A 70,899-nucleotide genomic window follows, 5' to 3' on the forward strand; every position below is an offset into this window, starting at 1 on the left:
GGAACGGTGTGGCAGACAGAGAGATCTGCCTGCACAAGGCATGGGTGGGAAACAATGGGGCAGACCACGGCAGGGGTGGGGAAGGAGGAAGTAGGAAAGCAGGCTGAGGTCCCACTGCCCAGCCTTGAGGGCCAGGCTGAGAAGTGGGCTTTACCACGGAAACCAGCAGCTCCTTGAGGGTGGGGTGCGTCTCATTCATATCTCTGCCCAGCGTAGTGCAGAGCCCCACATGAAACAGGTGCTCCCTGAATCCCTGCGGTTTGTCTAGACTAGGACCGTTTCTCTCTGGGGGCCCTGGGAAGCCACGAGGGCTTCTCCAAAAAGCTTCCCAGCTGACTTCTGGGTAAAAACATTTGATGGTTATTGTGTGGGTCATTCACCATTGGGGTGGGTAGGTGGGCAGGGCAGTTAGGGGTGGGGAGGTCTTCCTTCTCTCTGCCAAGTGCCCCATTTCCTGCCTGCTTCTGCTCCTCTGCCAGCTCCAAAACAATCCCAGATGCCGCTGACATATTCAGAGCTTTCTGCACAGAGAAGAAGGCCCCACCTGTGACGTCCTGCCTCCTCCTCTGCCCCGGAGCCTCTAGCCACCCCTGGCCCTCCATACCCTCCACAGAGTCCCGTGGATGGGCCAGCGACTCACCCAGATCTTTGGGCAGCAGGACTTGGGTTTTTCCAACCCTTCATCTGGTAACCAGACCCTCTAGCCCTGTGGGGCCTCCTCTTTCCCCTGAACCCCCTTCCTGGCCTAGGGAAAACATGTCTCCCCTGGTGTTCTGGGCCCGGCATTCGGAGCCCTGGCCTGGGCGGGCAGCATCCAGAGCCAAGAACCACAAGCACAGCCGGAGCACACGGGCCTGGGAATCGCTAACCCACGGAGGTGATGTTGAATCTGTCCGTGCCCCCCTTGTTGAGTGTCAAAGTGATTTATGGGCAGATTCTGAGAGAAGAGGCTGGGGGAAAACAAACAATCTCAGGGCACACCCCATCCCCTCCCCTCCTCACCAGCTGCCACCCTGAGACAGACTCCGGCCAAAGGGAAAGGGCCTTACTGCTGTGTGACCTCTGGCAGTTCCCCTCCCTCTCTGGGCCTCCGCTGTCTTTGAAATGGGTCTGAAACCCAGCCCCAACTCCCAGAATTGCTAGGAGGCGCCAATGAGAAGTTGGGTGAGCTCAGAGCCTGGCACAGAGCAGGTCATGTCATGCCCCTGCTCCCAAACCTGCAGTGGCTCCCATGCTCTCTCAGTCTGACCCCCCACCCTCTCCCTCTCTGACTTCATCCGCTAGCCGCCACTCCAGTTACTCTGCCTGCAACACTGTTCCCACAGATGACTACTGGCTGGATCCCTCACTCCCGCAAGAGTTCTGCCCCAAGGTCACCTTTATTGTGAGGTCTTCCTTGTCAGTCTAAACGAAAAAGAATCCTTCCCCTCTGCCCCGGTTTGCCCCAGTACTCCCTATCTCCTTTAGGCTGTGTCATTAAGTTTCTCCTTAATATTCACTACCACTTGATTTAAAAAAAAAAAAAAAAAAGCCCAAGTTTTATTTATTTATTTATTGTTGTTTCCCTCCTAAGAAAACATCAGTTTCTCAAGGACAGGGTTTTTGTCTATTTTGTTGACTGCTAAATCCCTAGAAAAGTGCCTGGAACAAAGAAGATGCCCAATAAATGTTGTGGATGGGCAGAAAGGGGAGCAGGACAATAGGAATTTTGAAAAAGGAGGTGTGGGCTGGGGAGCCAGGGGATCCTGGCACTGTGCTGGGCCTAGAAGGAGGGGTATTTGCTAGATGGTAGGGAAAAGGCATTCTAGTTTGAGGGCACAGCCACATTCCTGGGGACAGGCTTGCACAGGGGTGTACGTGGGAAGGGAGGAGGCCAGGCAGGCCAGAGTGGAGATGAGTGTGAGGTTGGAGGAGGTAGGGGGTAGGTTGGGACAGTGGGGAGTTATGTGTGGCAGGCAGGACTGAAAAATAACAATGCATCCCCCACATAATTTTGAAAGATTAGAGGTAGTTTGAAGTAAAGGATACAACAGAGATCTTAACAAAACCCTTCTAGAACTAGGAGGTAAACTTGACACACAGTCACCTATACAATGACTGTGAATAAGATGAAGTTTAACTGGAAATTTCCTGGTAACCAAAGCAATAAAGGAAATAATAAGTGAAATACTTTGCATCATCTGACCAAAGAAAGCTCACCAGTTCTTTGGAAGAGACTTTTGTTCTGATGCTAAGTTCTAAGAGTAATTGATGAGTGGTTTAGCGGTTAGAGGGAGGAGGGAAAGGAGCTGAGGAAGACATGAGTGTCAGGTACTGTTCTAGACTCATCATCTCCTCATCAAATTTTACATTCTGGTGAAGGGTCTTGTGTTATCACTTACATTTCACCAATATTTGGGAAGACTGGGTTTCACTGGCCCAGGTCATGCAGCTATTTAAGGGGAGGAGCCAGGATTTGAATTCAGGACGCCTAACTTTGAAGGTTGAGAGGAGGGGTGAGTAGGGGTGGGCACCCATGGCTAGGAGGTGGATGAAGTGGGAGAAGTGGGGTGATGCTCACGGAGCTGGAGTAGGGAGGAAGGCCTCATTGTGGGAGGCTCCAGGGGGATGTCATCCTGCTTCAGGGCAGCACTGCAGCTCCTAGGGGCCTATGGGGCTATGGAGGTTATGGAGCTACTGAGGCTATGGGGCTACAGAGGTGTTGAGGATTCTGTGGCTCGAGGATGTTCCAGCCGTGGAGCCATCACAGGGCTGCTGCTCCCCGACCCCTCAGCTGAAGCCTCTAGTGATATCACTGCAGGGAGTCTGAGACTGCCTGGAGCAGCCAATGCCCAGGGCCTGGGATGGGTCCGTCCTGTCTACTGGTACTGCCACATGTCTAGGACCCAGTGAGCAGCTGCGGCTGATGGCAGCCACGGAGACAGCCGAGCTGGGCTGAGAGTGAGCATAGAGGGATCCAGGTTAGCTCTTGAAGGGGAACAAGTCCCAGAGGACCTGCTGCTTCTGGAAGTTTCCACCAAACCCCTCTGAATATTCTTGTTCAGGGGAGGCCCCACGCGTCTTGAATAGGGAAGGAACTTTCCTGGGCGCTCACTCTGTGGCAGTCACTGTGCTAAGCTCTTTCTGTGTCCACAGATAGGTGCTGTTTCACAAATAAGAAAACTGAGGCCCGGAGAGAGGAGGTGACTCGCTAGAGCTGATGGAGTCAATATGAGCTGGATGAAAGAAAGCCCCTGTCCTCAGTGATCCTAGTCTGACGGGGGAGAAATGACTTCTCCCCTTGGAAAGTGCTCAAATCTGAAGCAGGGATCACGAGGTGGGGGTGGGGATATGTGTTTGCAAAGGAGTATGTGCTTTGAAATCAAGGACCTGAGGTCTGAATCCCCAGCTGTGTGACCTGAACTCCATTTTCTTCTGGAAAATGGAGACAAGCATCACTACCCCTCTGGATAGAGAGAATATGTGTCAGGTGATTGGGAGGGACTGAGGGGTATAATTTCTCCCCCCTCTGCCCCCTCCCAGCTCCTGCCCCCAATCTGATGGCCACTCCCAGTCTGCTGCCCCTGCCTGAAATCTATCCCCACCCCAGCACTGCTGACTCCCTGGGCCCTGAGCCCCCATCTCTCCTGGGGGTACAGCGGCCTGGGGGTTCTGCTTTGATGAGCCCTCCCTGTGGCCACATCCTTCCTGCCTGAGGGGTGGCTTCGTGGTGGCCAGGGTGCTAGGCAGGTTTCCCCAGCTCACCACAGTCTCTGTCCACTCACCCTCTCCCAGCCTCGAGCTCCTAACTGATCCTCTGAGATGTTACCCGATCCCACCGTCCACAGCCAAGGCTGATGCCTCCCCTACTCCTCCTCCACCTCATTTACCTTTTCACTTCGGCCACCTGCTGCTCTTCCTCACCCTGCTTCTCCTCCACCTGTGCCAGATGGGTATTTTATATCTGTGTCCCCATTAAACCTCTGGGCAGAATTGTCATTCTCATTTTAAAGATAAAGAGACTGAGTGAGGCTCAGAGAGGTGAAGTACATGCCTGAGGTCACCCAAGGAGGAAGTGCTGGGCCTGAACCCATACTTTCCCTCCACTATTGATCCATAATCCTCCAACACACACACAGGCCCACACTCATATGGCCACATTCATGCCCAATATGCACACAGCCCAGGCCCATCAGACACACAGAAATAGCCCCACGCCCTCACTCAGGCATTCAATGCATCGTGACCCACCGGTTGTGGGAGATGAGGACCCAGGGAGAGCACCAAGAAGAAGCTATCGGGGATGGCTTCGTGGAGGAGGGCCTGGTCAGAGTTGGAAAGATTCCCTCTGGCTCCAAGGTGGGAGAGGATAAGAGGGTGAGGCTGAGGGGAGGCTGGGGCAGTGGTGCGAAATCTAGTGGCCTGGTCTAGGGGAGCAGCAGTGGTTCCTGCGGGCAGGAACAGAATCCAAAGATATTTGGAGGTGAGTGGATGGAACTGGATGACTGTGGGAGGTGAGGAAGAGAAAGGCATTGAAGGTGACGTCCTCGCTTCTGGTGGTGCTACTGGTCAGGGAGTGGGGCAACTGTCAGGGAGTGGGGCCATTGTGATGTGAACCCAGGGGAGGGGCACATGGGGGAAGACAGAGCTCCATCTGGGATGAGTGGAGTGAGGGGATCCTGAGGGCAAATCTGGAGCCTGGGGAGAGGTCTGAGATAGAGAAAGGGATTCCAGACCTCACTGAAGGGTGGATGCTGTGAGGTGACCTCTGAATGTGGCTGTGACCTCTGAGGGTCCTTCTACCCCCTCCACTGGACAGCCAGCCCAGGGAGAGCAGAGGCTCCCCAGGGGGTACCACTCCAGCCCACTCAGGCAGCGGTCGTTTTTGGACAGTGGCAGCTGCCTGGAGCAGTGGGAAATGCTCTAGACCTGGCTCTGCTCTCTTCTGGCTGTGTGGCCTTGGGTAAATCACTTAATCTCTCTGAGTGTCAGTTATCTTGTCAGTGAAATGAGAATGACAATAGCACCAGCCTCACAGGGTTGTTCTCAGGACTGAGTGAGATGGTGTAAAAGGCTGAGCCTGTGCCTGGAGCACAATATGGGCCCTGGAGATATGAATTATCTGCCTGCCTGCCTGCCTGCCTGGGAGCAGTGGGAGACACAGCGCCTGCCTTCCAGCTGGCACTCTTGAACCTGGGGCAGGGCTGTGGACCGTGGATAGAGCAGTGCTGACCATTGGACCCCACAAGTCTTCTCTGAGTACTCTGGGCCTGGCTCTGGGCTGGACACTGGGGACACAGCAGGGGGTCAGACTCACCTGCCCTACTCCCTCCCTGGTGGGGAGACGGACCTGGCGCAGACCAGGAAGACATGGTGTGGTGCACCCACTTCTCCAGATGAGGGAGCCTGAAGTGCACGCACCCAGCCCTCTCCCAGGTGCAACCAAGGGAACGATATGCTTGGGGAGGTGAGAGGTAGGTGGGAGTAGTGGAGGGTGGGAGGGTCAGGTCAGAGTTGGGAGGGTCAGGTCTGTGGATCAGAGAGGGGCGGTTGTCCTGCAGGAGGGCCAGGAAGGGGAGGGAGGGTCTCTTGGTCCTAGGCATCCTCAAACGTCAGGATTAGAAGGGTCTGAGTTTTAACCAGCTCTGTGTTGTACAGAAGGGAAACCAAGGCCCAAAGAGGGCAGCTGCCGACTCTAAGTTTCCCATCAGGTTAGTGGGAAGCTGGTGGACAGTCGCTGGTCCTGGTGTTTGTGAAGTGGCAGCCCGATGTTGTTCACAGGTCCCCAGAGCCCACTCCATAGGAGGGCACACGTGGAGAGGCTAAGCTGTGCTGCGTGCTGCCCGGGAGAGGCACACACGCCCAGAGACATTACAGCCCTGGGAGGGGTTGGCTCAGAGGGTGACAGCCCATAACCCATCCTGTGGAGGGGTGCAGTGGTGATCGAGGACGACACAGAGGGGATGGAGGCCCAGGCAGATGAGGAAACCCTAAGCGAGCTGGAGAGAGGTTGGGGACCCAGGAGGGTTAGGGGAGTAGAGGAGATGAGTGTGCTGTGTGTCCAGGAATCCTTTGTAGGGGATGGGAGGCCAGATCATAATGTTCTGATTCTGCCCCCAACTTTCTGGGTAGCTTTGCCCAGCCAATTCTCACTTTGGGCCTCAGTTAGGCCACCTGCCCAAAGAGAGTGGCCACCAAGCACCTCATAGAGACTTTGGGAGGAGGCAAGGATATGCTATGCACCCCTCTCCCATTTTAGGGAGGAGACAACTGAGGTCCAGAGTATGAGACACTCCTTCCCCTGTTTGCAGCCCAAGATGACACCCTGACTCCATGCTCATGCACTTGACTTTATGAAACCAGATGCAAAGTCTTACCTGTATCCTTATTTTATGTCATCATCTTAGATGTGAGCCATGATTTCAACTGCTGAGATGCCACTGGATTCAAAGTCTGTTTGTCAGAGCACTGACCATCCTCCAGTTTCACTAGCCCCAGATTTGTCCACTCACCCACTCATCCTTCTGGTCACTCATCTCTCTGTTATTTCATCTTCAAAGGAATCATTCATTCCTCCACCTACCTACCTCCACAAACATTCGTCCGTTCTTCCATCCATCTATTCATCCATCCATCCATCCAACCATAGAAGCATTAATTTCTCCATGTATCAGTCTGTTCATTCACCCACTCACCCATCTGTTCATTCATACGTTATTCATCCAATAGCTCAGCCACACACACCTCAAGTGATTTGGACTAGGCACAAACCCTCCAGTCCAGTGGTTCATCTTCAGCTCCAGAAGACACCAGGCTCTCAGGACCAGCAAGAATGGCAGAGGTCATGTGGCCCAGTCCCCTGCCCCAGGAGCACTGAGATTCCAGAGGAGATGAGCACCTCCCAGAATCTCCCCTGCCCCCTCCCTCCCTTCATCCCTCCCATCTGTGGCCCATCTGGATCACCACAAAACAGGCGAGAAGTTGGAGGAAAGTCAGACCATTTGGGGAGTAATCAGGGAATCAGGCCTGGCTGTATATACCAGAGCTATATGTCAGCTGGGAAGGGTAGGGTGAACCTGGTTGCAGGAGAGGGTCTGAGGAATCACCTCCCCAGGGACCTGTAATTCCCCTGGGGAAGGGCCTGACTCCAAAGGGAAGCAGCTGTGCAGGTGGAATCCCAGGCCTCAAGCCCAGGTGGAGGAGGGGCTCCCAGAACCCTCAGATCACACCAGGGAGGCAGAAGCTCTTTGTAGACAGAGCAGGAAGGAGTGACTGGAACTCCAGGAATGCTGGAGAGAGGAAAGGGACCCCTTGACCAGGAGGGCATCCTCTGTCCCCAGCATCCTGGCACAGAGCAGACAGCAAGTAAGGGTACTGGGGAGAAGACTGACATTTGCTAGGCACCCACATGTTCAGTCCTCACCACGGCTCTGTGAGGTGTGTGTGGTCGTGGACATGTAAAAAGGGGAGGAAACAGAGGCACCAGATTCTGTAACTAGCCCAATGTCGGGGATTCCCCCCAGGCCTGCCTGGTCCCAGTTTAGGCTCCGCAAAGGGCAGTGAGCTCAGGGAGGCCAGTAGGGAGCTGGCTCCACAGCTAGGGAAGGGGAGGCTCACCTCCTCCCAACCAGCCCAGTGAGGGGTAACTTGAACCCTCAGTGGGTTCAGCTGAAAGCCAGGTCCTGTTTCCCTAGCTTCACTTTCCCAACCTATGAAGTGGGCCATCTGCAGGTGTGGGGGAGTAGGTGACACCCTGGCTGTGCAGAGACTGGGACAGGTACTATGGTCAACATTCCTGGAGTGCTAGGGGGGAAGGATAGCTAGCAGGCAGAACTGGAGCCCCGGAGTGAGGGGCAACTGTGACCTTGACCCAGGGGCTGAAGATGGATCACTAAACTCCAGCAGGGGGCTGCTTCTGCCCCACCCCCCTACACATGGGGAACAGAGGCCCAAGGGGCAGGGACTTGTTCAGGGCCCATGGTGAGGCCCAGGTAGTGGGAACAGCCCAGGGCTTGTACCCAGAGATAACCTAATCTAGCTGGGCTCAGTTTAGAAGCAGCAGCTCCTGATCCTGCATTCAGGCCTCCTTGTTGTTTTCATCTCAGAGTTCACGAGGCCTCCCCTGGGCCAGGTCTTGCACAAAGATGAAACAGACCACGTGGGAGAGGTGGATGTTGACAAAGGCAGGAGCACACAGGGTGACTAGTGCTGTTCCAGAAGGGAACCCACGAGTGTGGAACACCAAAATGAAGCCATCTCTGCTGGGAGAGGTCAGGGAGGACTTCCCAGAGGCAGAGTGTGTTGAAAGATCATAAACGTTTCTAGGCTGCCCAGAGAAAGAGGCAGTCCAGGCAGGAGGAATGTGGCTGGAGACATAAAAAGGAGATAGCATGAGTGAGAACTGTGACATTCAGGAAGGTGGTAGGGAAGACGTGTGCTTGTAGGGGTAGAGGGAAGTAGACTGGGAGAGGAGGCTGGGAGATGAGACTGGAGAGGCTGATCCCTGGGCCAGATCAGAAGTTCTCCCATGCCTTCTGGCTGAGGAGGTAGGATATATTCTGCAGACAATGGGGAGCCATGGCAGGTGTTAAACAGCACGGTGATGAGGTCAGATGTATGTGTTAGAGTAGTGGCTCTCAATCTCTGGCATCAGAATCCCCTGGAGGGCTTGTTAAAGCACAGGATGCAGGGCTTCACCCCCAGAGTCTGGGATGAAGCCTGAGAATTTGCATATCGAATACATTGGGCCACCACTGGTCTGTCAGTTTGTTGTACTGTGGTGAATTGCATGATGCTGGAAGCTATGCTTCCGGTATTTCAAACACTAGCAGGGTCACCCATGGTGCACAGGTTTCAGTGGAGCTTTCAGACTAAGACAGACTAGGAAGAAGGACATGCCAATCTACTTCTAAAAAAAATTGGCCAGTGAAAATCTTACGAATAGCAGTGGAACACTGATATAGTACCAGAAGATGAGCCCCTCAGGTTGGACAGCACTCAAAGTAAGACTAGGGAAGAGCCGCCTCCTCAAAGCAGAGTTGACCTTAATGACGTGGATGGAATAAAGCTTTCAGGACTTTCATTTGCTGATGTGGCACTACTCAAAATGAGAAGAAACAGCTGCAAACAGCCATTAATAATTGCAATAGGGAATGTACAAAGTATGAATCTAGGAAAATCAGAAGTTGTCAAAAATGAAATAGAACACTTGAATGTAGATATCCTAGGCATTTACTGTTCTTGCTGTTTTTAGGTGCTGTCGAGTCGGTTCCGACTCATAGCGACCTTGTGTACAATAGAAAGAAGCACTGCACAGTCCTGCGCCATCCTCACAATCGTTGCCATGCTTGAGCCCATTGTTGCAGCCACTGTGTCAATCTGTCTCACTCAGGGTCTTCTTCTTTTTAGCTGACCCTGTACTTCACCAAGTGTGATGTCTTTCTTCAGGGACTGATCCCTCCTGACAACGTGTCCAAAGTATGTAAGATGTAGTCTCACCATCCTTGCTTCTAAGGAGCATTCTGGTTGTACTTCTTCCAAGACAGACCTGTTTGTTCTTTTGGCAGTCCATGGTATATTCAATATTCTTTGCCAACACCACAATTCAAAGGCGTCAATTCTTCTTCGGTCTTCCTTATTCATTGTCCAGCTTTCACATGCATACGATGCGATTGAAAATACCATGACTTGGGTCAGGTGCACTTTAATCTTCAAGGTGACATCTTTGCTTTTCAACACTTTAAAGAGGTCCTCTGCACCAGATTTGCCCAATGTGCTGTGTCTTTTGATTTCTTGACTGCTGCTTTCATGGATGTTGATTGTGGATCCAAGTAAAATGAAATCTGTGACAACTTCAATCTTTTCTCTGAGAGAAGATTGAAAAGATCCTAGGCATTAGTAAACTGAAATGGACTGGTATTGGCCATTTTGAATCAGACAATCACATGGTCTACTATGCTGGGAACGGCAAATTGAAGAGAAACAGTATCACATTCATCATCAAAAAGCACATTTCAAGATCTATTCTGAAGTACAACACTGTCAGTGATAGAATAACATCCACATGCCTATAAGGAATACCAGTTAATATGACTATTATTCAAATTTATGCACCAACCACTAATGCCAAAGATAAAGAAATTGAAGATTTTTACCAACTTCTGAAGTCTGAAATTGATCAGACATGCAGTGAAGATGTATTGATAATGACTGGTGGTTGGAATGCAAAAGTTGGAAACAATGAAGGATCAATAGTTGGAAAATATGGCCTTGGTGATAGAAACAACACCAGAGATCTCATAATAGAATTTCGCAAGACCAACGACTTGTTCATTGGAATGCCTTTTTTCAACAACTTAAACAGCCACTATACACGTGGACCTCGCTGGATGAAATAGACAAGGGTCAAATTGACTACATCTGTGGAAAGAAACAATGGAAAAGCCCAACATTATCAGTAAAACCAAGGCCAGGGGCCGACTCCAGAACAGGCCATCATTTGCTCATATGCAAGTTCAAATTGAAGCTGAGGAATATTAAAACAAGTACACAAGAGCCAAAGTTCAACCTGAGTATATCCCACCTGAATTTAGAGACCATCTCAAGAATAGATTTGATACATTGAACACTAACGACTGAAGACCGACGAGCTGTGGAATGCCATCAAGGACATGATAAATGATGAAAGCAAAAGGTCATTAAAAAGACAGGAAAGAAAGAAAAGACCAAAATGGATGGTAGAAGAGATTCTGAAACTTGCTTTTGAAGGTAGAGTAGCTAAAGCGAATGGAAGAAATGATGAAGTAAAAGAGCTGAACAGAAGATTTCAAAGGGTGGCTCGAGAAGACTAAATAAAGTATCATAATGAAACATGCAAAGACCTGGAGTTAGAAAACCAAAAAAGAAGAACATGCTCGGCGTTTCTCAAGCTGAAAGAACTGAAGAAAAAATTCAAGTCTCAAGTTGTGATAGTGAAGGAGTCTATGGGCAAAATACTTAACAACACAGGAAGCATCAAAAGAAGATGGAAGGAATACAGAGTCACTCTACCAAAAAGAAATGGTCACCGTTCAACCATTTCAGGAGGTAGCATATGATCAAGAACCAATAGTATTGAAAGAAGAAATCCAAGCTGTGCTGAAGGCACTGGCAAGAAACAAGGCTCCAGAAATTGGTGAAGTACCAGTTGAGATATTTCAACAAATAGATGCAATGCTAGAAGCACTCACTCATCTATGGCAAGATATTTGGAAGACAGCTACCTGGCACACCAACTGGAAGAGATCCATATTTGTGCCCATTCCAAAGAAAGATGATCCAAGAAAATGTGGAAATTATCAAACAATATTATTAATATCACACACAAGTAAAATTTTGCTGAAGATAATTAAAAAATGGTTGCAGCAGTACATCAAAAGGGAACTGCCAGAAATTCAAGCCGGATTCAGAAGAGGACTTGGGATGACGGATATCATTGTTGATGTCAGATGGATCTTGGCTGAAAGCAGAGAATACAAGAAAGATGTTTACCTATGTTTTATTGACTATACAAAGGCATTTGACTGTGTGGATCATAAGAAATTATGGACAACATTGTGAAGAACAGCGATTATAAAGCAATTGTGCTCATGAGGAACCTGTACATAGACCAAGAGGCAGTCATGTGAACAAAACCAGAGGATACTGCATGGTTTAAAGTCAAGAAAGGTGAGCGTCAGGGTTGTATCCTTTCCTCATACCTAGTCAATCTGTATGCTGAGCAAATAATCTGAGAAGACAGACTATATGAAGAAGAATGGGGCATCAGGATTGGAGGAAGACTCATTAACAACCTTCAATATGCAGGTGACACCACCTTGCTTGCTGAAAGCCAAGAGGACTTGAAGCACTTACTGATGAAGATCAAAGACCACAGCCTTCAGTATGGATTATACCTCAACATAAAACAAAAATCCTCACAACTGGATCAATAAGCCACGTCATGATAAACGGAGACAAAGATTGAAGTTGTCAAGCATTTCATTTTACTTGAATCCACAATCAACACCCGTGGAAGCATCAGTCAAGAAATCAAACGACATATTGCATTGGGCAAATGTGCTGCAAAAGGCCTCTTTAAAGTGTTAAAAAGCGAAGATATCACTTTGAGGACTAAGTTGTGCCTGACCCAAGCCATGGTATTTTCAATTGCCTCATATGCATGCAAAAGCTGGTCAATGAATAAGGATGACAGAAAAAAAATTGATGCCTTTGAAGTATGGCATTGGCAAAGAATAGTGAATATATCATGGACTGCCAGAAGAACAAACAAATCTGGCTTGGAATAAGTACAACCAGAGTGCTCCTTATAAGCAAGGATGGCAAGACTTCATCTCATGTACTTTGGACCTGTTATCAGGAGGGACCAGTCCCTGGAGAAGGACATCATGCTTGGTAAGGTGGAGGGTCAGTGAAAGAGAAGAAGACCCTCAATGAGATGGATTGACACAGTGGCTGCAACAATGGGCTCAAACATAGCAATGATTTTGAGAATGGTGCAGGACTGGGCAGTGTTTCCTTCTGTTGTACATGGGGTCACTATGAGTCAGAACTGACTCCACAGCACCTAACAACAATGACAACAATAGGTGGGGGGAACGATGAATGATGGAGCTTTCCATTCACAGAGAGAAAACCAGGGGGGCTCTGGACTGGAGGGTGGTGGGGAGGGTAAATCTGAGGCTCATACAGCGAGACCCAGATCTGGGTATCGTCCAGCTGTGCCCAGGTTTGAGGCCAGCGGGAGAAGTCTGGCTGTAGAGGAAAAAGGAGGAGCCTGAGGTCCAACTGCTTCCCAGCCTGGGATAGGCCTGGCTTGCAGGCCTGGGGCTGGTCTAAGCCTCAGCTCTGCAGCTGATCGCTCCTTCCTGGGGAATCCCCCAGGCACTCTCTTTGGCTGTCACTGCCCAGGGAAGCTGGGGGCCAGGGATCCACAGTCAGACTTGGCCTAAGTCCAGCCACCTACTGGTCTCTGTGACCCTGGGCAAGTCACACCACCCCCTACCCACCCGACCCACCCCCGAGTCCTGGTTTCCATCTAAAATGGTGATAACAGTACCTGCCTGACAAAACTGTTATGAGGCGCTGGGGGATAAAAAAGCCCTGTGTAAACTGTACCCCTCTGTGCACACATGGGTTGTTATTATTATGGTTGTTGTGCTTGTTGCTTTTTCAGGGAAGGGGAACTTAATGAGAATAATGGTGGTGTTTCAGGCACCATAGCAGGTTTGTGCAAAAATGTATTTGTGACAGGGCTCTAGGAGCCTCTGTGTCCCCTCAAATCCCAGCCCTCAATCAAGCTGCCTGGGCCCAGAGCCATTGTATCAGGACCTTTCAAGCACTGGCTCACTTAACGTGATGAGTCTGGGGTCTCTGCACTAAAAGACACGGGGGCAGGGCTCTCACGGGCCTTTGTGTCGTGCTTCCTGGCACAGGTCCTGGGGCACAGCCACAGGCCAGGATCTGAGCCGTGCTCCCTTCCACACAGACTAAATATTTGTGGCTTCTCCTTCCTTGGCCTAGGGGGACCCAGGACCCTCTCTGGCTCCTGGGGCTACGTTATTACTACCGCAGTCGGGGCTCAGTCAGCAAGTGAAGGGATGGCTCAGTCTAGGCTTTCATATTCCAAGGTGTTGTGAGTCTAGGGTGCTAAGATTCTTGAACTGGATTCTAAGACACTGTGGCTTCCAGTAGCACCCCCTTTGGGAGCTTCATCCAGGGGACAGATGTCCTACCTCAAGCAGACAGGCCCAAGCAGCTGGGTCTGCCAAGGAAGCAGGTCCCAGGGCAGAAAGTGTGGGGCTCTGTTACTTCTACCTCAAACCTTCCATGGATCCAGGTCCTCAGAGAGCCCTGGAGATTCTTCCCCTACCCCCTCTCACAATGAGGGGCAGCCCTCAGCAAACAGCAGGTGCTCGAGAAACATGAGCACAGGTGAGATGATATGGGAAAGCACTTAGGCACAGGGCTGCCGTTTGTCATGGGGCCCACTGAAGTCAGAACCACAGGGAGTCAGAGCCCTCTGTTCCTCAGTTTTCTCATCTGTAAATTGGGGCTAACCTTCCAGAGTCTGGAGGAGGACAGGGGACTGGCTGCTTCTTTGGGTGCTCAGGAGTGAAGTGTGTGGGCTGGTTTGCCAGTCACCAGGTAGGCGGCACCCTCTAAAAGGCAACACCCATCTAGAGCCTGGCCTGAAACCCCAGCCACAGATCTCAGAGGGCTTCCTGCCCCTCTGGCACAGGACCCTCACTCCATCATCCACTAAGCTTCTGGTCCGTGTCTGGGCTGGGCCTGGGTTGGGTACAAGCGATAGTGGGAACAAGATGGCACCCCAGGCATCCCAGCCCTCCTTCCTACATAGCCATTTGTGGAGCAGGCCCTGTGAGGCGCTAGGGCTGTGGGATTTGATGGTGGGGAAAGGCCCACACCAAAGCCCACGGCTTTCTGAGGAGAGAATGAGAAGTTCCCCTAAACCTCAGGAGACTGCCGTGTTCAGGGCTTCATCAAGGATCTGGGCAAACCCTCCCCGCCCCTTTACTTTGATAGCTGGATCCTAGCTATCAAAGGAGCTGTGTGTGAGAGAGGAGCTGGACTTCATTCCTGCACACCCCTCCCACGCATCCTACTGGGGAATTCCCCAAAGCTAGGCTTTTCCATAAACAGGAAGGCCTGTGTGTATGTGTGTGTATGTTTATGTGTGTGTGTGTACACACACACATTCTGAGGAGGCTTTGCTCTGCCAATCTCTGAGCCTTTGCCACGTTGTTCTCACTGCCTGGGTATCCTCATCCTTCCAGCTCCAACTCCAGAGCCCATGGCGCCTCCTCTGGGAGGCCCTCCTTGACTCCCTTCACTGCCCAAGAGGGTCAGTCGTCTCCCCACCCGGACCCCGGGCTCCCGCACCACTTTGCTGACTCCTTGGTTATGATCTCTTCCTCACTTCTGAGCCGTGTTGGTCTCAGCTCTGTTTCCTCAGTGCCTGGCAGAGCCTGGCTCATTACAGTTATCAGTAGAGGTTTGTTGACTGACAAAGTGGCTGTGGTAGGCATGCTGTGTGTGTGCAGATGGTGAGTGTCTGTGTTTTCCTTTGCTCCAGAAATGGATTTCGGACCAAGGCTGGGCTTTGGCCTGGACAAGGAGTGTTTAGCGCAGCCATCCTTGCCCTATTCCTGAGAATCCAGGCCCCCGTCACTTGTGACAATAGGAACAAGGGGCAGGGAGAGGAGCCCTCAGAGACCTGCAGGTCTGCCCTGCAGACAGCTGGAGGGAAGGACAGCCCACAGCAACTGCCAGGAGGGGAAAGGCCATAGGGAAGGAGAGCTGCTGGTGGGTGTCAATAGAGGATGGCAGACAAGCCCCATCACAGACTCAGCCCTCCCCACCCATCCAAGTCCCTCTGGGCAGATTGTTCCAGCCCTGACCTGACAGCAGTGGGCCAGTCTAGACAGCATGACTCCACTGACAGATGAGGAAACCGAGGCCCAGAGAGAAGCAGTGCCCTGCCCCAGCCTCACATCAGTGAGCAGATGGCGCCAGCACAAAGACCCAGCTTCCCCTATGCCTGCAGCTGGCCACAATGCTACACGAATGCCAAGGAGGCAGCTGCAGGCTTTAGCAGGGAAACCATCTAGGACGATCCAGGGCTGACCTCAGATTAGGTGGTGCCCAGGTTGTCCGTCCTTTTGCCGGGAAGTATCGAGGGAAATTCCAGGGCCAAACAGAACCAGGGTCTGCATCAAGTGGGCTCCCTGCTTACCAGTTCCACGCCACCCTTTTGGTCAGATGGGTCAGACGTAGTTGGAAGTGAAGAAAGAGGGTGTAAACACAAGAAAAATCACAATGACACTTTGGGTGGAGAAAAGCAAAGGCATACAATTTTGGATTCTTCAAATACTAGCCATGCTAGAATCTTCTTACCTTGAGGCCTGGAGCTCTGAAATCCCAGGGCCACGGAAGGTCCTCAGAGTGAAGGTCCAGAATTTAAGAATAAATGACTCTTAGAATGTTGGCTTGGTAGGAGACTTCAAGGTCTTGATATCTAACAGGCTGCTACGGAGGGCCGCGCCATCCCAGCCTCTCCCAGACAGCCCCTGTTCCCAAGACCCCTAGCCACAACAAGCTTTTATGAACGCAAAGACAGTGGTAACATAAAATAAACACTTGGATTTGAACTATAGCTGTGCCTCTGTCCAAGAGCTGGAGTCTGGGGCTCTCACAAGCCTCACCTGGCCAGGCCTCACCTGTCAGCCTCATGGCCATGACGAGGGCTCATCCCTCTGCCAGCTGAACAGGGGTGCCTGGGATTGCAACGTGACACTCCACCGCCTCCTCCTGCTCCTCCACCCAGCTGCCTCCACCTTCTATCCCCCTACCTCAGCCCTTCAGCCCTCCTGCTGGAGTCTCCAAGGTGAGGCAATGGGAACCAAGGGGCTGGTGAGGAAAATGTCTTTGGCAGTCCTGGGCCTGGTAACCTGAGCGGATATTGATTTGGTCTACAGGAGCAAAGGGACCCATTAAATGCAAGGCTGTTAAATTGCTCTGGCTGAAGTCAGCCATTTCTACAGGCGGGCGGGCGGGCAGTGGACAGACAAACCAGGGGCTAGCGCCATGGTGGGGGTGGCCTGAGACACCCTGGCTCTAACTCACCAGCCCAGAGCCTGAGGAAGCCTGGATTGGACCTTTGCTGCCCTAGTATCCATGGCACCCCGAGCTCCAGCCACACCCCACTTCTGGGCATCTGCGTGCATACCTCAAGCTTTCCTGCTGCTACACCTTTGCGTGTGCAGATCCTTCCCCTTTGCCACCTCCTCCTTCTCTTGAAATCCTACTCAGCTTTCCAGACCCCATGCAAATGGCACCTCTTCCATAAGGTCTTCCTGATTTTCCACTCCCTACCCCCAACGAACCCACCCAGGGGATCTGTGGGAAAAAGACTTGGCAATCTGCTCCCATAAAGATTACAGCCTAGAAAACCCTATGGGGCAGTTCTACTCTGCCACATGGGGTTGCTATGAGTCAAAAATCAACTTGATGGCACCCAACAACAACAAACCCCAACACCCAGAGAGAAGTGGGCTTTCTCTCCCCAAGTCCCTGAAGCCCTCAGGGGCTCTGCCTGCCTTCTTCCTTCCTTCCTTTCTACTATAATAGCTAAGTGTTGGGGACCCACTGAGGGGGACACAAGTGTTTCACCCCTACTACACACCCCAACACAGGTGGGGCTGAGCAGTGGTGAGGGTCTCAGCAGGAAGGACCGGGCAGGGAGGACGGGGCTGAGCTGAGGCCTGATGGGATGGGAATGGGGACTCTGGTGCCCCTGGACTACCTTTCCCTGTCCCTGCGACATGGGTCAAGGAGGGCTGTGTCGTGAATTGCTCCCTGTCCTCCTGTGTGACACCATGCCAAGCCTCTCCAGTTGCACACAAAGTCAAGCATCCACTCAGCCTGGAGGCCACCTTCATCACTGGGATGCCCATCATGGAGGCAGAGAACAGGCTCGGAAATTGGAGCCAGGAGATCTCGGGTTCAAATCCTGGCTCTGCCACTTCTTGCTCTGCAACCTTGGGCCAGTTGCTTCCCTTTCCGAGCTTCAATTTCCTTATCAATGAAACACAGATGCTGGGCCCTGCCCCTCAAAATGTTTGTGAGAATTAAATGAGACAACCACTGCAGAGGCTCAGAGAGAGTTAGTGGCTCTCTGGAGTCACACAGCAAGAGAATAGAATAGATGTTGGGGTTCCTGCCTCCCAGACAAAAACTTCCCCTACCTTGGTCCAGCCCCTCCTGGATCTGGGGTCCCAGGTTGGGGCCTGCATCCTGCCAGAGGCCTGGTCTGTGTAACCTGGCAGCTGGTCTCCATGACCTCAAGAACAACAGACCATCAGCTTGCTGCGGCCTGGGCCTGGACCCCTTGCTGGTTTCTCTGGCCTCTACCAGGTCTCCCCAGGGGGACTTATCTGTCCATTCTCTCCTTTCCCACCAAACTAATCTTGCCTTCTTTTCAAGAGTTCCTGTTTCCTCTCTGCCGCCTTCTTGTCTCTCTTCCCCAGGCCCCTCTCTCCTGTGTCTCCAGCCGCCTCCCACACTTGGTCCAGAAGCCTCCTCAAAGCGGCTGGTTCTATCATCACCAGGGAGTCTCCATCTCTGGCGGCTGCTGCCCCTTAGGAGGAGAGGGATGGCGCATGGACTAGGTCATGAATCCTGCTGGTAAATTCTGACACCCATGGATCGATGCCTGGGCCTTTTAAATCCTTTGAGTTGCCTGCTGTGCAATGTTTTGAGGAATTTCACTCTAGAATTCTAAGATACCAAGATTTTATTCTAAATCTCTGAGCACAATGAGATACTGAGATACACTCCTGAGATTCTAGGAGTTGCTGGAGCCCTGTGATTTCACACTGGGAGAGGCCACATCCCCTGTCTGACCTGAGTGGGGGCCATACCTAACTGCATTCTTAGAACCCTGACCTGTCAGGGTGAGGAGTGTCCAGGGGCCAGCCCTCCATTTGCCCTTGGCTATCCAGTCCCTGGCCAGCCAGAAAGGTACAGAGCCTGGTCACAGGCCAGCAGCAGTCCTCAGGTCCACTGAGAAGCCTAGCTGGGTCTCCTGTCCTGAGCCTCCAGGACTCCCCTCTTTGCTCAGGCCCCCTGCTCACCCCAGTAAACAGTCTGCTGCCTCCGATGTTGCTCTTCCCCATGCTTAGCTAGAGTGAGGCTTCCTGAGAAGGGAGCAGAGTTTGGCGTTGGACAAACCTGGGCTCAGAGCCTGCTCTGCTATGAACTTCCTCTGAGACCTGGGGTAAGACACCTCCCCTCCCAGAGCCTCAGAATGCTCATCTGTCAACTGTGATAACAGTACCCACCGGGGGTGGGGAGAGACATGAAGATTACTCGGGACACTGTGTTTGGAATAGCACACAGTAGATGCACAACAAACGCTAGTATTTATATTATTATGATCACTCTATGAGCCATTGTGGGTTCTTGGTCTGGTGTCCCCATTTGCTTGTCCATGTTAAGGTCCAAAGTCAGCCCCTAAATTCAACATTCCTGAGGCATGTTTTGTCCTCAGGCAGGTGGGGGAGGCAGATTCAGACATTGCAGAACTCCACCACACCTCTGCTCAGTGCAGTCTCAGAGGGCACCGCAGTTGTGGGAACCCAGAGGAGGTCCCGAACCAGACTGGGGGTGGTCAGGGAAGGCTTTCTGGGGAAGGGGACCATTCAGCTGGGCCGTGAAAGGGTTGTGAGCATCGATTGCTACTGGGAGTGTGGCGGTTGCTTTAAAGGTTCAAAAGACTGGGGATCCTGAGAGGAAGAGACCCCTTCCACCTGGGAAGGCTTGTGGAGTCGGGCTGTGAGGGCTGACAGGATTCCAACAGGGAAAGTGGCATTCTAGCCAGAGAGGACAGCAGAGGCCCAGAGGGATCCGAGTTAGGCTTTAAGTATCTGGAGCGTTATGCCTGTGGCTGGAGCAGAGGGGGGACCCCTGGGGAGTCTCAGGAAATGTGGCTGGAAAAGTCAGCTGGGGCCTGGGGGAGGGGGGCTTGGATGCCAGGCCAGGGAACTGGGGACTGGGTTTGTGGGCCCTGGGGAGCCAACGCAGGCTGTGGAGCAGGGGAGGCCCTGGCCCTGGGAGTGAACACACTCTAGGGGCTTGTTTCATGGAGGCTTGGAAAACAGTCACCAAGAGCTTGCTGCATAGATGCTGGCTGGAGCCCTGCCCCGGCAGGCCCTGCACCCCCACCCCTAGCCTCCTTTATCAGCTCTGTGACCACAGGAAAGGCCCTTCCCATCTCTGAATTTCCTCATCTGCAAAGCAGATTGAGGGGAGACCAGAAGACTTATCTTGAGGCCCCTTCCAGCCCATGGTTCTGTGACTCTGACCATCCCCACTGTGAGGTTGCAGGAAGGGGCTTGGTGGATGACCACAAAACCCTCCTGCTCCTACCCAGGGCCAGTCCAGCCTCTGGGGCTTGGTCCATGCCATCTCCATGCCCAGGAATGCCAGCTTCACCTGCCTGAATCCTACCTAGGCCCCTCTCTGCCCCAGCACCAGGTAACGGCTCAGTCCTTAGCTGGCTCTGGGGAGGAGACCCCTCCCTTCAGCATTAATGTCTGCTCCCATCGACACAGACATCCAGTTTATAAAGTTTTTTTTATATCTTTTGTCTGTGTGATCACCCCGTGGCTGTGCAAAGATACAGATTGATAACTGCTTCCATTTTCTGGAGCCCCACACCTTGTGCCAGGCACTGAGGACGCTTGTCATTTGTTCATCCCTGATCATTAGTGCCGCTCACGTGCCAGGAGGTGAAGCTAAAGCTCAGACAGGGACCGTGACTCTGCGCGCCATGACACCCTGTCTTCATTGGGCTGTCAGGACCCCTACCTGGCATCCCTCTACCTCCCTGGCCGTTACTTCTGTTTCCTTTGACAGTTCCTCTTTATCTCCCTGACCTCCGAGGCAGATGTGCCCCAGGCCCAGGCCTTAGTAACCTCTCCCTTTCCTACACCACCCACTCCCTCAGTGATGACACCCGAATGTGTCTCTCCAGGCCTGGCCTCTCCCCAGAACTGCAGACTCGAATCTCTGCACATCTACTCAGTATTTCCACTGGGAGCCCAATGACATCACAGTCTTCACATGTCCACGTCTGAACTCTAGTCCTCCCCTACAAAGCGTTCCACCCCGTCTCAGCAAATGGCCCCTCCACCCTCCTCAATGTTCCAGCCAAAAACTTAGCAGTCGTTCTTGATCCTCCTCTGCTCACACCCAATATCCACATGGGGAACAAATCCTATTGGCTCCACCTCCAAAACAGAGCAGGAATCCAACTGCTTTTCACCACTTGCACCGCCACCAGCCTGGTCCAGGCACGAGGCTGGGGCCTTTCCCAGTCACCCACCTTAATCACCACCACCCCTATTTTGCAAACGGGGAAACTGAGGCCTGGGGAAGGGGAAAGCCCTCCCCAGGGTCACACAGAAAGCCCGCTAGGGTTAGCCACAGCCTGGGTCTGCCACTTCTTCATGAGGTCTGTGTGCCCAGCCCTGGGGCGGCGGGGGAGTGGGCAGGGGGGACTCTCTTGAAGCTCGTTTAGCAGGTTGGACAGCAAGACCAGGCTATGCGTGTGTGCCTCTGTGTGTGTGTGTGTGTCCCTGAGGAACAAAGAATCTGTCAGCTGGGTTTATGTTTCAAGACGTTTGTCCTTGACCTTGACCAAGAGATCTTACAGGGAGACCAGGGTTGGGGTGCAAGGAGGCACATCAGTGGGAGACCGCCTGGCCTGGAAAGCAGAGCATTCTCCCTGCCAGCCCCAGGATCCACTGAGTTCACTTGAGGAGGCCAGCAACTGCAGGGGCGGGCTGGAGTTCTCTCAGCATTTATTTCATACAGCCGTTTAAAAAGCTTGTTTAAAATATAGATCATTATACATATATTTATATATATATATATAATATATAAAGAGGAATTGAGGCGAGCCACCCCAAAAAAAAGCTATGTTTTATAAATATTTCTGTAGCTCCCACATCCCAGAGAAAGAAAAAAAAAACAACCAAACAAAAAAAAAAACATTTACAACCCAAGCTAGTGGTTCCATGTGGTGGGGCCCAGCAGGCGCAGACCCTGGGGTGGGCTGGGGGGCTCTGGCAGCCGAGGGGGTCTCTGAGGGCTGGACCTGCAGAACATTCTGATGAGGACAGGCAGACTCCTTCCTGGGAAGTTGGCCTCTCTGGCCGCGAAAGGTCAAGTCCATACCAGTCTTGTCAAACTAATGCCACTGGCTTCTTAAACCAGCCTGGAAGGCAGCTGTGTGGGCACTCCTGAGTCTAGGGCCTCCGCTGCCAGGTTATTTTTACTCTTGTCCATTTCCTTTGATGTCCCAGCCCTTCGGCCAGGGTGGCCAGGCCTTCTTTTCCTGGTAGTTTCCAAGTGCAACTTGCACCCTCATCTGGCGTTGGAAAGCAAACACCCACTGGTTGTCTCTCCAGGCCCCTTGGCCCAGCCGCCGAGGGTTCCGGGGGGTGTCTGTGTTCCTGGGCTGGTGAGGTGGGCACGGGGCCTCACTTGCAGACGTAACGCTCCACAGTGCGCTCACACTTGCGGCAGGTGACGTAGCAGCACCAGTGATACTTGCAGTGACACCGCTCAACCACACGGTCTGTGTAAGGGTTGTAGCCACGCCCACAGCACATGAGGTCACAGCTGTCGCTGCCGTTGGATGTCTTGTTGCACTGCCTGGGGGGAGGGAGGGGGAGTCAGTGAGCCTGGCTCCAGTCACTCCCCCCTTGACCCCCACACACGTCCCAGCTTCCCCCCAGCCATAGTCTGAGACTCAGCCCCACTGGGAAGGTGTCCACCTCTGAGTTTTTGATCTTTGGAGAATTTGAAATAATCAGCTTCTCTAAGGGCATTGTTGTTGCTGGGTACTCTCGAGCAAAAGAAGACACTGAAGATCTCTATAACATGCAAATATCCTTCTGTTGCTATCAATTCTTCAGTTGAGGGCTTGGAACCCATTCGTTCTGGTTCAAACCCCTGCTGAGAATTTGCATTTCTGCCCCAGGTATACTGAATGAGAATCTACATTTTAACAAGATCCCCTGTGATTCTTATGCATAATAAATTTTGAGAATCACTGATCTACTAGTGATTCTCAGAACTGGTCCCTAACTAGCAGCATTAGCATCGCCTGGGAACTTGTTAGAAACGCAAGTTATCAGCAGGAGTTTGAACCAAACCAGTTTGAAGCCCTGCTTTAGTTTAGTGAAAAACATCTGTTCAGATTGGCAAACCCTTTAGCAGGGCTGAGGGGTAAGCTCCGAGAGGGGATGTTTTCATGGGATGCAGTTGGGGATGGAGCAGCAGTGCCCTGGGACATGGGACAGGGGTAAAAATGTCCCCACAGGTGTGTGGACAGAGAAGTCCCAGAATGCCTGAGATGGGAAAGACCTAATCAAAGAACCCGTTGGCATCAAATTGGTTCCAACTCATACCAACCCTATAGGACAGAGTAGAACTGCCCCATAGGGTTTCCGAGGCTATAATCTTTACAGAAGCAGACTGCCACATCTTTCTCCTGTGGAGTGGCTGGTGGGTATGAACTATCAACCTTTTGGTTAGCAGCTGAGTGCTTAACCACTGCACCACCAGGGCTCCTCAGGAAAGCCCTAGAGATGACCAAATCCAATCCTCATATTTATTGATGGGAAAACCAAGGTTCAGAATGGGGAAAGGACTTGCCCAAGGTCACACAGGGTAAGCACAGGGTCTGTGGGAGTTCAGGAAGTCTTCCTGGAGGAGGAAATATCTAGGATATTTCCTGAAGAATGGAATCCAAAGCAGAGGAAGGTAAACGCAAAGGACCTGACTTGACCTAAGAACAGTGAGAGAACAAATGGAAGGGGTAGGGCTGGAGGCAGGGAGGCCAGGGAGGAGGCTGGGGCAGCAGCCTGAGCTGGGCAGGGATCACGTGGTGAGAAGGAAGGGGAGCACCTGAAGAGAGAGTCAGGAGGTGACCTGTATGTGGGGGCTGCAAGCAGTTCCTGGACAGGAGACAAGAGACACCAGGAAGAACACATGCCTCAAGCCAGACAGATGGGGTTCAAATCCCAGCTCCCCCGCTTACTGGCTGTGTGACTTCAGGCAAGTCACTTAACCTGTCTGGGCTTCAGTTTACCCACTCAATACCCATTAATTTCCCTCAGGTTTATCCTGAAGGCCTCTGGCTGACTACTCCACCCTTGGTGGTAGGAAGGGAGCGGAGTTCCATTTTTATTTCTGAATCCCTGACATGCAATGTCTGAAAACCAAGCCTCCAACTTCAGAGCCAGAAGAGGCCTGATACGGTGCCTCAGGTGGGGGGCAGGGGGAAGTTAGAGAAGATGAGGCCTGGAGGAAGGGCCACTTGGATGCCTGGCTCCCAGGGCTTGAGGGGGCAGGGTCACAGGCCTCTGGAAAAACATGACAAGAGGGCTAGGGTTTAGAATATGGACTACTGACCCCTGATGAGGCCCCAGTTTCCCCAGGGTGAAGGAATTTGAGGAAGGCTGGGAGGCATCTTCCCCAGCTAGGGGCCAGCCTCTCCAGAGATGCCCTGAACACATGTCTTTTACAGTTAACAAGGCTTATTTACATCCGACCCCACAAATCCCCTAAGCTAATAAAGCTCCCATCTCCCCTCCTCCAGGAAGCTTTCCTTGATGCCCGACCTGGGTGAAGGCCCCTCTAGGCTCCTGTAGCCTCTGTGTTTTTCTGCCACAAGTGAACACTTTTCTTTCCCACGACATCTGCTGCCGGAATCAGGAAAAGCACAGCTGACCTGCAGCCTCATGTAATGGGTGCAAGAAGTAAGTGTGTACGGTTGTCAGCTACTGAGATATCGGGGTTGTTTGTCTGCAGATGAAGCTGATCAATACAGATGTCTGTGAAAGCCTATCCCAGAGGAATGATGGAGAGCTGAGCGCAGCAGAAGCCAGGGGGCTGGCAGGTGGTGCTGTGGGGATGGGGTCTCCTCCTCAGTATTGTGGGGGCAAACCCCAGAGGCAGAGTGGGTGCAGCTGGGAAGGTACAGGCCTGGCAGCCTGGGGTCTGGAGGGAGGGGGTACTGCTGGTACTGAGAACTCCCATGTGACTAACGCTGCCTAGCACAGCAGAGACGCTTGGTAGATGTAACTGTATATCACCACTGACCCTATGAGGGATGTGTTATGGTCCCCACTCCACAGCAGATGAAACTGGGCCTCAGATGAGGGAAGGGAGCGGCTCGAGTTCACCTACCTAGGAGACTGCCATCTCAGGATCAGAACTGACACACAGCCCCTCACCGGATCCTGAAAGACCCCGTTTGCTCTGGGGTACTCAGTGTGCTTCCCCTGGTCCCCTGGGTTCCAGAACCCCACCCCTGCCTTGTCCTCATCACACCTACCCTGGCTGCCTCAGTCCAGGCTCTCCACTCCTTCCTGTCTCGGGGGTCTGACCTGGTTCCATCTTCACTCGCATCTGCCCAACCCCCTCAATCTGGCCTCCAGATGGGAGCCTGGGCCTCCTCCTGAGCCTGCTGCCCTGGCCTGTGAGGACAGAGCCCCCAAAGCACCCCTCCCTCTCCTGGAGACAGGACTGTGGACTGGGGAGGAAGCAAATGCTGGCTGGGTACCAACTATGTGCCAGACTCGTTCTCAGACACCCCCGCTCGGGTTCAATACTCTTTTAACCCCACAGAACACTAGTTTTGTGGAATGCTATTAGGGGCTCCTTAATAAAAGAGTTCTACAGGCAAACACCTTTGGGAAACACGGGCTTAGCCAAAGCCTTCGCAGCAGGATTCCTCAGAGCCTTTAATAGGTTATCGTGTCTTCTGAATCTCCAGAGAATTTCCCAGATGTATTTGAGTGCAGAACTCTTTCTATTATAGCGTCTCAGGATTAGCTGTCTCCAGAACCATCTTTGGGAAATGCTGCCCCTTAACCCACCCCCCAACCCCGGTCCCCAGAACCTCCCTAGCCCCACCCAGCACACAGTAGGTCTGTAGTCAACACTGGCTCCCTGATTGGCTGCAGCAGCCATGATGGAGCCATCTATAGGGATCCCAGCCCCGGCTCTGAAACTGGGACCAGGGTGTCTCCAGGAAGAGATGGGAGAGTGCTGGGCCCAGGGAGAAGGGTGCACACATGTTGGGCATGGGGCACTCTCTCTCCACAGAAAGCTGGCCAACCTCACTCTCCACAAAGGCTGTGCATCTGAGAAGTGGTGTGTGAGTGCAGTTGCCCTGGATCCACCTGCAGCTCTGTGCAGACTTCCTGGGAGGCCACAACCTGGCCACTGCCCCCACGTCCCCTTGGGCCTCAGTTCCTCATTTGTCCAATGAGGAGGTTGTATGACATTTATCTTTCCTTCATTTATTCATTCAACAAACATTTACTGAGGGCCTATTCTCCATCAGCAAACCCTGGTGGTGCAGTGGTTAAGAGCTTGGCTGCTAACCAAAAGGTCAGCAGTTTGAATCCACCAGCAGCTCTTTGGAAACCCCATGGGGCAGCTCTACTCTGTCCTATAGGCTTGCTATGAGTCAGAATCGACCTGATGGCAAGGGGCTTTTTTGGTGGGGTGGGGGGGTATTCTCCACTAGGCCCCACGTTAGGCACCCTAAGGGATTCTAGGATGGCTAGGCTGGCCTTGATGGAGCTCTGGGCCCTTCCCCATGCAGGAAATACACACTCAGGGCTGAGGGCCAGTCGGGCCGCTCACTTACATCATCCTGTGAGGAAGAAGTTCCCACCCCCACTGCAGGGGTGAGAAAACGGAGGCTCCTAAAGGGGAGGTGGCTGCCCTGAGCAAGGGAAGAAACCAGAGGAGAACCCACTGAGCAGATCGGGGTCCCTTTAGGAGGAAGCAACTCGAGCTTGGACTGGGAGGCTTAGCAGGAACTATGAGCAGAAGGAAAGGACGGTACAGCAGGTCAGGGGCCTGCAGGCAGGTGGGCACAGGACCTGGCTGGAGAGCAGGGTGGTTGACGGGGCAGCCTCTGCAGAGCCTGGTGCTATCCTAAAGGACAAACTGCAATCTACACACAGCAGGGAGCCCTGGAGGTTCTTGAGGAGAGGAGGTAGGAGAGCTGACTAGCATTTCAGGAAAATCACTTGGAAGGCCTCCAGGGCTCTGTCCAGCTCCAAAACACTCCCCAAATCATATTTTTGAAAATGGAGATAGGTTTCTGGTGCATGGACGGGGAGCGGAGCTGAAGTCTGTGGGGCAGTTGGGTGAAGATCAGGACTTGGCCTGCGCAATGCTGGGCCCAGAGACCAGTGAGACCTGGCCTTGCCTTCAACATTGTGCCCTGCCTATAAGGCCTGAGGGCACCAGGTGTCCAGCCTTGGGGGTCACTGCATGCACCACGCCCTCAGTCTGGCATGTCCTTATCGCTGTGTGAGCCTACCGAACTCCTCTTCATACTCCAGGGCCCACCTCAAAACCCCCTCCTCTGTGAAGTCTACTCTGACTCTCAAACAGTCAGCAGCCCCCTGCTGCCTTGCTCTTCCTGTCTACCCAGTGCCATTCTGTAACTGCTCATGACTGGGCAACCTCTCTCCCTGTCTCCTGATGTAGTCATTGTTTCTTCCCATCTCTGTCTCCCCCACTAGGGGAAGGTGGGACAGACCCCTGCTTGGGCAAGGCACACAGCAGGCACTCCCAGAGCTCTGCTACAGGCCCTTGCACCCTGGCATCTCTACTTTGACAACCTGGGGCCATCTCCTTAGCTGGGCAGTGACTCTAGTCCCCAAACACCAACTGAGACCCAGCTGCGTATTTGCTCATGGCCTTTCCTGCTGGGCTGGTGTCAGGCCCTTACCTGTCCTGCGTCCCGTGGGAGCCCACCTTCTCGTTCTTCATGCAGAAGTCGGGTGAGCTCTGCAGATAGATGAGCTCCGAGTCCTTTACAGGCCGGATGTCCAGGTCCTTGGGCACCAAGTGCTTGCGGGTGCCCATGGGTCGGTGCACTACCTTGGTGGCCGAAAGGTAGCGGGTCTTGAGGTCAGCAGCCACATCCTGCAGCTCCTGCAGCCCCTTCCAGCAGGTGCGGATGGAGCAGGAGCCAGACACCCCGTGGCACTTACACTTCACTTCCAGAGAGGCACGGAGAGCCTGCGGACAGGGGAGGGCATTGGGCTGGCAGCCAGAGCCCCTCCCTGGCCTGCCCAGGACCCTGGCCCTTGCCAACTCCCACCCGCGTGGCTCGGTGCTCTCAGGGGTCACTACCCACTCTGGGCCTCAAGTGGCTGAGTTCTTTGCTCTAAAGCTGTGAAGTGTTGTGGGTCCACTGTTCCTCCTCCAACCTGGGGGGCAGCTGAGAGAGGCAGGCAGAAGAGAGTGACCTTTGGATAAATGGATGCCATTTATCAAGCCCCTACTATATACTAAACACTCTAACACATTATTGTGTTTAACCATTACAATAGCCTTCCAAAGGAGGTATCATTATTTCCCCCATTTTACCAAGAGGAAACAAAGGCTCAGAGAGGCTAAGTCACATGCCAAAGTTTGCACAGCTAGAAAATCGCAGAGATGGGATTTGAACCCAGGTCAGAGGGTGATTCCAAAAGCTGCAGCTTTTAATTGTTCCATGCTTTCTCTCACACAAAAGTGGGGCTCATTAAATGCTTGCTGGAAAAAAAAGAAGGGGAGAAGGGGGAGGGAGGGGGAAGAAGGTGGGGGAAAGGGAAGAGAGGAAAGAAGTGAGTGCTTGGTGCAAGTCCCGTTGGCCTGGCTTGCCTCTTCCCTCCACTGCCAGCTCTCCTGCCAGGTGACCCTTAACAAGCCACTTAACCACTAGGTACAAAACGTGCAAAATAGGCACATAAGTCCTACCTTGCAGAGTTGTTGTACAGATTACATGAAATGACATATATGAAAGGATTTTGTGAACTATAAAAGTTAAATTAGTTAAAAAAAATTAGTTTTAAAAAAACATTAGTTTAAAAAAATCAGTTTAAGTAACCATTATGGTAGAGAAAGGGGAGGCTTGGGCTCTGGGGCTTGGTGAGGCTCTGGGGCTTGGTGAGACTCTAGCTTTGGAAGTGACTCTGCCCCACCATCTTCCTTGGGCCTCAGTTTCCCCATCTGTACCTGAGGGGCAATGGGTTAGATGCCTTCAAAGGGCCTTCCAATTCTGCCTTTTAAATCCTCCTTCTGCCCTGTCTGCCCTGTGAAAAGAGCTGCAAAGGTCACTTGGGCCCACCCCCTGCATCAAAGAGATGGGGAAACTGAGGCACAGAGGAAGGGCACATTCCCAGGGCTCCTTTCCCCTCACAGTGCTAGAGCCCACTTGGGTATAAAATCTGGAATTTGCTGAGCAAAGCCTGTGGCAAGCACAGGAATTGTGTCAGCACGCCCCCAGAGGCATGTTCACCCTCCCAAGACATCAAGGCGCTTTTGAGTCAAAGGGAAGTAAACTATGCTTACTCCCTTAGCGTAAGACAGGAGGAGGTGGGGTGGGGAGGGGCCTAGAGCTTCCTGAGGCCCACTGTGTGACAGGTACTGCACTCCACACTTTCTGTTCGTGATCTCATTTAGTCCTCACACAGGCCCTGTGGCCTGGGGGAGGAGGACTATGCCCATTGTGCAAATGGTCCCAGGGAGGCCAGCTCCTTGGCATCTGGGCCCCAGGAACAGGCCTCGTGTGCTCCTGAGGCTGAGGACCCTCTTAGGACTGCATTGGGTAGGAGGGAGTCGGGGGTGGCTCTTGGGCCAGTGGCGGGGTAGAGGGCTCCTGCTGAGTTTCTGTGACTCTGGCTGTAGGTCCCCAGAGCTGGGAGGTGGAAGTCCCGGGTCCCCAGCCAGGCTCTGCTAAAGACCCGTGGTGTGACTTGGCCTCAGTTTCCCCTGCTGTCAAGACTGGCCTAGACTTCCTAGAATGCTCACACGAGGGAGACCATTGTGAGAAGAAGGTAGGGCGTGGAGGCCTCTGGACCTGGAGTCCCACAGACCTGAGCTCCTTTTGCCTGTGTGACGTTGTCTGAGCACACAAGGTCATTATGACTCACTTGGTGACTGTTAAATGGGGAGAAAAGGGCGGCAGGGAAGAGTGACTGAGATGATGTCTGGACAGAAGCCAGGGCTGCCACTCACCAGGTCATTTCCCCATCTGTAACGGGATAATAGTACCTCCCTACAGGGTTGTTTTGTGGATTACAGGAGACAAGAGTAATAAAGCACATGGCACAGTGCCTGACACAGATTGATTTACAGTTCATTTGTGTGGTTTTCTTTTAATTTTCAAAAAAATAAAAAGCTCCATTTTTTTACTTATGCACTCACTCACCCAACACTTTGTGGACTGAGTTAAGGAATTAACGAAAAATTGAAAATAACAGATGTTGGGGAAATGCTGTGTTTCTGAGGTTGAGACGGGTCAGAGGCTGGGGAGGGAGTTCCCATTAAATCCAAGAGACAACTCCTTAGTATAAGCCTCTGTTGTCCCACAGCCCTCTCCATGCCTCCTGTCACACCAACTCTTGGATGAGAGCTCCAGAGGAAGAGCCTGAGGGTCCCAGCAGATGGGGACATAGAGAACATCAGATCACCCTACCATTTATAGACTGAGCTATTTTATAGATGGCAACAATTGAGGCCAGAGAGGAAGGTGACTTGCCCAATGTCACACAGCAAGTTAGTGTCAGAGCCGAGGCCAGAACTCAGAGCTCCTGACTCCTAGCTCAGGGCTTCTTCTGCTCTGCCAACGTTCTCCAACCCGAATCCTGGTGGGGCACCTGGAGGAGGGGCCCAGCAAGCCCCCACCAGCTGGAGAGGGAGGAGCTGAGGGAGGTGGTCAGCAGTTGGGGTACAGGTTGATTGGGGCCCACGCCCCCACCCCTCCATCGGTGCACACTGGGTGGCCCTTTTCTGGCTCATGGCACAAGCACAACCATCTGGGGGCGGGTGGGGTGGGTGGTTACCTGTCTCCCCACTTCACTGTTGTGTAGACGCATCAGTTTATTGGCTTGGGATCCTGTTTTTTTCACCTTCATAGGAGCATCGGAAAACTTGGCCCCCATGAGCAGCCCGTAGCTGAGGTTGTCCGCACATCCTCCCCAGCGGTTCCCGGGCCCGGGTGGCTCACCTGGGACGGGGCCGCAGGAGCAGCCGGGCAGGTCGCCGGAGGTGCAGGCCCGGGCGATGGCGTGGCTGATGGCGGCCGCCGACAGCGCATACACGAAGGCCGACTCCCGGGTCCCTGCAGAACAGCGGACGCAGGGTCAGCTTGGGCTTCCACCCTCCTCCTCGACCCACCTTCCTCCCTTGTCCCCTGCCTGGCTGGGTGGGCAGAGTGTGGGAGCAGGGTGGGCAGGAGGCAGGGGCTGTGACCAGGGTGGTGCACGTGGAGGACAGCACTAGGGCCATCAGTCCGCCATCCCACCCACCCCCACATTCTCCCACAAACACACTCACTGACTTGCACGCTCACTCACACGAGCCAGTAAACCTCCTCACACCCTCATAGGCACACCCTCACTCATACTCTCCTATTCACACACACACACACTCACAATCCAGTACTCTTGCCCTCACTGGCTCCTGCACTGTGTTGGGGCTGCTTTATAGAAATGAACGCACAGTCCTGAGCTCCTCCAAGAACTCACACCCCAATGGGCGAGACCAGTGTGTAAAAGAACCAATGTGCCTCCACTGTGGGCTGTCGTGGAAAGGTCTTGGGTCTGAGCCCTGGCTCCACCCCCTCCCAAGCCTCAGTTTCCTTAACTGCAAAATGTGGGTGATAATACCTACCTCACAGGCTTTTCCTGAAGTTCAAATAATTTGGGAAGGAAGGAAGCTGTGTCAAGTGCTGCGCAAACATTAGCTGTTACCATTAAGGATCCATGAGAGACATCATTGCCATGTGAGGAGAGTTTAAATCCATCAGGGTGTTTCTGCCCATCAGAAGGCTCTCTACCGTACAAAGGTCTCAGAGAAATTTCAGTCTGCCTGGTCTAGAATTACCTGTGGCACACCTGTTTCTGCCCTGAGGGTGAGCTCTATAGCATTCTCTCTCTCTCTCTCTCTCTTTTTGTAAAACTTTTATTTCATCTGTGAATAGAGATAATTTTACTTCTTTTCCAATCTGGATACCTTTTATTTCTTTCTCTTGTCTTATTGCTATGGCTTGGACTTCTAATAAAATATTGAATAGAAGTGGTGAGAACAGGCACCCTTGTCTTGTTCCCGATTTCAAGGGGAAAGCTCTCAGTCTTTCTCCATCCAGTATAATGCTGGCTGTCAGTTTTCCATATATGCCCTGAATCATACTGAGGAATTTCCCTTTTATTTCAGTCTTCTTTAGGGTTTCCATCAAGAAAGGGTGCTGGATTTTATCAAATGTATAGCATTCTGTTTTATATACCCCCTTCCAAGAGCCTCTCTGACATGTGGCCTTTAGTACAGCAGGCAATGACCTTTGGTCATGATGCAGGCATCAGTCAGCCCTTCATTCATGCATTAGGGTACACATGCATTTGTACTGTACCCTGTGCTGGAACATTCATTCATCCATGTTTATTCATTCATTAATTCATGCCTGAGTAGCTGTATCTATGAATGAATTCATTATTAATTCATCCACCCATATGTCCATCCATCCATGCCTTTATCCATCTCTTCACCCATCCATCCATCCATCCATCCATCCATCCTTCACCCATTCATCCATCCATCCATCCATCCATGAACTCATCCGCCTATCTAAACATGCATATTTATGTCTGTATTCATTCATCCCCACCTGCGTGCATTCAGCAGGTGCTAGCAGCCTGTCAGCTCCCTACCTCTCTCCAGGTCAAGCAGGTAGTTGGGGGCGAGCTCGATGGAGGAGCAGTTCCAGCGCATGTCTGCGAAGGCCCTGCGGCAAGCCTTCGTGACCTCGCGGGCGGCATGCACGATGGTGTGCATGAGCTCCAGGTTGCTGCGGCACAGCTGCACCTGTGCAGACACCAGGCCCTCCAACTGCTTGCAGTGCTGCGTCTGGTTCAGCACCAGGGCCACCGGCGTCTTGGACAGCGCCCTACACACCCAAAGGGCAGCAACCAGTGGAAGGAAAGAGAACGGGCTGTGAGAGGCAGCATTGCCTTCACCCCCCCTACTGGTCCCAGCCTTCTCCTCAATGGTCTCTGGGGCCTTTGTTGGACGACAGCCAGGAACCCAGAAGCAAAGCACCATCATGGGTAGTGCCATGGCTTCCCTTCTGACCCGTGTGACCTTGGGCACATCACTGCCCCTCTCTGGGCCACAGGCCCTCATTCATAACAGGATTGTGACCCTTCTCCTGCCTAAGCTTTCTGATCACTATAATAACAATAAACAGTTTTACAGTTCACAGATAGCTCACATCCACTACCTTATTCAGTTCTCACACAGCTGTGTGAGTTGGAATTGTTACTCCTTATTGATTCATTTGACATTGAAAATTACTATGCGCCAGACACTATGGCAAGTGCTAGATTATTATAATCAGCATAATAATACATACTCTTTACTAAGCATTTACTACATGCAGCTTGAGTAAAGAGCTTCCCATTGCTGTTTCATTTAATCATTAAACCCATTCATTAGGCCATAAAGTCCTATATACATGTTAGAGATTGTTATCAATTTTGTGATTGATCAGAACTCAGAAAATTTAGTTTCTAATCTAGACTCTGCCACTAACTTGCTGTATGACCTTACAGAAATCACTGCCTCTCTCTGGGCCTCAGTGTCTATACCTGTAAAACTGCATTCCCCAGAATGGGCTTCAGTGAGACTGAAAAAAGGGTTCTGTGGTCAAGTACATTTGGGGAACACGGTGTAAAAGCCCCCTCTTGGAGTGTCATGATGAACATTTAAATTTTAAAGGCCCTGAGAAGTCCTATAGCAAAGCAAAAGGCTTGGTTTTGTTTAATTCAGAGTCTGCTGAGCACACTGAGCACAAAGCTCAATCTTTGAGGTGTGCTATCCTCATCCATGCTTTGGGAAATGCTGCTTTAGGGGGTCTCTATGATCCCTGGTGATGTTATAAGACCTAAGGGCTTCCCAGATCCGGGCTCTGGGCACTGGGATCCAAGACTCTAAAGACCAGGGCTCCATCCTGGATCTGCCTTTCTCCTGGGCCTTCTCTGAGGAGCAGACTGCATCAGGCAGCACTCCTTCTAAGTACAGGCTAAAGGGGCCCCCACAGCCCTAAAGGGTTCTACATACACTCACCCTGTCCCCCCCGACCCACAGCAGCAGGGACCCCCAGAGCCAGCTGGCCTTCAGGAACCCAGAAAAGACCCCTGAAGGGACAGGAGGGGCAAAAGGAGGCTAATCTGCAGCCACAAGGGCTGAGTAACACTCCTGTCGTGGTCATAGCCATCCTCACCCAGGACCAGGGCTGAGACCCAGAGAGGCCAAGATCCCAGAAGCCCTGGCTGGAAATCCCGAGGGAGGCAGCCCAGAGCCAGGGGAACAGCACAGACCTGGGTAGACTCTTGCCCCCCATCACTTCCCATGCAACCTTGAGCAAGTTCCTTAGCCTCTCCTCCAGCATGATTTGAGGCATGAAATCAGAGCATGAGCCTCACATGCTCTGCCAGGGGCTGACACCTGTGGTCAGTGCTCAGTGAATGGCAGCTACCACGATTATTGCCTTGGTGGTCTTTTCCGACTTGCAGGCAGCCTCCTCACACCCATCTAGTCAGGGCCAAGCACTGCCATGCCACCCAACATCTAGGGCTCCTCAAGATCTGGCCTCTCAGCCCTCTCCAGCCTCTTGTCTCATCCCCAGCATGTCCTAAGCTCTGGCCACCCCAGACTCCCAGATTCTCTGACAAGCCAGAGCCTTTCCTGCCACCATGTCTCTGCCCAAGCTTTTCCTGATGCCAGGAGTGCCTTTCCCTCTACTCCAATAACGGCATGAGTAAATGAATTTGATCTACTGTGGAAGAATATTACTAGCACCTACTCTCCCCGGACTCATTTGGCAATGAACATGACACAGATCCTTTCCTCAAGGAGCCTCTAGTCTAATGGCTAGAGAAACCTACCACCAGTTACAAGGCAACATCCCAGTTTGTGTTCCAGGGAAGAGCATGGGCTTAGGGTACCTGCTGTGTGATCTAGGTAAGTTACCTAATCTCTCTGAGCTCCATGGTCCTCATCTGTTATAAGGAAATGATTATTTCTACTCCAAACGGCTAAGATGAGACTTAGATAATATATGTAAAGCATTTGGAACATTCATAGATGGGTTCCCTCACCCCTTACCAGGCAAATCCTGAACGAGGGAGAGTTAGAAGACTGGGGTTCTAGTTCAAGCTTTGCCTTCTATGTGCTGTGCCATCTTGGGTAAATTGCTGCCCCTGTCTGAGCATCAACTACAAAATGCGGACCCCCGACATTGTAGGTGTCTTGCAAGGGCTGAATGAGATAATACATGTTACATTAAATACTCAATAGGTTAATTTACTTCCTCCTGCCTCTCACTCTCTGCCATGCCCTACCCACCTTAAAACCCCAAATACATTCATCTTCCCAGAGGTCCGGGGAGCAGACTGTGCCTGGCATCTGAAGTTGGGATGGCACAACCCAACTTGTCTGAGATTGACTGTGGGTGTCCTGAGTGTTCTCCCCTCTTTGTGACCCCTGGCCCAGCCTCCACTCCCCAAACTATGAGAAATGTCTGGTATATCTGGATCTCAGCTTCCAGCAAAAGGCAGACCCCAGGCATGGTGTCTTGACCCAAACCGGATCGTTCTGGTCCTCCCTGGCCTTTGGAGCCACTGAGGCTCTCCTACATTGGGAAACCTCAGCCAACCTGTTGTCTGAATTCCTGCAGCCTTTGCTGGGTGGGGTTTGACCACACAGAGGCATATGTCATCACCTCAGTGTGTTTCCTGGTTGTTAACAGTCCCTCCTTCTCCACCCAGTAGCACTCGGAGGTTCACACTGTTGAAACACATGCGCTGTTGTGAAGTAACTGCTCGACATGGGAACGGCACTTCACAGTTTACAGAGCCTCTGGTTCCGTGCTTCAGCCGGCTCTCACAAGGCCCAGAGGCAGTGGCCTGGAGGAGGTTATGACTCCCCCTTTGTACAGAGGAAGACACTGAGGCCGCCCCAGGGGCTGGGCTTGCTGGCCTCTCCCAGGGATTCCATGCCAGATGGCTCCAGAGCCCAGCCGCTCCACCTCCTCCTGACGCTGCCCTTCCCATGAGGCCTTTCCTTCAGGCCTCCCCTCTCTGTTGAGCACTGGCCTGGGGCCGTCAACACTTGGTCTGTCCTGAGCCTGCTCTGCCCTTCACCCTTGCCCAACTTCCTTCCCTTCCGCTCCGAGCCTATTTTCTCAGCTGTAAAATGGGAAGGTTTAAATGAGATACAGCAAATAAAATACCCAGGACCAGGCACCAGCAGGCACTTAAATGGGGCTGCCTTCCACTGCTTTCCCCTCAGCTCCTGCTCATGCCAAGAAGAGGGATAATGTGGGCCAAGCCCTTTCCTGGGGAGCTCAGCTCAGGCCAACGGGCAATTCCCGGATGCTGGGTGCTGGCTGCTGTGACTCCAGGGGGGTGCTCTGCGCTCCTGGGGCTTCACTGGCTGGGGGACCCACTCCCAGTCTCTTCATCTCTGAAGTTGTCAAGCCTCCGCAGCTGGCTGGGAGACATGATGTTATAAAGGAGACCTTCATGTGGCACTCCTAGGTGAAGCCTCAGACTCCCCAGGAGGGCAGAGGATAAACAGGAAGCCGTTATGGAAGCACTTGGTGGGCTGAGGGTGGGGGCAGTGCAGAAGCCCAGGGACCTGCCTAGGAGGCAGGAGCTGCTGAGCGAGGGGCTGGGGCAGGCAGCAGCCTATGCAGTGTGGGGGTGCCCCCTGCCATGAACTGAGCCACCAGCAGCTGCAGCTTCTTGCAGGGGGGAGAGAGAAGGCTCGGCCACGCCACCAGAGCGTGCAGGCCAGGAGATCAGGAGGCAGGAGGCAGCGGCAGCATTCCACTCCCGAGGAGGGTGATGCGGTCATCTAGTAATTAGTGGTAATGACCGTTTCTAACTAAGTCCCCCTCGGGGAGGTAATCAAGGATTAGAGCGGGAGGCGGGGAGTTATCCGTCTGGACATCTTGCCCAGCTTGCCTCACTTCAGCAGATCCCTAATTGGAAACATTTTGGTTTATCTGGGGGTGGGGGCAAGGAGGGGAGAGGGTGGAAGAGAGGACAGAAGAGGGACAGAGGGGAGAGAGAGTTCACAGACGAGGCCTGTACTGAGAGGTCTGTGGGGGGAGGCCGAGGTGCTGAGGGCATCTCTCATCCTGGGACTGACTAAGGGGCATGAGATCTGGGCTCAGGCTCTGGCTGGGCTGCTCACCCACCAAGTGACCTTGGGCAAATCACTGCCCCTCCCCAGGCCTCAGTTTCCCATCCATAGTTTTTCATGCCCACCACCGATGCAGTCTCCACTGGCAAAGACAATTTAGGGTAATGCAAGCTTGGCTATTTGGCTTTACCTGCATCACTGGAGCCACATTCCTCTCTTTCCCTTTCCACCATACCCAGCCCATCTCTGCACCTGGGTGGTACTCATTCATAATGCAGGGCTTCAAACTGGGTTTGTTCAGGTTTGAACCCCTGCTGAGAATTTGCATTTCTAACAAGTTCCCTTTTGAGAATTTGCATTTCTAACAAGTTCCCAGGAAGTTATACATAAGAATCACCTGGGGATCTTGTTAAAATGTAGGTTCTGATTCAGTATATCTGGGGTGGAACCAAAACGAACTAGTTGAAAGCCCTGCCATAAAGCATTTCAAATCCAGCCACACCCTTCAAGGCAGGTACACCATCATCTCCTGCCTGGCTTACTACAGAGTCTCCTCACTATCCTCCCTGCCCTGGTTTGTCACTGAGTTGGTTTCCTGATGGTGTCAGTAGCTCTACCCTTAGGCAGCTCTAGGGTACTTGGCCCAGGTAAGGCAACCTTCTAAGAAGGGCCTCCTTCCCGGACCTGCCTCCATAGCATTCTTCTCTCTTAGGCACAGGGGTCAGGCCATATATTGAATTCTAGCCCAGGGACCCAGCAGTCAGGCTTGGAGTATGAAGGAGGCCATCCTTTTAAGTAACCTGGGCTCTAGGGTTTCTCTCTAACTCCACAGTCAGGGAGCACAATGCTAAGTGCTAGCACCAACCCACTCATTACCAGGTGAATCTGCAGCAGAGTTGGGCTCAGAGGTCTCAGAAGGTTCCCCCATGCCCCACCACACTCAGAAGGTAGCCTTCAGCCCATGCTACTACCAGGGAGAGTCATAATATCTACACGTCTGCTGGCTTCCAGATGAGGAGGACCCTGATCAGGGATGGGGCCTAGGGACCCATGAATCTTGCCCTGGGAAGCCTTGTGGTTCTGTCTCTGTGGACCCAACTGATCCCAAGAGTGGGGCAGCAGTGAAGTCAGAGGAGACCCTGTTCCCCAAGCCTGAGCTCCAAGCAGACCTTTGCCAGGCCCCTGAGCTCCTCCCTTTGGGCTCTCTCTACCCCATCCTGCTGCCCATGTGGCAGGGAAGAAGGAGCAGGAACTGGGATCTAGGAGGCCCAGGCAGAACCAGACTCTCTCTGGGCCTCCTTCCCCTGACCCATCCCCCTGGGGTGACCATGGAGGATCTCTCCCTCTGACAAGTCACAACTCCTCAATCAGGTCTAGGGACCAGAGCTCCCCAGAGCTGCCCCTACTTCACCCAGCCACCTCAGGCTTGGGGCTGTGGCTACTGGCCCAGGCAGGAGAAGCTCCCAGGCCCTAGTGCCTAGCGTCCTCCTGTCCCCTCCCAGGCTTTGTCTCAGGACTCCAGAGCCAAGAGGGACCAGTCCACCTCTTGCCCCCTAGCTGGAAAGATAGGGAACTGAGGCAGGTGAAGAAGCCTGGAGCCTGCCTATCCAGTCCTGCCTAGAGATGATACGGGCTCCCCTTCACACCTACAACTACACAGACTTCCCCTGGGACTGAAGCCAGCCCACCCTTCCCTACACATGCTGATCCACCTGAGGAACCCCACTTCTGCAAGATAGAGCCCCAACTGACCTCAGTCTGAGACTTGTCAACCGAAAAGCTGAAGGGTGGCTTCCACACCATTGCCAACTTCTGATGTGCAAATGGGAAAACTGAGGCCCAAAGAGTGTCAGAACTATCCCACACCTATACACATCCAATCAGAGACAGAGCTGAGCTAGAACCCAGGCCTCCCAGATCCCAGGCTAGGGCTCCTTCCACCCCCATTTTGGAGATGAGGAAACTGAGCCTCAGAGAGGCTACAGTGATTGATCTGCCTGAGGTCTTGTGGCCAGTGAGCAGGCAGAGCTCAGGCTGGGACACAGGTCTCCCAGCTCCAGTCTGGTGCTCCTTCCACCCCACTTTGCTGTAGTTCTGTCCCTTCTGGGTCTCTTGGGACTCTCTACCTTGAGAGGCCTCACCCCTCAGTGAGCAGCAGGCTCGGGGCTGACCCTTTCCCCTCACTGGACAACCCCAGTGGTTCACGGGAGGCTGGAACCACCCTTAGCCCCCTTCCCCCACCCAGGGCAGCCAGAGCAGAAGGTGGACAGCCCAGACCTGAGTTCCTCCTGTCCCCCCTGCCCCCCACCTCATATACACACGTACTTGCTGGTCTCAGAGTCTCCCAGCACCTCAGGTGAGAGGCCTACAGTCTGTGGGCAGTGGGCTAGAGGAGGAACCCCTCAGGTTATTTCTGGTTAGGTGCTTCCATGGGCAACCAGGCTTTGACCTCTTTTCCCCCAGCCCCCAGCCCACCAAGAAGCTCAGGCTGAGTCCCAGGCCCCCAACATTTCAGATCACTCAGCCACATCTGGTTTCAGTCCCCGTGTCAAATGCCCCTTTCATCTTCAGCTCACTTTCCAAAGCCCAGGGCAGCAGCCCCCCTGCCCCCAACAACCCCAGGACAGCTGAGCATCCTGGATGAGACCCCAGGCACCTACCCCCACTGTGCACTTCCCTGTTCCTAACTGTCCTGTGGCTTCCTGCGACCAACAGCAGGCTGTTAAGCACCCAGGCCAGAGAGCCAGATAGCCTAACTCCAAGTCCTGCCTCTACTGCCTATTAGCTGTGACACCCCATTAGTTAAAGAACCCTCCTGTGCCTCCACTTCCTCTTCTGTTTAATGGAAGTAATAACAGAACCCATCACTAAGGGTGGTTGGAAAATTTAAATGAAAGAGTCTCCATATACCAAAACTCGTTGCCATGGAGTCGATTCCGACTCATAGCAACCCTAGAGGACAAAGTAGAACTGCCCCCATGGGGTTTCCAAGGAGCAGCTGGTGGATCTGAACTGCCATCCTTTTGGTTAGCAGTCATATAGTGATAACCCCCATACCACCAGGGTTCCAATCTCCATATAGCTCTCAGAAAAGATGCCTGGCATGTTATTCGTAAACTCCACTCCTTCTCCTGCTTCCCCTACTATCTTAAGCTCCAGCAAGAGTTTAATCACTATGAAGAGATTTGGCCTAACAGAGCCAGCCTTCCTGGGTTCCAATCCTACAGCCACCATTAATTAGCTGTGTGACCTTGGGCAAGTTACTTAACCTCTCTGTACCTTAGTTTCCTCATTTGTAAAATGGGGGTGATAAGAATATCACCTACCTCACAGGAGTATTATCAAGATGAAATGGCTAAAGCTCTTGGAACAATGTCTGGCACACAGCAGTAATGTTCTGGGACACTTACTATTAGGCTCGTGTCATCCTGGTTTCTCTGCGTTTCCTCATATGCACTGTCTTGTCTCTGTAACTTTTGCTTCTGCTATTCTTCCTACGTAGGATGCCTGCTTTGCAGTCTCTCTCTGCCTATCAAAATCCTACCCATCCTTCAAAGCCAAGCCCAAAAGTCACCTCCCCATGAAGTCTTTGCTGTTGTCTTTAGGTGGAATGAACCACTTCTCTGGGCTCTCATGATCCCTCTCTGAGGACACAGACCACAGTCACTTTGTAGTTTTTGCATATCTGTCTCCCCCAAGAGGCTGTGAGCTTCTTTAGGGCAGGTACTGAGGGGTACCCATTTCTGTGGCAGACTGAGGTATGCAGTATGGATAGCATGGACTTTGGGCTCAGCCATTCCAGTACCTACTCCTTCCCTCCCACCCCACGACATGCCAACTTGGGGACCTCGGACGAGTCACGCACTTCTCAGAGCCTCAGCATTCCCACTATAGGGCTGGGATAATAAGTGTACCCCACAACACTCTTATGAGCAGCAAATGTCACCTAAGCCCAGTTCTCTGCCTCTGACACTCCTTGTGCTTTTCAGCAAATACTTTTCCTCTCTAAGCCTCAATTCCCTTGTTTGTAAAATGGTGGCAGAGGAGTGGGGAGGGGAGGGGAGGACTTCGATTCACTGAGCAGAAGTTCTTGCCAGGCCTGACAGTGTCGGGTACCCACAAAACTCATCAGAAACAGCTGGGAAAAGCCAGTGCCCCAGGGCTGGGAGACCACTGAGCCCAGGCTTCTCCTTGCAAACGAAACTGCAAGAAGATGGGGTTCGCCTCTTGAATCACCAATTAATCAATAACTCAGCCCCAGCAGGGCCGATGACCTCGAGACTGTTTGCTGGCGGCCCAGCCACTATCACCCTCATCTTCCAGTTAATCCCAGTCCACGGACCCTCCCCAAGGCGCCTCCCCAGTCCCCATAATCTGTTCCCTCCTGTTTTATCTGCACAGCTCCCTGCCCCCACCCCAAACACCAAACCGTGTCCTGACCTGGACTTTCCCACTACTGGGCTTTTGCTCAAGGAGTCCCCCCACCCAAAGTACCCTCTTCCTGACACTGCTCCCACCTGACAAAGTTCAAGCAACTCCTCACATTCAGTCTAGGGGCACCTCCTCCCTGAAAATCTCCCCAGTGCCCCAAGTCCATGCCCCCCACCAGAGGGTCTCCCCCTCCTTTGGGCCCCCACCACAGAGCTCTGGTCTCTCCTAGGGCACTTGGACGCTTCTGCCCTGCTCAGAGTTATTTACGGCCTGAGCTTATCTCTCCCAACCCTTCCTCCAGGAAGGGGCTGGGTTTACTCCTCTCTCCCCCTGCCTGGCAGCAGCCCCCAATGGAGTAGGCACTCCCTTCTGCAGGACTGAAGTGAGCTCTCTCCCACCTAGCCCTCCATTAATACGTTATATCTAAAGGAGTCCCTGTCCCATGTGCACAGCACATGACGGTTTACGAGGTTCTTTCACAAGCCTCTGCTCATCTGATCTGAGGTGTGATTCTTAGCCTCCTTTGGTGGAGGAGGACACTGAAGCTCTCAGAGGTTGAGTGACTTCCCCAACGTCACTCAAGTGAAGGGGTCAGGACTGTGTTTGAGGACCTCCGGCTGGGGTCAGAGACTGACAAGGAAACAGAACATTGAGCCGGCCCCTGTGTGCCGGGCGCAGACCCTCTTGATTGCGCCACTTGATGAGGAAGTCTACTTCCATCTTCCAGCTCGCCAGCGGCCTGTCTCACTCCTGCGTCGCCACCCTACCCCACTCCCCCCACCCCCACCCCCACCCCCGGCAGGGAAGTAAGAACCACAGTTATCCCATTTTACAGAGGAGGAAACGGAGGCTTAAGAAATGACTTGCCCACGACCGCATGGCAAGTTCGGCTCCTGGGTCTTCCGCGGGCCAAGGGGCCCAGGGTGGGGGCCCCTTAACGCTCTCCGCTGCCCCAGCCGCCCGTCCCGGGGCCCGTCCGTGTGGATGAGGAGTCCCTACTTACAGCCACTTGATGCCATAGCACACGCCGGTCTGGAGGGCCAGGGCGAGGAGCAGCGCCTCGCAGACCTGCGGCCGCGCCCTCATCGCTACGCGCTTGGCGCGCCCGGAGGTCGGACCCTCAAGGAGACAAGCCGAAGTCCAGCCGCCCACACGGCGACGCCACTCCTCCTGCGCGCACTCCGCCTGTAGTCGGGGAGAGCGAAGGCGGCGGGTTAAGGCGGCTGGCTGGGCGGTGGACGCAAGGGGGTGCGTTTTATTCAAATTACAAAGGAGGGGTCGGGGCCTGGGGAGGCTGAGCGCGCGGCAGGCGTCGCCGCCCGCGCTGACGGTCCGCGGACGCGGCCCGCGCCTGGCTCGAATTAGGTGCTGCCGGAGTACGGCCGAGGGCTTATCAACCTAGCGCGGGGCCCCGCGCGTGCCTGCGGTGGGCCCCGGGCCGGACTGAGCCTCTGAGCCACTCGGGCTGGGACCCGTGCGGCCGGCGGGAAGGGCAGGGGGCGAGAGGACCAGAGACACCGGGAGAGATGGGACAGAGATGGAACCTCTCTACAGCGAGAGGGAAAGGGACACTCAGCCAAAGAGGCTGAAAGAAACTAAGGCAGAGGTTGGCACCCAGAAAGACACACAGATTGTAAGAGAAGACAGGACAAAGGGAAGGAGGCTGCGTGTGAGAGGAGGAGGACAAGCTGATTCGGGGCCCAGGACCTGGGTTCTTATCCCCGCAATACTGATTATTAGTTATTATGGCCTTGGCAATTCTCCTCCTCCTCTGGGCCTCGGTTTCCACCCCTGTAAACGGCGAGTGATTCGAGAACAATTTACCTTTTATAAAGACTGTTCACCTATCACTCTCGCATTTGCTCCTCCCAGCAACCCTGTGAGGAGCTCTGGTGGCGCAGCGGTTAAGCGCTCAGCTGCTAACCGGAAGGTTGGCAGTTCCAACCCACCAGTCGCTCCTGGGGAGAAAGATGTGGCAGTCTGCCTCTGTAAAGATTTACAGCTTGGAAACCCTATGGGGCAGTCCTACTCTGACCTATAAGCTCGCTATAAGTCGCAACCTACTCCACGCCAGTGGATTTGGTTTTGGGTCAACCCTGTGAAATGGGTACCCTGTGAAAGTACCTACTATCACTGCCCTCATCTCACGGCTGAGGAAACTGGGGACCAGAGAGGTGGAATGGGGTTGCTCAGCCAATGATCTGCAGGCCCTAGTCCCGTGTTCTAGGCCCACGTCCACCCGAGTGTCCAGTGAGATCATGGACCATGAGAAGACAAGGACATGGAGCTTCCTCTGGGAATTAGTTTCTCAGTCTGTGAAGGGGAAGATAAGACATGGGATAGCAGAACTGTCAGTACAGTAAGAGCTGTTCGGGGTACTGGGTCTCCGAGTTCCTCTCTAGCCTCTCGCCTTTCGACAATCCCGTCGTGTCCTGGTCATAGCCGGGGAGGCGCAGTCAGGTCACTGGTCTTGGAGGAGCAGAGCTCTCGGGGCCAGCATGATGCCGTCTCCGGCCGCGAGGCGGCGCGCTCGGACCACGAAGGAGCCGCCGCCCCGCGTTCGAGCAGCTTGCAGAGCCGCTTTCTCTGGCTTTTTTCTTTTTTCCCTCTTCATTCTCACCTCATTAACTCCCTTCCCAGCTTCTCCCAAATTTACCAACACCTGGCTCGCCCGGAGTCACACACAGCCCCAGCCCCTCTCCTCTGGGGAGTAGCAGAGACAAAGAGATTCCTTTCTAAAGGGTTTGGGGGAGTTGGAAGAAGGAGGTGCCGGCCGTAGTGGGAGGCACTGGAGCGGGAGGGGGTATTCTCATCTGGCTGTGTGCGCTACGGCAAGCCCTCGACCACCCTCTCATCCTCAGTTTACCTTTCCATAAAAACAAAGGGACTAGACTTCACTATGCATCTCCTGAGGTCTTTCCAGCCTCCCAGTAGTCTGCGGGTCTTTGAGCTCCCCTCTGGTTTAAGTTTTTACACTATTACGTATACCTGTGTAATGTGTGCATGTACGTGTGTGCCTTAAACACACACAGATTTGAAACTGTTTTCTGGAGTCTTCTGGCATAACTCAGGGAAAGGCAAAGAGAAAACCCTGAATTACATTTTTTTCCTCTTCCTCAAAACCCCCAACTAGGCGCCCAGCACATGGTCGCTGGTCAAGGCTGGGGGTCTCCGCAGGTTCTCAGTGTAACTGAGCTCTTGGCTGCCACCCAGCCTGTATCCGAACCCTTTGTCTTACTGGCTCTGAGAGTTTACCACCTTCCTCAGAACAAGAAAAAAAAATCAGCTGGATATGGAGGGTGGGGAGGCGGGGAGGATCAAAATTCCAGTTACTGTCTCTCCTATTACCCTCCCAAAGGGTGCCCTCCCCCCCGGCCAAAGGCGCCCAGCATTCCTGGGTGGGGAGGGGGTGTTGCACGCGGAGAGAGGAGCGCGTAGACTCACAGCACGGGATCCCTGTCCAGCCCAACTCGCTCAGAGAGAGGAAGGTCTGCCTGGGTCACGCAGTGGATGGGAACCCAGGCCTCCAACTTTTCCTGGCTCTCTCCTAGCCGCTCCGGCAGTCCCGGCCTTCTCCCTCCGCCGCCCCAGCTCGTCGCTGGGGGAGGCAAGCGTCTGCCCCAGCCTCCGGATCCTAATGGATATTCCTGTCCTGTGTAAGAGCGTCCAGGACAGCTGCGCGGGCCGCTGGGTCACCCTCAGCCTGCGTCCCGCGGGTCAGGGCGCACCCGCCTCCCGTAGTCCCCGGCCCGCTAGGGGGCGCTAAGCCCGGGTCAGAGGTGGGAACGGCAGTTGCCTCCCGCGCAGTGAGACTTCGGGCAAACTCTCCTCCCTTCCTGGGCCCCAGTGTCCAGGTGTGGGGATGGGATGAAGTGTAGAGTGAGTGCCTTCTCGGGTCTGGACGTTCTATAAGACACACACTTGCCGTGCTGAGCCCTAAACTGCCTGACCCCTTGCTTCAGGCCCGGCGCAGAGCCTCCCTTGGGGTTTAGGCGCATAGGGGGCCCACTTTAAAGCGCGGTATTTTTTGAGAACTAAGCTCTCTTCCTACCGCTGTCGGGAGAAAAGCCCAGGGTATCCTGCCTGGAGCCAGCGGGGAACGGGGCCGCCTCGGGCTGTGCACACGCTGGGCACCGCGAGCGCAGCAGCCGCAGCCCGGCTCTACTAACAGGTGATTGTAAGGCTTGGGCTCTGGAAGTCCCTGGAAACCGCCCCTCTCCAAGCCGGCAGGGACATGCAGAGACTCCCCTAGCAGGACCCACCCAGCGCCGGGGCAGTGTCCACGCCGTGCGCAAGATCCGCGCTCGCCAGGCCTGAAGCCTCCGACCGCGCAGCTAGTGGAACCGACTTGGCTAGCCGGTGACACCGAGAGACCGCTTCAAGGTTACCTGCGAGGCAGAGCGAGTCCAGGCCCGTAACCCGGCTTTGACCCCAGCCCCGAGTCTTGCGAGAACTGTCTACTTGGCTTCAGACACCGCGCGGGGTCACCCAGGAGACTGGTTATTTTGGAAGCGGGTAGGGTAGGGTAGGGGAATATGGGGATACTTCCCTTCTACACCCCGCTGGAGCCGGACCCTGCGCTCCCAGAGTGTGGGACTCTTGTACGAGCTCAGCCAGATGTTCGGGGCGGCTCCAGATGTGCCTCAGGGGCCGATGACAGGAGTCGCCTCCTCCCCATTCCCCAACCCGTAGCCCAGGTCTGTAAACAAACTCTCGGTTCTCCCCTCTCCTCTGCCGCCTATGGGGGCTGTTCTCAAAGCGAGGCATCTGTCCCCCCGCCTCCCAAATGAGGGCTTAAGAAATGGTAGGAGCTGCCGAATTTCTCTGTCCTTTGCCACCCTCTTCTGGTCCGCCACTCGAACCCTTTGCGGCGGGATCCAAGTCCCCCACCCCCGGAATGGCTCAGGCATGACCTCATCCGCTGGCCAGCAAGGAGGGAGGGGGTCGAGTTGCGGGGAGCAGACCTGAGAAAGCTCGGGGCTGCTGGCAGGAACTGCACAACCCCCCGCCATCGACAACCCTCCTAACCCCCGCGCCCCCAGCCTTCAGAAGCTGCTCTCCGCAGTAGGGGACTTCCTCAAAGAGCTGCGGAGACGTATGGAGGGGGGCTTAATTAGCTTACTGGGGAGTAGGTGCCCAAGGGGGTCGTAGCGGGTGCGAGAAGCACCGTCCCCCTTTGACTTGGAAGCCCCCACTCGGAGCGAGTCCCCGCTAAGCGCCCGCCCGCTGTCGTGGCCACTGCTCACCTCCTAGGGCGCTCACCGGGCGCGACCTGCGTCCCCTCTGCCCCGGCAGGCCAGGGGAGCGGCGAGCGCGGCCCCCAGCGGGCCGGAGCGCCCTTGGGACTGGGCGGGAGGCGAGGGCGCGGTCTTCACGAAGCCGCGGGAGGAGGACACCCGAGATCTGGGCAAGCGGCTGCGGGCTGGGAGCTGGCGCGGACTCTGCAGCGGACACGGGCTCCTCTTTGCTGCGCTCGACTCTCGGGGCCTGCGCTCGCCCGCTGGATGGAGCTCTCCCTCTAGGCGGGTGCAATCTCCTGCGCGGGCAGCCCAAACTGCTTTATAAGGCGCGGGCGGCTGCTTTGATCCGCCCACGTCAGCGCGCCGAAACCCCACCGGGTGGCTCTGGCCGCGCGCAGGGGGCGGGGGCGGGGAGCCGGTGGATCCCACAGACTTGGAGCGCCCGCGGCGGCGGCTGTAGAGGATTTGACACCCTGATGAGTTAGAAAGCGGGCCTTGCTAACTACAGCTGGTGTTTATTAAATGTGCCTGCTGCGTGCCTAGTGTGTGCCTGTGGCGCGTGGGCCCCACATAGGGACAATCTCAGATTTTCTCAGCAACTGGCAAGGAAAGTTAACACGTCCCATTTTACAGAGGTGGAAGCTGAGGCTCGTTGGAAGCTGAAGAAGTCTGAACTAGGTCTCAGTCTGGAGTCCGGACACTGCTGGGTTTTCGCCTCTCATCGTTGATTACCATAGGCGTCAGTCTCCCCGTTTGCCTAAAGGAAGCTGGAGGTCCTGAGGGCCGCGTTGGTGTTCCCGCCCCGGCCCTTCGCCCGGCCATCTCTCCAGGCCTCGGGTTCCAGTTCTGTAAAACTGATGGACGATTCAGCACTCTCAGCGGAGAAAAGAGGCAGGAGAGCTCTGCGCCTCCAAGCGCGCGGTAAACCATAGGCGCCAAGAGCGGGGGAGGGGGGCGTCCCAGCCCCTGGGGTGACTCACGGGGTTGGGGAGCCGTCTGGGCACCTTGGCTCCCCCTACACCAGCCCAGCCGAGGACTGGGTTTCAAAGAAGCTCAAGGAAATGGGGAGAAGCCTTTCTGCTCGGTGAACGCCCGGTGGCCTGGGGCTGAGGCTGTGCCTCAAGGGCCACTTTCCTAGAAATGACTGGGTAGGTGCCCCTCCCCCAACTCTCAGTTGACCTCCAGGGCTGACCAGACCCGGGGTGATTTCTGTCTGGTCAGATGCTGAGCTCTCATTGGCTTCTATCCGCACCCCCCCCTTCCTAGGGACTCCAATTCCAGAATGTTCTCAAGGATAATGTAGTTTATTAATAGTTGGGAAACTGGAGAGTTAGTGATGAGGTCCTAAAAAATGCCTGATGCTCTTTTCTTCATTCTTTGCAGATGCCTATGAAGTGGTACCCAGAGGCTGCCCCACACTTGATCACAGGTACCTCCACACATGTAGGCCCACAGTGCCCACAGCAGGCTCCCAACCATACAAGTAGTCCGCCCCACACACACATGTGGACATCCAGCCCCTCTTGCATACAGGGCTGGGACATTTCACCCCACAAATGCTCACAAACACACTCTGGAAATTCTTGCACATGCCATATGCCCACACTCAGTAACATATATGTGTGAAATGGCATCAAGATGAGACGCAAGACACAGATTGCCCCCAACCAGTTCATGCACAAACACTTGTGTTTCCAGGCACACAGTGAGAATACACAGCTCCCAAGAGTACACCAAACGTGCATATACTTCTACACAGTCACAGGAACATTCTTGCAAACACGTGCTGAGACACCCCCATCTTCTCTCCTAGAGCTTTGGGGCCCATCCCATTATAAATGCAGTGGGCTTTGGGTGGGGTTCTCAGAAGCAGGGCACAAGGGTGCTCCACTTAAGAGGCTGGGGGCAAAGAGTGCTCTTAGGTCCCCACCCCAAGGCACCCTGACTAACTTGGTCAGAGGCATTCCAGAGGGGGCCTGCCTGATTGGGAGTTACCCTCTTTCTGAGCCGCATACACTCTGATCATTTGAGAAGCTAAATCAGTCTCCTCCAAACATTTGCATAAGTAGGCCTTCAGCCAGAAATCTTCTTCTGGCTGGAGCAGAAAGAAAAGCAATTTGGAGTCACACAGACTTGGGGTCTAACATTGATTTGCCCCATCTCATTTTTTAATAGACTATTGTTTAGAGCAGTTTTAGGTTTATTTACAGAGAGATTGTGCAGAAAGTACGGATCCTATATACCCTTCTCCCCCCACACACACTATTTCTCCTATTATAAACATCTTCCATTTGTGTGTAGTAAGTACATTTGTTACAAGTGATGGACCAATACTGATACATTATTATTATCTAAAGACCATAGTTTACATTAGGGTTCACTGTTTGTGCTGTACAGTCCTGTGGGTTTTGACAAATGCATAACATCATATGCCACCATTACGGTGTCACACAGAATAGTTTCACTGCCCTAAAATTCCCTGTGCGCCACCTATTCATCTCTATCCCTTCCCCCTGCACCCCTGGCCCAAATTTATTTTTAGCTGTGTGATCTTGAGTTAGTCATTTAAATTCCCCAAGCTTTAGTTTTTTCATGGGTAAAATAGTATCTTCTATATCTTCTAAGGTCAGGTTAGTATCCCCATTTCATAAATGTGGCAGCTGAGACTCAAAAGTGGGGTGCCGACAAGTGTTGAAGCACATATTTGAACCTGGGTCTCTCTGGTTTTAGAGTCTGCTGTAGCTGGTGGCCCCCTCTGAACAGATGGGAAGAGGATAGTCACTTCCTTGTGGTCTCATAGGGAGCTGGGGGGATGCCAGGAGAAGGTCCCAAAGCTCCTGAAGCTCAGCCCTAGGCTCTCCTGGCCCCTCCTAGCTACTCAGCTCTGCCCTGCCCTGGATCAAGACCCAAGTATCAGCCAGGGCTGGAAACCCCACCCTAGAGCGGCAGCTTGAGGGACAGGGGGCTATGAGGAAGTGCTGGCAAAACCTGGGACTAAACGTCAGGGAGATCTGGAGCAAGGGTCTGCCCCTTTCTGCACCTCAGTCTCCCCGTTTGTATAATGGAGAGTACTTTATCAGCTCAGACATTCTGGGATTCTCTGAGGCACTTGTGTGATGAATATACTTTTTTCATCTTTAGAGCCAGCTAATCTTCCCTTTCCCATTTCCTCCTTTTCCCTCTCTCTCTGTCCAGTCCTCCTCAAGGGCCACTGTTTTGTCAGGTCCATGCTGGTCCGTGATGGGATTGCATTATTCCTGTTGTACTCCTAGAAGGCAGGGAGGGCTTGCTTCTGGCTGTGCCTGCTGCTGTGGAGGTTAATATATGTTCCTTCCCCTCTATCACCCCCGGTGATTCTGGTTATCTGATCGCCCAGACGTGCTGGTGGCTTCCTGTCAGCCCGCTTCTAAGCCCCTGCCTGACCGCCATTGGCCAAGAGCACGCACATTCCCCCCATAACCCTGCCCACACCCTGCCCTGAAAGGCACCCAGGCTGAAAGGACATGGGAGGTGGGGGAAATGACAGTTCCGTTCTCCATGCTGACCTCTACTGACCCCTCCACCCACCTCAGCTTCCCCTCCCTTGGGGCCAAAGCCTTGGTGGAGTTGGGTGGGGATGAGACCGTTCTGGTTATACTCCTTAACCTGATCCCTAATTGCTGTGTGATTATTATCTTGCCCTCTCTGAGCCCTAGCCTCTCCATCTGTAGGTGAGGGAGTAGAACCAGATAATCTCCAAGGTGTTTTTTGAGCTCCAGAACCCGGGTCTTGGGTCTCCTGACTGTTACCTGTGTCATGGAATGTGCCGAGAATGGGGAGGAGGGAAGCCCACAGACGCTCTCCCTCCCCTCCCCCTACTCTAGGCCACTGGGCAGGTGCTGGCTTCCCAGAACCATTTCCTGTGATCTCTCATTCTGGTCCCGAGCAAGCCTTGGGGGAGGGCAGGGCAGAGACCCTCACCACCATTTCCAGGTGGAAGGTGAGACAATGACCCACCAGCCAAGGGTGTTTTTATTTATTTATTTTTTATAACATCTGTGTTTGCTGTTGTTGTTTGGTGCCATCAAGTTGATTTCGACTCAGTGAGTCCATGCGACCGAGGAGAACTGCCCCATAAGGTTTTCTAGGCTGCGATCTTTATGGGAGCAGATCACCAGTTCCTTCTCCTGTGGAGACCCTGGGTAGGGTCAAACTGCCAACCTTTCGGTTAGCCCAGCCAAACCAAACTGGTTGCATCCAGTCAATTCCAATTCATAGCCACCCTACAGGACAGAATAGAACTGCCCCATAGGATTTCCAAGGAGAAGCTGGTGGATTCAAACTGCCAGCCTTTTGGTTAGCAGCCGTAGCTCTTAACCACTGCACTACCAGGGCTCAAGTGCTTAAAGGTTACGCCACCAGGACTCCTTAAAGTGTGATTTTTAAAAAAGGCCCTCCTGGGAAGGCTGATGAACAGGGGCTTTGGGCAGAGAAGCCCAGCCCAGATGCCTCCTCCCCTGGGTTTGGGCATGTCCTGTGATGAGCAGATGCGATCTTTTGGGCAAAGGGTGGGATCAATATCAGCAGGCATGTCATCAGAGCACATAGCACCTGGGCCTGGCTCAGATCCAACTCCTCCACTTAACCACTATGTGGCCTTGGGCAAGTCACTGAGCCTCTGTGATCCTTGGTTTTACCCTCGGTAAAATGGGAATACCACCACACCACTCCCTCTCTAGGTTATTGGGAGATAACATTTACAGAGAAGTTAAGGAAAGAAGTGATTTTGGTTGACCAAGCACCTACTGTATGCTAGGCAGTTTCTGTGCCTGTGGGTGAGATGAACAAACCAAGCCTCGGACCTGTCCAGGGTTTACAAAGATCACGCAGTCAGTAAGTGGTGTGTGTTCTCCCAGGCGGGGAGTGTGTCCTCTTCCTCAGTTACCTCAGGGGAGGTGTCGTTATTCTAGAAAGCTCGGGGAGCAGGCTTGGGGGGTCAGGGTCAGTCAAGAGATTTCTTTCATGGGTGCACATGACAAAATGCCACCTGTATGTCTAGTGAGGTCATCACTTCTGAAAGGCTGCCTTCAACTCATGACTGTTTAATTGTGATGGTGGCTGCTCAGGAGACAATGTTTGTGTTTCTCAGGCGTCTTTTAGCTCCAGTAGAGAAACCCAACTGCAACTAGCTTAAACACAAAAGAAACCAACTAGCTCACACAGCTGGAGGAGAAACCAGGGTGGCTGTGATCCTACAGAAGAGCTGTACACATCAGAGCTTGGGGCTGGCCCTAGGGACCAGGTACCCCTGGAATCTACTGTCTGAGACTCCTTTCTGCTTCTTGCTGCTCTCTTGGAGTCCACGTGGGCCTCCTTCCTTCCCCTGGGATGTGGCACCAACTGTCCAAGTTAGAAATTTCCACAAATGAGAGCGTCCCTCTCCCTGGGTCTCTTATCAGTCCCAGGGAAGACAGCTGATTGGCCTTGCTCAAGTCACCTTTGATCAGGGCAGCATCTGTCACCAGAAGAGCAGGAATGGGAAGCAGTGGGCCACTGGAACATTTGTGTCTGGAGGTGGTAGTTTCGTCTATGGTTGGGCTTCCACTTCTGTGGTACGAATAAAAGTCACTCACTTGCTGTCTGGCTTTGAGCAAGTCACTTCTCCTCTCTGGGCCTAGATGTCCTCATCTTAAAAATAGGGCTAATCACCTGTGCCCAGGGCTGTCTCTCTCCCAGGGTAGCTGCAAGGCTCAAAGGAGACAATAATTGTGGCAGGGCTTAGAAAGTTGTAAAGCTCACATTAAAGATCCAGGATGGTCAGTAAAATGATCAAGCCAAACTTGAGAGGCACTCCTCTGAATCCCTATTAGACAGATGGGCATTAAGAGGGGAGGCTGAAGAGGTTATAGAATAATAAGGCCTCCTCTTCTACTATGGGACTGCTCTGCCTGGGGCAAGAGATGAGATCTAGGACTCTGGGTGGCCCTGGGTCTCTTTCTGGGGCTCTCTCTTCTATATGACAGCTGTGCTGTGGGTATGTCATGATATACCATGCTATTGAGTCAGTTCCAACTCATGGTGACCCATGTGTGTCAGAGTAGAACTGTGCTCCACAGGGTTTTCAGTGGCTGATTTTTTCAGAAGATCATCACAGCTTCCTCCCGAGATGCCTCTGGATGACTCCGATCTCCAGTCACATTAACCATCACACAGTTTGGAGTTTCAACACTAAGCCCACCTCTGTTTGGCCTTGGAAAAGTCACTTCCTATCTCTGAGGCTCAGTTTTCTCCTCTGGAAAATAGGAGAAGTGAAATTTACCTCCTAGGGCTGCTGTGGGGATTAAAGAGCGGATGATGTATGTAAAATGCTCAGCATATAATTGTAATCGGTCCTTGATAAAGGTTAGTTCCTTTTCTGCCAGGTACATAAACAGTTCCAGATGGAGAGCTCATTTGTACTTAGCATTCATGTCTGTAAGAATAATGTGCAGGCAGGGGAGGAACGGTCAGGTGGCTGGCAGGAGGAACAGCTAGAGCAAAGATGAGAGTGACAACGTTGCTTTCAGGGAAGGGTAAGTGGGTGGCTTCATGCTGTTCGCATGAAGGGCAGCAGGAGGGAGGGTGGCTGGAGAGGACAGGCCCATGCCAAGGAGGGCCTCGAATGCTGATCTAAGGAACTTGGGCTTTGCCATAGGAGACACGGAGGAGGTCTGAACAGCGGAGAGGCAAGATCAGGTGTGAGTGTCAGGTCTGTGGGTGGGTCTGGAGGGAGGGAAGGAGAGAGGGAGCTCCTGGGAGGCCTGAGAGGGGAAGTTTGGAGGAGGAGCAGGAGTGGCTTGGGCCTCACGAGTCATCTCATCTCATCATGGGGAGGGAGAGCCTGGTCACACCTGCCCTGGCTGAGGCCAGCAGCTGAGCTGCCATTGTGGACACATCTTTCATGGGCAGCAAGGCCCTCAACCCTCTGAACTAGTAACCTTTACTTTGTACCTCTGGAGCCAGGCCCTGTTGGGAAGAGCATCTTTTCTGGCATTTTCAACCTAGCAAAAAGCTGTGAAAGAGGCCAGAGGAGAAGACCTGGGCCAGACCTGCAGCTGGAGGGATGCAGGGTAGACCAGAGGGGGGACTAACCTTTGTGTGAATGCCCATCTGTCTAATAGGGATTCAGAGGAGTGCCTCTCAAGTTTGGCTTGATCATTTTACTGACCATCCTGGATCTTTAATGTGAGCTTTACAACTTTCTAAGCCCTGCCACAATTATTGTCTCCTTTGAGCCTTGCAGCTACCCTGGGAGAGAGACAGCCCTGGGCACAGGTGATTAGCCCTATTTTTAAGATGAGGACATCTAGGCCCAGAGAGGAGAAGTGACTTGCTCAAAGCCAGACAGCAAGTGAGTGACTAAGCTGGACTGGAACCCAGGCCTCCCTCCCTCCTTTCCCATCCTCACTTCTGTCCATGGCACTAAGGGGTGGAGGCAAGACGTTCTAACTTACCTGCTCTGGCAAAGGGTGAGGAGAGCCAGAGAGAGGTTGACAGCTGTCAGCAGACAGTACTTAACCCAAACTGACAATTTAATTGTGAAAATGTGGAAGAGGTAAAGTTATATGTAAGGAAATCCAGCTGGTCTGGGCCCCTCGGGAGCCTGGGCCAGCACCCCAGTTGCCAGGGAAACAGGAAAGGGTTGGGGATGATGTCACTGCACTCTGAGGCTGAGGTGTGGGGGATGGGCCATCCTCTTTGGGACTGGATGGGACTGTGGGCCTGGCCATAGGCTGTCAGCCTCTCGCTTAACCCCTTCCGTGCACAGATGATGTAAAAGGTGCTCCAGAGGGGGGCAGTGACTTGCCTATGGTCACACAGTGAATCAGTGAGTGAGTTTCCCTAGTTCAGGTGACCATGTCTATTCATCCAGCCAGGCTGTGGCTGCCTTGAGGACAGGGCTTGATCAGAGTCACCTGTGAGTCCCCTGTGCCCAGCACCAAAAAGTCCAAACCAAACCCATTGCTATTGAGTCAATTCCAACTCATATCAACCCTATAGAACAGAGTAGAACTGCCTCACAGGGTTTCCAAAGCTATAAACTCTTATGGAAGCACACTGCCACATCTCCTCTCCCGTGGAGTAGCTGGTGGGTTCAAACCACTGACCTTACGGTTAGCAACCAAGTGCTTAACCACTGCGCAATCAGAGCTCCTCATGCCTAGCATGGGGCCTTGCAAAGAGGTGATGCTTACTCTAAAAGCAAGGGCTGCTTGATCTTTCTACAAAATGGGAAGTGTAGGCCACTTTGGAAGGTGACACTTGTTGAATTCATGGTGGCCTTTGATGAGAAGCCCTGAGAAACCACCCAGAGTAGCTCTCTCTGTTTCAGAGAACACTGAGCTCAGAAAGGGCAGGTCCGCAGGCCAAGGTCCCCCAACAGGTTGAGGCAGAACTGGGCTGACCCTGAGTCCAGAGCTTTGTCCTGGGCATGGGAGTCAGCCCCTCCTCCAAAGGAGAGAGTCCCCTCTCATGCTCCACAGGCATAATACCTTAGACAACACTTACTCAAGGAGGAGTGTCTCCCTCTTGCTCACTGCCATTCCTCTCAACCCCGGTTCAGGAATCTAGGCCTTGGGAAGCCCCCATTGTCTGAAGCATTTTCTCAGAATCCCCAGCTCCTGACTTGAGGCTGAGCATCAACCCACTCAAAGCATCAATAACAAGGATGATGACCACCCTTAGGACAGCCCCTACTATGTGCCAAGATCTAGGTCATCAGCCTGTGTTCCTTATCTCAAATATTTACAACTCTAGGGGCTGAGTGTGATTGTTCTCACTTTGCAGTCCAGCAAACTGAGACTCTGGGAGATCACTTGCCCACCTGCACGCAGCCAGCAAGTGAAAGAGGTAGGATTGAACTCCAGGTCATTCTGCATCCAGACACCCTGACTGCCTTCTTTCCTGGCTAGTAAGCAGTCCCCACAATGGCCTGAGCCCCTATGGGAGGGGGTGACTGAGTTCTTGCCTGCCCAAACTTCTTCCCACTTCTGATGATGAAAGTGCCTCTCCCTTTCCCCAGGGAAACACAGCACATGCACACACACTTCCTGAGCTTCTGGTAGGGCTGCTGGTCCTAGAGCCCAGAACTCTGCTAAAAGATCTGGTCTTTTAGAGAACTCCATCTTCCTTGCCCACCACAAGTCTGTCAGTTCACACAAGCAACAAAAGAAGATGGAAGGAATACAGAGAATCACTGTCCCAAAAAGAATTGGTCGATGTTCAGCCATTTCAGGAGGCAGCATATGATCAAGAACAGACGGTATTGAAGGAAAGAAGTCCAAGCTGCACTGAAGGCATTGGCAAAAGACAAGTCTCCAGGAATTGACAGAATACCAATTGAGATGTTTCAACGAATGGATGCAATACTGGAAGCACTCACTTGTCTATGCCAACAAATTTGGAAGACAGCTACCTGGCCAGCCAACTGGAAGAGATCCATATACGTGCCCATTCCAAAGAAAACTGATCCAACAGAATGTGGAAATTATCAAGCAATATCATTAATATCACACACAAGTAAAATTTGCTGAAGATCATTCAAAAACAGATGCAGCAATACATTGACAGGGAACTGCCAGAAATTCAAACCGATTCAGAAAAGGATGTGGAACCAGGGATATCATTGCTGATGTCAGATGGATCCTGGCTGAAAGCAGAGAATACCAGAAAGATGTTTACCTGTGTTTTATTGACTATGCAAAGGCATTCTACTGTGGATCGTAATGAACACGTCATTGTGTTCATGTGGAACCTGTACATAGACCAAGAGGCACAGTGCTGACTATTACCTCTGCAATATGCAGAGTCCTGTGCTGTTGTTACAAGAGGTATAAGATTAATAACTGTTCCTGACCTCCAGGAAATGGCCATTTGGGTGGGGTGGGGGGACAGAGCGGTAACTGGGTTCTAGTCCCTGCTCAGTCTCAAACTTGCTAGGTGATGCTTCCCTTCTTTGGGCTAAAATTTCTCCATCTTTAACATGGGGTGGGGGGGCTGGTAGGAGATAAGTTCCATGTTCTGCAAAATCCCCTCCAGATCTACACAATTGCCTTTTTATTTTTAATTGATATTTAATTCACATACCATACATTCACTTTTAAAGTATACAGTTCAGTTTAGTGGTTTTAGTATACGCACAAAGTTGTGCAACCATCATCACTTTCTAATTCCAGAACATTCATCACACCCAAAAGAAACCCTTTCCATTAGCAGCCACTCCCCATTGCTCCCTGCCTCTCTGCCCCTCATAACCACTAACCTACTATCTGTCTCTATGGATTTGCCTCTAGTGGATATTTCATATAAATGGAACCATACAATATGCATCCTTTTTATGACTGGCTTCTTTCACTAGCATGTTATCAAAGTTCGTACACGTTGTTGCGTATGTTGGTATTTCATTGTTTTATGGCTGAATAGTATTCCATTGTACGGATCTTGTTGTTATTAGGTGCCGTTGAGTTGGTTTCGACTCACAGTGACCCTAGGTACAACAGAACGAAACACTGTCTGGTCCTGCGCCATCCTCACAATCATTGTTATGCTTGAGCCCATTTGTCTTCGTTATCTAGTGTTACTATAACAGAAATACCACAAGTGAATGGCTTTAACAAACAGAAATTTATTCTCTCACACTCTAGAAGTCCAAATTCAGGGCGCCAGCTCCCCGAGAAGGCTTTCTCCCTCTGTCGGTTCTCGGGGAAGGTCCGATTGATGAATCTTCCCCTGGTCTAGGAGCTTCTCAGTGCAGGAACCCCAGATGCAAAGGACACGCTCCACTCTGTGGCACTTCTTTCTTGGTGGCATGAGGTCCCTCCCCTCTCTGCTTGATTCTCTCTTTTATGTCTCAAAAGAGATCAGCTTGACATACAGCCTAATCCTGTAGACTGAGTCCTGCCTCATTAACATAACTACTTCTAATCCTGCCTCATTAACATCATAGAGTTTAGGATTTACAACACTTAGAATAATCACATCAGATCACAAAATGGTGGACAACTGCACAATACTTGGAATCATGGCCTAGCCAAGTTGACACACAGTTTCAGGGGACACAGTTCAATCCATAACGCCATTGTTGCAACCACTGTGTCAATCCATCTCATAGAGGATCTTCTTTTTTGTTGACTCTCTACTTTACCGGGCATGATGTCCTTTTCCAGGGACTGGTCCCTCCTGATAATATGTCTAAAATACGGGAGACCAAGTCTCACCGTCCTCACTTCTTAGGAGCATTCTGGCTGTACTTCTTCCAAGACAGATTTGTTCATTCTTCTGGCAGTCCATGGTATAGTCAACATTCTTCACCAACACCATAATTCAAAGGCGTCAATTCTTCTTCTGTCTTCTTTATTCATTGCCCAGCTTTCAAATGCACATGAAGTGACTGAAAAATACCATGGCTTCTTGGGTCAGGCGCACCTTAGTCCTCAAAGTGACATCTTTGCTTTTGAACACTTCAAAGAGGTCTTTCACACACATTTGCCCAATGCAATATGTCCTTTGATTTCTTGACTGCTGCTTCCATGGGCATTGACTGTGGATCCAAGTAAAATGAAATCCTTAATAACTTCAATCTTTTCTCAGTTTATCATGAATTTGCTTATTGGTCCAGTTGTGAGGATTTTTTTTTTCTTTACATTGAGATGTAATCCATACTAAAGGCTGTAGTCTTTGATCTTCATCAGTAAGTGCTTCAAGTCCTCTTTGCTTTCAGCAAGCAACTATGTGTCGTCTGCATATAACAGGTTGTTAACGAGTCTTCTTCCAATCCTGATGCCGTGTTCTTCTTCATATAGTCCATCTTCTCGGATTATTTGCTCAGCATACAGATCAAAAAACTATGGTGAAAAGATTCATCCCTGACGCACACCTTTCCTGATTTTAAACCATGCAGTATCCCCTTGGTCTATGTATCCCTCTTGGTCTATGTAAAGGTTCTGTATGAGCACAGTCATGGATTGAATTGGGTCCCCCTAAAATATCTGTCAACTTGGTTAGGCCATGATTCCCAGTATTGTGTGATTGTCTACCATTTTGTCATCTGATGTGATTTTCCTATGTGTTGTAAATCCTACCTCTATGATGTTAATGAGGCATGATTAGAGGCAGTTATGTTAATGAGGCAGAACTCAATCTACAAGATTAGGCTGTGTTTTAAGTCAGTCTCTTGAAATATAAAAGAGAAGTGAGCAGAGAGACATGGGGACCTCATACCACCAAGAAAGAAGCATCAAGAGGCATTGTTGCAGCCACTGTGCTGAGAAACTCTTAGACCAGGGAAAGATTTATGACAAGGACCTTCCCCCAGAGTCAGCAGAGAGAGAAAGCTTTCCCCTGGAGCTGGCACCCTGAATTCAAACTTCTAGCATCTTAAACTGTGAGAAAATAAATTTCTCTTTGTTAAAGCCATCGACTTGTGGTATTTCTGTTATAGCAGCACTAGATAACTAAGACAAGCATAATTAAAAGTGTTCTGGAATTCCCATTCTTTGTAATGTTATCCGTAATTTGTTATGGTCCACACAGTTGAATGCCTTTGCATAGTTAATAAAACACAGGTAAACATCTTTCTGGTATTCTCTGCCTTCAGCCAAGATCCACCTGACATCAGCAGTGATATCCCTTGTTCCATGTCCTCTTTTGAATCAGCTTTAATTTCTGGCAGTTCCCTGTCGATGTACTGCTGCATCTGTTTTTGAAAGATCTTCAGCAAAAGTTTACTTGTGTGTGATAGTAATGATATTATTTGATAATTTCCACATTCTGTTGGATCACCTTTCTTTGGAATGGGCACGTATATGGATCTCTTTCAGTCGGTTGGCCAGGTAGCTGTCTTCCAAATTTCTTGGCATAGATGAGTAAGCATCTACAGCGCTGCCTCCATTTGTTGAAACGTCTCAGTTGGTATTCCATCAGTTCCTGGAGGCTTGTTTTTTGCCAGTGCCTTCAGTGCAGCCTGGACTGCTTCCTTCAGCCTGGACTTCTTCCTTGATCATATGCTACCTCTTGAAATGTTTGAACGTCAACCAATTCTTTTTGGTACAGTGACTCTCTGTATTCCTTCCATCTTCTTTTGATGCTTCCTGTGTCATTCAGTATTTTCCACATAGAATCCTTCAATATTGCAACTAAAGGCTTGAGTTTTTTTTCAGTTCTTGCAGCTTGAGAAATGCTGAGCATGTTCTTCCTTTTTGGTTTTCTAACTCCAGTTCTTTGCACATCTCATTATAATACTATAGTTTGTCTTCTTGAGTAGCCCTTTAAAATCTTCTGCTCAGCTCTTTGACTTCATCATTTCTTCCATTCGCTTTAGCTGCTCTATCTTCAAGAGCAAGTTTCAGAGTTTCTTCTGACATCATTTTGGTCTTTTCTTTCTTTCTGTCTTTTTATTGACCTTTTGCTTTCTTCATGTATGATGTCCTTGATGTCACTCCACAACTCGACTGGTCTTCGGGCATTAGTGTTCAGTGTGTCAAATCTATTCTTGAGATGCTCTCTGAATCAGGTGGAATATACTCAAGGTTGTATCTTGGCTCTCTTGGACTCGCTGTAATTTTCTTCAGCTTCAACTTGAACTTGCATATAAGCAATTGATAGTATATTCCACAGTTGGCCCTGGCTTTGTTCTGACTGATGATATTGAGCTTCTCCATCACCTCTTTCCACAGATGTAGTCAGTTTGATTCCTGTCTATTCCATCTGGGGAGGTCCACATGTATAGTCACTGTTTATGTTGTTGAAAAAAGGTATCTGCAATGAAGAATTAGCTAGTCTTGCAAGATTCCATCATGTGATCTGCGGCATCGTTTCTATCACCGAGGCCGTATTTTCTGACTACAGATCCTACTTCTTTGTTTCCAACTTTCGCATTCCAAGCACCAGTAGTTACCAATGCATCTAGATTGCATGTTTGATCAATTTCAGACTGCAGAAGTGGGTAAAAATATTCAATTTCTTCATCTTTGGCCTTATTGGTTGGTGAGTAAATTTGAATAATAGTCATAGTAACTAGTCTTCCTTGTAGGCGTATGGATATTATCCTATCACTGACAGCATTGTACTTCAGGATGGATCTTGAAATGTTCTTTTTGATGATAAATGTGATGACATTCCTTTTCAATTTGCCATTCCTGGCATAGTAGACCATAAGATTATCTGATTCAAAGTGGCCAATACAAGTCCATTTCAGCTCACTAATGCCTAGGATATCAATCTTTATGCGTTCCATTTCATTTTTGATGACTTCTTTGTACATTCATACTTTATACATTCCACATTCCAGTTATTAATGGTTGCTTGCAGCTGTTTCTTCTCATTTTGAGTCATGCCACATCAGCAAATAAATGTTCCAAAAGCTTTTACTCCATCCATGTCATTAAGGTCAACTTTACTATGAGGAGGCAGCTCACATTTTATTTATTCATTCACATAGGTTATACATTTATACCAAGTTGATGGACATTTGGACTATTTCCACCTTTTGACATTTATAATAAATAATGCTGCTACAAACATTTATGTACAAGTTTTCATATGAACATATGTTTTCATTTTTCTTGGTTATATACCTAAGAGTGGAATTGCTGGGTCATATGGTAACTCTATGTTTAACTTTTTGGGGAACTGCCAAACTGTTTCCCACAGTGACCGCACCATTTTACATCCCCACCAGTAATGTATGAGGCTCCAATTTCTCCATATCCTTGTCAACACTTGTTACTGCTTTGTCTTTTATTATTATAGCCATCCTAGTAGGTATGAAAGGTCCCTAGATGGCATAAATGGTTTGCACTCCACTAAAGGTTGTGGTTTAAACCTACCCAGTGGTGCTGTGGTCTGCTTCCATAAAGACTGCAACCAAGAAAACCCTACGGAGCAGTTCTATTCTGTAACACATGGGGTCACCATGAGTTGGAATCGAAGATGGCAACAGGCTTGGTTTGGTTTTTTGGTTTAGTAGATGTGAAGTAGTATCTCATTGTAGTTTTGATTTGCATTTTCCTGATGGCTAATGATGTTGAGCATCTTTTCATGTACTTACTGGCCTTTTTTATATCTTCTTTGAAGAAATGTCTGTTTAAATCCTTTGCTCGTTTTTTAATTGGATTATTTGTCTTTTTATTGTTGCATTATAGGAGTTATTTATATATTCTGGATACTAGACCCTTATCAGATACATTATTTGCAAATATTTTCTCCCATTCTGTGGGTTGTCTTTTCACTTTCTTGATGGTGTCCTTTGGTGTATAAAAGTTTTTAATGTTCATGAAATCCAATTCATCTATTTTTTTCTTTGGTTGCTTGCGTTTTTGGTGTCATATCTAAGACACCATTGCCTAATCAAAGGTCACGCAGATTTACACCTACATTTTCTTCTAAGAGTTTTAAAGTTTTAGCTCTTACATTGATCCACTTTGAGTTAATTTTTGTATATGTTGTGAAGTAGGGGTCCAACTTAATGCTTTGGTACGTGGATACCCAGTTGTTCTAGCACCATTTGTTGCAGAGACTATTATTTCCCCCATTGAATGGTCTTGGCACCTTCGTTGAGAATCAGTTGACCATAAATATGTGCGTTTATTTACACAATTACATTTTAAGTGACACATGGGAGGTAAGTTACAGTGGAGTCCCCATCGTCTCAACTACATGAGAGGTGGTATGGTGAAGGGAGGAGGATGAGCGAGAAGTTTAGAGTCCTGCACATCTGAGTTTCAGTTCCAGCTCTGCTGTAACCCCAGGCACGTTCCTTCATTTTATGTTTTAAGAAATGACACAGTACTAAATACAATCTCATTATAAAAAATTCCAGCATCTGAGTGCCCCTGTGCCTCAGTTCCCTCTTCTGTTATGCCTGTGCCCCAGAGCTGGTGTAAGGCCCCAAGTGAGAGAGAGGGGAGCAGAAGGGCATTCCAGGCAGGGTCAAGGGCACAGCAATAGCTGGGAGGTTGCAAAGTGATGTGGGGGGACAGTGAGGAGCCTGTGGTCCAGGGGCTGGTATTGAAAGGCTGCCTCTCATCCTTCAGTTGGTGAAAAAAAAACAAAAGACTCTGGTGCCTGAGTCACAGCACAGCTCAGAAGACACCTCCCATGTCCCCCTCAGGAGCCCCATGGCAGAGAGGCCCAGCCTAGACATCCAGCCACAGGGCCAGCAGAGAGCAGGCTGCACAATACCCCCCACCCCCAGCCCGGCCTCCACTCAAGACTGGGCCTGAGAGGCTGTGGCTAGAGAGCAAAGTGGCTAGGGCTTTTGTTTCTTGCTTTGTGTGTAAGTGAGCAAGATTTGCAGAAAGTTGGGGAGAAGAAAGTAGGGGGAAACTAAGGAGTCCTGATGGTGCAACAGTTAAGCGCTCAGCTGCTAACTGAAAGGTTGCCAGTTCAGACCCACCTAGAGTCTACACTGGAGAAAAGACCTGGAGATCTGCTCCCATAAAGATTACAGCCTTGAAAATCCTATGCGGCAGTTCTACTCTGTCATATAGGGTCACTATGAGTAGGAATCGACTCCACCGCACCCAACAACAGTAGGAAACTACCATCTGTTCAGCACCTACTATTTGTCAAAAGGTACTTTGTGGACTTCAGCTCAGCTCACAACTGCCCAGAGAAACAGGAGCTATGAGAATCAACCCCATTGTATAGAACAGAGAACTGGCTCAGAGAGGAGGATAAATTTGTTCACGATTACACAGTCAGCAGATACCAGGGTTAGAATTTGAATCCAGTCCCATCTGTTCTGAAGCACATGCTTTTCTTATAATGCCAGTTACCCTAGAGAAAAGAAGAAAGAGAGGAGGAGGGCAAGATAGAGAGAAGACCCAGCAGAGGGGGAGAGTCACACAGAGAGGAAGACAAAGAAAAGCAACAATGAAAAAAAAAGTGGAAAGAGCGTGAGGCCCAGGCCCCAGGCAAGGCCTGGAGTGGGTCCTTAGGGAGTAGCCGAAGGCGGAGATGGCTGGAAACCGGCTTACTGAACCCGGAGCCAAAAGCCATGCTTGGCCTGAGACCTGGTGGAAAAGCTCTCATCTTGAGATATTGAAGAAGGGGAAGCTGGCACAGTGGGGAGCAGGGTCTGCCTGGGAGGAGGGCAGCAGGCCGGATGGGCCAGGCACTGCCAAGCCTGGCTTGTCTCACATCATCCGGCTCAAGTCACCGCTGAGGCCGGCAGGCTGGCAATCTCTTGCTCCTGGATGAGCAGAGCAGCAGGCCTGGAGGCCAAAGGGAGGGAGGGATGACTGGACCTTCCCAGAATGCTGGTTGTTCTTAGGACAAACCCCTTAATGTGGCCTGTAAGTAGAGTGGCTGTATAGTTTATTGTCCAGACTGGGACACTGCTGAAAGTGAAAGAGGACAATAGGCATAACCTGACTCACAGGGGCCCCCAATTTCTAAGGCCCTGCACGACTGGGCCTGGCCTGTGTCTGCTGCAGCCTTCCCCCAGCTCTCTGCACTTCTTCCATGCTACCTTTCCTCTTCAAAGACGTAGGGTCTTCGCACTGTCTCTAATACCCACCCCACACCATCACCACCACTCCCCATACTTCGTTGTCTCCACTCACCCTCACAACTCGAGCAAGACCAGTATCGTTGTTAAGCTATTCAGTGCTTTTGCTTCACAACACGGATCGTAATTGTACTAATGGAATAAACTCTTAATTGTATGCTTGATGGTTTTAAAGTCCATCTCCCTCTGTAAGAGCAGGGCTGAGTCTGACTTGTCCACTGCTGTACCCTGAACACCCTGTCCAATGCCCCAGTGTCCTGCTGCATTAATGAATGAATCAACTTCCAAAATCCCCTGTACTACCACATAGTTGTGTGCCCACGCTTGCTCTTTTTGGCTCTTTCCTCTACAAGGAAAGGAAAGGAAAGAGCTAGATGTAAAGAAAATAACCTCCTAGGCACAATGTGCACTTCTGATTTATTCCACAGATTCTGAGCTCCTACAAGGAGGTACTGTATCCCCTTTTCTCCTCTTTTCCAGTCTCTAGCCTAGATTTGGGCCTGAATTAGGGGCTCAAGTTGGACTTAATGATTAGTGATTGCAATGTTGAATATCATTGTGGTGGATCACAGAAAGTTAGAACTGGCGGGAACCCAAGAGATGATGAGATATCAAAAATGCTGAGTCCACATCCCAGAACATCACAGGCACAATAAATACCAGTGTTCCTTCCTTTACAGGTCATCTTGTCCAGTCACCTTATTTTTTTAAATTTAAATGTACAGTTCAGGGGTTTTTAGTATATTTACAAATTATGCAACCATCACCACTATCTAATTCCAGAACATTACATCATCCCAAAAAGAAACCCTGTACCCAATAGCACTCACTCCTCTTTTTCCCCTATCCCCAGCTCCTGACATCCACTAACCATCTTATTTTAAAGAAAGGAAACTGAGGCCCAGAGAGGGGCAGTGCCTTATCTAAGGTCCCATCACCAGCCAGTGGCAGAGCCAGGACTAGAACCTGCTGCTTCCGTCAGGAGGCAGGTCTGAGTTCTCTCTGGTGTCCTTAGGCACTCCATGACTGACATGAAAGAGGCATTTAGCAAAGGCCTGCTGAATTGAGTCTAACACGTAAGCTGTGACTATACCATCTGTAACTATGCTCCTAACTATCCTGAGCTGCCCCATCCCCAGAATGGAGCTGAGGGCTTTTGAGGTATAGAAGAGACAGTTAGGAAATATTTCCAACTTGTACCCTGCTTTCTACAATAGCCAATGTCCTTTTATAGCTGGCCATGCTCTCCCCTGAAGTAGCCACATAGGCTGCTCCTCACCTCCTTCAGTGTCCACTCCAAGGCCCCCTTCTCAGCAAGACCTGCTCTGACCCCCCTATTTAAAATTGCAAGCAGCTCGCTGCCCCTCCCCACTGGCACCCCCTATTCTCCCTTCAGATGGATTTTTCCTCCATAGTGTTTACCACTATCTGACATCTTGTATCATTTACTTCTTTATTGGTTCTTTGTTACTGATTATTGTCTATCTTCCCCAGTAGAACATCAGCTCCATGAGGGCAGGGATTTTTGTCTATTTTGCTCACTGCTATATCCCAACTCGTAGAACAGTGTCTGTTACACAGAATATATTTGCTAAATATTGCTTAAATGAATGAATGACTAAATGAAGAGAGGTCAGCTGGGAACTAGGCGGGGGGTACTGTCTCCCCCGACCTGGGTCCTGCCAGGGGAGGTTGAGTGGGGCCCAGGTGGGCCTGAGAGAGCAGGCCAGACTCCCTGCATTTGCCATTGTTTTTAGGTCCCCAGAGACCACAGTCAGCTGATGGACCTGGCCTCTCCTCCTTCCTGCAGTAAGTTAGCAGTTTTCACATTCCATGCTTTAGCCAAAATGGAAAAAGAAGGGGGAAAAAAAAGCAGTGCTATTTTTTACAGTGGTGTTAGCTCTGTGAGCACCACCATGGAAAGCACTGTCCATGATGTCATGGGCCCCGAGGCCCTCTGGGCAACATTACTGACATCTCATACGGTAGGCTGGGCTCAGGGTCCACACGCTGCTCTTTCCAGAGCTATGTGAGCGCCTTGGGCAGGCAGTGGCTCCATCTACAAGCCCAGGCCCAGAACCCTGGAGCCAGGATGGAGCCAGGCACTGGGCAGTTAGGGGCACTTAGGCTAATAGCTCGGCAGAGCATCTCGCTCTGTCATCAAAGGTCTTTCATGTCCACCTCTCATGGAACCTACGGCAGACTTAAGAGACACACAGGTCGAGAACTCTTATCTGCGTCTTTCCATGGGTGGGAGGGAGTCAGAGGCTCAGAGTGGTGTGGTGCCCTGCCCTTGGTCACACAGTGAGGGAGTGGTGGCGTTGGGGCTGGAACCCTCTCCTCTGATTTTAAATCCTGTCATCCACTTAAGAGAAGAGAGCATAGTCCTTGCCTGAGAGAAGTCGACGGTCTGAGATAGGCTGTGGGAAAACCATTTCATCAAGTCCAAGTCTTCATTGTACAACTGAAAAAAACAAGGCACAGAGAGGGGAAGGGACTGGCCCAAGGTCACACAGCCAGTCAGCAGACCAGGCGGGCTGGATGCAGTCTCTGGAGTCCCAGCTGGGAGTGCTTCCTACTACATCCTGCACTTAAACAGTTCCATTCGGGCGGAAGCTCTGCTGTTCCGGAAGAGACACCAGGCCTTTCCAGAATCCGGTCTAAGGCTGCCTTCCAGGATCTGCTGTCAAGCTTTATTCCTCAGGGAACAGTTGTTGGCAAAGAAGTGGAGGTATTGATTATGGCTGAGCCTGGGGGAGGGTGGTTTAGGCCTGGGGGAAAAGAAGGAATGGGAAAAGGCAGTGGAAGTGTCTCTGAAAAACAAAGCAAAGGTATACTTACTTATTTTTGCTTACCTATATGTTCTAGTTTTTCTATAATTATGTAATTATTTTTCATATTTGAAAGTGACAACATAAACATGTTTGGGAACGGTCTAGGAGTCCGGCGTTGTCTCAGCCCTGGTTGTGCTGCTGACTGGCTATGTGAACTTGGGCATGTCCCCACCTCTCTCTGGGCCTTTCTTAGAAATGCCAGTGATAAGGTTGCCCTGTGAGAAGTAAAGGAATCAAAAGACTCCCCAGCTCAGGCAGTGCTCTCTCCATACTATTCATCAGAGATGTCAGCCCATCTAAAGGAAGGACACAGCAACCAAGCAGGAGGTATCCAGAGAAAAGCTCAGGTTCAGAGAAGCCACTCTGGCCGTGTGCATGTCCAACACTGTCTGGAGAGATGCTGTCTGAGGGACATGGCCATCCCAGTCCCCACAGAGGCCCTCCCTGCTGGGGGTGGAGATGGTTCATCAGGCTTCCTTCGCCAAGGTCTGAGTGAATAACCCTCTGGACACGCCTTCTTTGCCCCTTCTCTAGATTCCAGGCCCACCCAGAACAGCCTCCCAGAGACCCGGATCCCAGGAGAGTGGGAGATTGGGGGTGGGTGGGGGGGAGGGGACAAGAGCTTTTCCATCAGTGGAAAGAGACATTGCCTGGTGTCAGTTATAACAGTGTTGGGAAGAGGCATCAGTCTTGAGTGACACAGTTAGGGCTAGCCTGGCTGACCTCTCTAGGTGTCTTGAGAAAGGTCACTTTCAGGACCTGCCAGATGAGGACCAGACTCCAGGCTGGTCAATTATCCAGGATCTACGACCCAGGGAAAGGACTAAATCATTATAATATGTGTACAGTGCTTGGAACAATGCCTAGCATAAAATAAGTGGTCAATAAAATTTGCTCAATGAAAGTTAGCCATGACCTATCTGGAGAGCAGGCTGGAGAAGTGGGAAGTGAGTCAGAGAGGAAGAAGAGACTTGATTCTGGCCCATCTGCCCAGCTGGAACCCATTTCTGGAAGGCTCAACTCACACCACTCTGTTGCCTCTGACCTCTGACCATGCCCAGCATTGCTGTCTGTGCCACTATGGGCACTGAGAGAGCACCTAGCTCACTGATCCTCCCCTCCCAGCTCCCCTCTCATCTCTAGGGTCATGGCTGAGGGAGGGATCAAGGCTCAACATCCCTGAATTATCTCCCCAACCACCACCCATCACTCACCTCCTACCCACACTGGGCTAGACTTCAGAGGCCAGGAATTCTAGGCCAGGCTGGGACTCCAGGATATCAGAGCTGGAAGGCCCTCAGTGTGTGCCTTACTCCCCTCTCCCAATGCACAGGTGGGGAAACTGAGGCCCAAAGACAGAAAAGGACCCCTCCAGTTTGCATGTAGTGAGCTGGAGCCTAGCCCGAGGCTGGGTCCAGCACTCCCCACCTGGCGCTTTCTCCTAGCCTCCTCTGCTCTCCAGGGGTCCCCAGAGGCTGCTCTGGAGACTGCGTCTCCCCACCCCCTATGGCCACACCTCACCTGGTCTTTGTTTGCTCTGTCCTCTGGGACTCTGTCTGGGGTAATTCTCACCAAGCGGGGTTGGGCCCCTCAGGGAGCAGGCAGCTAACAAGCTTCAGATGTCCAGGCCAAACTCGGCTAGCAGCAGGCAGGTGCTCAGACGCTCACTCGTGCTGATTGCTGAGGCTCTGGCAGAGGCGGAGAGGACGCCTCCTGGCCCCTTCTCACAGGTTATGTAACTCCTGACTTGGACACAGCACGTGCCAGTGTTTAACCCCAGAAACCCTGGTCAGGCCGGGGCAGCTATTTTGAAGAGATCTGGAAAAGGGCAGGGAAGCTGGAGTATTTTGATTATCTGGGGATCTATTTCTTCTTTCAAACCTTTTCTGGATCCAAAGCTGGTGTTTCCACTGAGGTAGCGGCAGGATGGGGGAGAACAGAAGGTAAGCTGCTTGCTGATGGTCAGCTCTGTGCACTCTGTGCTGGGCACAAATACCATCTTCTCCAATCCTCACTAGGGCACGGCAAGAGTGGGTTTGTCATCACCACTTTACAAACAAGAAACTGAGGCTCAGAGAGATGAGGTGACTTGCCCAAAGCCACCCAGCCACCGAGTGGTCACACTGGGGTTCCCGCCCACTTCTGTCAGAGCTCACGCTCTTCCCTGCAAGAAACTGGGATGTTTCCAGAAGACCAGGATGGTATATTGTGATCTTGAAGCTGCGTGAATGTTGAGGGCCCATGGGCTGAGGTGAGGTTTCAAAAACTGAAACTGCCTTTAAGTCTGACTCACCCCTTGATCTTGAGAAGGCACCTAGTTGCACATTTTAAAAATGGGATCATTATCTCAAGTTCAGGTGAGATAATACTAACTGAATCATTACATCCTCAGCCATGCCTAGAAGACATTCTGGGAGCCAGACCCTCTGCTGGGGGCTTTCCATTAGTTAGCTGTTAAGATCTTAGACTCTAGAGCTCTGCCAATTGCTAGCTGTGTGGGCAAATTACTTTATCTCTCTGTGCCTTTCACCTCATCTGTGAAATAAGGATAAAGTTAGTTCCTATCTCATAGGGTTATTGTGACATTAAATGAGTTAATATACGTAGAGGGCTTAGAAGAATGCCTGGCACAGCATATGCACCCAGCACGTGTGTTAGATAATATTGTGTCTTAACCTTGTGAGATGGGTGGTGTTATCTTCTCAGAAGCACAGATGTGGAAAGTGAAGAAATGCAGTACAGTGGTTCCCAAACTTAGTGTGCATCAGAATCACCTGGGGGATTTGTTAAATGGAGGGATTGCCCCACTCTCAGAGTTTCTGGTTTAGTAGGTTTGGGATGGGGCCTGAGAATTTGCATTTGCCAAGTGATGCTGCTGCTGTTGGTCCGGGGACCACAGTTTGAGAACCACTGCTCTAGCAGACCTGAGTGAAGCCCCATGTTACCCTATTAAGACCAGTAATAGTAGCAGCTCAATAAATAATTTGGTGTGGGAGTAAGGAAGTGATTGCAGAGAAAAGAAAGGTTGTTGGACCAGGAGCCCCAGGGTTTTAGTCCTGAATCTGCTCCCAACTCCCGGTGGGCCCTTGAGCAAGTCACTTTTCCCCTTCGACCTTGGTTTCCTCCTCAATAAAACAGGGGTAATGATAACTCTCCCTCCTAGGGCTCTGTGAGGATTACAAGGGGTCATGTACATATAAGTCCTGTCCACAACTCTGACACCACAGCAAGAATGGCAAGGGTGGTCCTGGCGGAAGTTTCCAGGTGCTGGGTGCTCACTGCGAGCCTGGCCCTGCAGACATGTCACTGCTGCCCTCGCCTCTCCCAGCACCGAGGGCTGCAGTTCATCCCCTCACTTCTTTCCTGAACCTGAGTTGGGAAGGCTGCGGTCACACTGTCCCCCGCGCCTGGTGGCAGAGGGCAGCATGCTTGCTGTGGCCACAGGCTGCATGAAAGGGCCTGTGTTCAGGCTGTTCACCTCCCACCCTGCCTCCAGTGGTTTTCTATTTCAGTGGCTGTAAAAATATCACCTTTGATCTCAGCTTGTGGTTCTTAAAAAAAAAGAAGAACCCACCGATGGGCCGGGTTTTCATCTTCCCCAGGCCCTTCCTCGCTCTCACCTCTCTCCTCCTGTCCTCTCCAGTCTCTTCTCACTCACTGTCTCCCTGCTAGGTCACCAGCACCCCCGGGCAGCCTAGTGGGGCCCAGAGCACCTTAGGAATCAGCCAGCCAGCGCCTGCCCAGGCTGGCCCTTATTTCTCTGCCTGTCTCCCCCTAGTTCCCAGCATGGGGCTGTTTGCAGAAGGAACAGGATAAATGAGGCTGTGCATGTAAAGAAAGCCTGCCCTCTCCCCTCCTCCCTCTCTCCCTGCCCCTTCCCTTCTGCTCAGTGGGCCAGGATTCTCCAAGGTCCCCTGCTTGGCCAGGTCCAGGCTGCTGCTCCAGCTGCTGTCAAGCGCATGGTATCAATCACAGCCCTGCATCTGTGAAACCTCGAGTCCTCCCCAGAGCAGAGTGAGAACAGGGAGTGGGGCCT

General features: G+C 51.7%; 1 protein-coding gene across 1 annotated transcript; it reads right to left on the reverse strand.

The window, feature by feature from the left end:
• Positions 1-21,831: 21,831 nt before the first annotated feature.
• Positions 21,832-42,475, reverse strand: WNT11 (Wnt family member 11). Its single transcript, XM_004381979.1, has 5 exons — positions 42,266-42,475; positions 32,334-32,569; positions 30,471-30,748; positions 27,368-27,660; positions 21,832-22,257 (listed from the first exon to the last, which is right to left on the reverse strand). The coding sequence occupies exons 1-5, from the start codon at positions 42,346-42,348 to the stop codon at positions 22,083-22,085; spliced, it is 1,065 nt and encodes a 354-aa protein (XP_004382036.1). The 5' UTR covers positions 42,349-42,475; the 3' UTR covers positions 21,832-22,082.
• Positions 42,476-70,899: the final 28,424 nt, after the last annotated feature.

Source organism: Trichechus manatus, unplaced genomic scaffold (genome assembly GCF_000243295.1).
Source record: "Trichechus manatus latirostris isolate Lorelei unplaced genomic scaffold, TriManLat1.0 scaffold00088, whole genome shotgun sequence".
NCBI classification, from domain to species: domain Eukaryota; kingdom Metazoa; phylum Chordata; class Mammalia; order Sirenia; family Trichechidae; genus Trichechus; species Trichechus manatus.

Coding starts and splice junctions, on each gene's coding strand:
- WNT11 (XM_004381979.1), bottom strand. CDS start 42,348: ATGAGGGCGCGGCCGCAGGTCTGCGAGGCGCTGCTCCTCGCCCTGGCC. Junction 27,661..30,470: donor ACAGTGAAGTGGGGAGACAG/GTAACCACCCAC, acceptor CCCTGTCCGCAG/GCTCTCCGTGCCTCTCTGGA. Junction 22,258..27,367: donor TCCCACGGGACGCAGGACAG/GTAAGGGCCTGA, acceptor CCCTCCCCCCAG/GCAGTGCAACAAGACATCCA.